Consider the following 51,687-nt stretch of genomic DNA (forward strand, 5'->3'; position numbering starts at 1 on the left):
CTCCCAGGGGCTCTTACTTAGCTCCCTATTTGGTCATTCCACAGTTGTGGAGACTATACTTAATAATCAAAGGTGGGTGGGGCAAGGAAACAAATTCTTGGCCTGATTCCCACAATGAGTCAGTTCTGCTCAGAGCAGATGGGAAGCTTTTTAAAAAGCTCGACTCTTATTTATTTCTTTAAACATCACTAGCTCTGCCTGCTTTTAATCATCACACAAATGAAATTATATAGTATGTGTGTATCTTTGTGTCTGACTCTTTTTACTGAATAAAATGTTAGAGATTTATCTGTAACATCTTATATTTTTATTTTATTATTTTTAATACTATAAACCTTTTGTTTTATTCTATCAGTTTAATTGATTTACCTGTTGATGGATAACCAGGTTAATTCCATTTTGGAGCATCATCAATAACACTAACTTTAGTGTGTGTACGTGCCTGTGTGTGTGTGCACGTGGTCACACACACACACACACACACAGAGTAAGAAGACTGGAGAGACAGCTCAGCAGTAGTTAAGCGTACTGGCTGCTCTTCCAGAGGACCAAGGTTTGACTCCTCCCAAGCACTCACTTGCCACATGGCAGTTACAATTGTCAGTAGCTCTAGCTCAAAGGAATCCGAAACCCTCTTCTGGCCTCTGAGAGTGCCAGGCACGCATGTGGTGCACAGACATGCATACAAACAAAAACAATTATACATATTAAATAATAAAATCATTTTTTAAAAAAGAAAGAAAAGTAAGATGGAGAATAATACACACAAATAAACCAACATACACACATATACATACAAATTTACCTAACTGCATATGCTTCATACACTTTAATATGTATATTAAATATTAACAATTAAATGTGTATTCTCCGTTTTTAAAAACCGGAGGAAAAAATAGAAAAAGCACAGTAGTTATCTAGTTCTGCATGAGACAGACTGGACAGCTTGAAGTTACACATTCTCACCTCACCATGTCCATGGTCAAGATCCAAATGTGCCTTAGATGTAAGTTCTCTGTAAGTCACATGGGCTGCAAGCTTGGTGGTGGCTGGACTTCAGTCTCAATCAGGGCTTCCTGTTACTTCTGGTCACATGACCATACCTTTTAAGATAAACACTACCATGCTTACACAGATGACAGTACATCTGTCTTGCTTACCACCAGAGACCAAAGTCAAGCAAGAACTTAGGATAACCATGGCTGGTTTGAGGAGGGACACAAGGCCCAGGGCAGGGTCATTGTAACCACTATTGTGGATACTTTAACTTTCAAAAAATTAAAAGATTCTTTGAGGGGCCAGAAAGGTGTCTCAGAAGCTAAAGTTACTGCACAACCTGACAATATTCATTCAGACTTCAGCACTGTCTAAAGGTGGAAAGAAGGAATCAATTTCACAAAGTCCTCTGACCTACACACACTCACACAGACAGACACACAGACACACATCAATCACGCACTCACATCAACCACACACATCAACACACACACACACACACACACACACACACACAAATAAAAATTTGAAAATTTTAATAATCAACTCATTCAAATGCTGCCTTCACCAACTTGGCAAATGCCTTCATCAGTCCTGCCCCATGAACTGAAATGTCATCGCTGCAACATTAACTGTCTCAGCTGTTAAAGGGAGACGTAAGGAAGGAGACTCAGATCTTCACCTGCCCAGGTTTGGAAGCAGATGGTTTTGAAGGATCTAGTCCAGACATGCATCTCTGATTAGCTGGGAGTGTGAGCAAGGGGTGGGTCCCAGAAAGAAAAGAATCCAAAGTCTAAAGCCATAAAATGTTCTGATTTCCACCTCTGACTCTGTACTGAAGCAGCTCTGGATGGTCAGGCACAGCTGAAGCCTACAACAGAGTTCCCTGGGCCAGGTGAGTACCCCCTCTCCACAGCAGAAACAAACAAGGGAGGGTCATCAGGGCCTCGAGTGGGGCTCAGTCTTAACACAAGAGATCAGCCTCTTGTGCCTGTCAGTCAGTAGTTGCAAGCTGGTAGTGAGTGGCTGAAACTTGACCCCCCAGAAGCGAACAGGAACTGTTTATCAAGCAATGTCCGCAACAGCTGGAGAACAAATGTTCCATGCTATGAAGTCCTGGGAAGTGGGGTTACTACCGGCCTCTCTCCAGGGAGGAGTCTGCTACCAGGAGCCCAGCCCCACTACCCAGGATCACTTGGTGATTCTGAGAGCTAAGAGGAATGACACCCCTTCCCTTCTAACCCTGGAACCTTAAGCACACAGAGAGACAGATTTGAAAAAGCAAAGCAAGGAAGACACTTGGGAAAGTCCACCCTCTTTTTCCCATATCCTCCCTTTACACCAAGTGCCCAACCCTGAGACCTTGAGAAAGTTTACTCTGCAAATGCCAGGGCTCCTTCTGACCTAACATAACTGAAAACCCAATCTTCTAAGGGTGGCTGCCAGCAGCCACTCTGTCACACTGACTCCATACCTCTCGGTACCTGCCTTTCTCTGCCTAACATGCCCATACACACATCTACACATATGTACATATATGTGCACATATTATATACACATACACACGTATGTGTAAACACACACTACACTACCCTCTCTGCTCTCTTGACTTCTTCTGCACTGTCTGCTTAGGGTCACATTCCCATCAAGGTTTTCTCAACCTTCTAACCCAGACCTCCCATGGACAGATCTTACCCATTCTACACATTCCCTGGCACCCGGCTCATTGCTCTGCAGACAAAGTCCTGAAGGGCAGTCCTGTGCGCTCCCACACACTCTCCTAGCCACAACCTTCCCAGCTATCAGGATCCCATCGCTGATTTCCTCCTTGCTCTGAGCAGGAGTGAGATAGAAGCAATGAACTCCCCATCCTGGAGATTAGAATGGGACCTCTCTTAACAGAAAACCAGACAGAAGTCAGGTGAGATTCGGGCTGTAGGGCAGGTATTATTGGCTTTTATTACTAAATTCTAACCTCAGGCCCTGGCCCGATTAATCCTTGCAGCCCACCCTCAGGCAAGCACTAGTGTTCCTGTGTATCCATAGAAACAGACTTAGACACTGAGATGCAGGAGCAGAGCCAGGGCTAGGCCTGGCCTGTCTGCTTGGAAGATTCATGTTCTGGCCCACTAAAAGATTGAAAGATTCTCCTAGATCTGTCTCTGCCTCCCACAGGCTAAGGAAACGGGAGAGATTTGCAGAAAGTCTGAGGCTGAGTATAATTCACCAAGTCCCTAAGGTTCCTTAAGACACCAGACAACTGGGTCTGAGGCTCCTCACCTGGCTGAGGAGCCTGGGAGAGAAGACCAAAAAATTCTCCCTCTGCCCCTCCCATCCTGCCAGTCTACCTTCACCCCAGGGCAGTCTGCCCAGTCCTGAAGATAAGGTGGGCAAGGTAACAGGGCACAAGCGTTCTATGGGTTCATTACTAAAAGATGGACTCCTGGGAAAACCTCAGCCCGGGAGAGGAAGTTTGAGGAGGGAGAAAGACTGCACTATTGAGGAGGCTAGCCACCTGGTGTAGTGGTTTGAATAAGAATGGGCCTCAATAGCTTCATACATTTAAATGCTTAGTCCCCAGAGAGTGACTAACAAAAGCCAATGGTACTATTTGAAAGGATTAGAAGGATTAGGAGGTTTTGTTTTTCGTTTTGTTGGAGGAAGAGTGTCCCTGGGGGTGGACTTTGAGGTTTCAAAAGCCCATTCCAGGTCTAGCCCCACCCCCACTCTGCCTCAGTAAAGCTCTCGGCTATTTCACCAGCGTCTCACAAGCTGCCATGCTCCCTGCTGTGATGATAATGAACTAAAACTCTGAAACTGTAAGCAAAAGCAAGCCCCCAATCAAATGCTTTTGTTTATAAGTTACCTTGGTCACCGTGCCTCTTCACCTCTTCATGGTAGTTAAGAGAGAAGTTGGTACCACGCCTAACCATGCTGTTTGCTGAAGAAATATGGAAGACGTGGAGACTTTAAACTCTTGAAGTGTTTTGTTGAACACTCTGAGTGGGGTTTAATGGGAACTAACACGCTTACTAACAGAAGCATGGAAGACAGAGGTACTGAAAGCAATGTAGATTATGACAGCCTGGCTCAAGAGATTTCAGAAAGGACGAAGATTAGTAGTAAGTGGCCTAGAAACTGTTCTTGTGGTATTTGGTGAAGAAGATGACTGCTTTCTGCCCTTGTCCTAAAATTCTGTCTGGGGTTAAATTGAAGGGTTTTGGATTAATGGTGTTAAAATGGATGATTTCAAGACAGCCTAGCATTGGCTATGCCATGTGGTTATTAGTAGTCACTTTTGTGCAGGTATACAATGAAAAGGAGTAAGTTTGACAAAAAGAAATATATAAAATGTAAACTATGAAAAGAAAATGAGCGTTGGGCTAGGTGGTGTCGGAGCAAAGTCCAGTGCTCAAAGAGATAAAAAGTTTAAAGAAAAACCTGATATTAAATAGAATAGAGGAGTAGTGACCTCAGGGCTAGACCCTACCCAGCTAAGCTTCCAACCTGTGAAAAGGAATGAGAGAAAAGTTTAAGTAGTGAAGGAAACCAACAACAACAGAAAGCTCATGAAAAAGTAATTGAACAAGGGGGCTAAGTTCCCGCTCCACCAGACAGCAGAACTTGGCAGCTCTGGCCACATGACTCTGGTTTTAGAGGGAAGGATACAAGAAGGGGAGCTGTGAAATCTTCCTCCATGGCCCAGAGAAGCCACTGAGGACAAGCATGTGTCAGTGTTGTCTCTGCATGGAGGCCCAACACCCCCATAGAGTGAAGCTGTGATGGCGACACTTAGATTTTACTGGAGAGCGCAAAATGAGGATACCTGCCATGGAGAGTTGCAGACTAGGTGTGGAACCATCCCAAGAGAGAGAAGTGTGTTGCAGTCAAAGGTAAAAGGAGTTGGAGATCACAGGAGCACTTTGGCATCAGGTGTGGAGATGCAGAGTTTGGCGTTTGCCCTGCTCATTTTCAATCTCAGTTTGGTCCATTACTTCCTCACTAAGCTCCCTTTACTCCCTTTTGGAATGGTAATATAGATTTTGTGTTATCATACACTGGAAGTATGTGAACTGTGTTTTGATTTTATCTTGTAGGAGGTTACAGTTAAGAAATTGCCATGAGAAGTGGGGGGCGCTATGGGGGACTTTTGGGATAGTATTGGAAATGTAATTGAGGAAAATATGTAATAAAAATATTAAAAAAAAAAAAAAAGAAATTGCCATGAGTCTCAGAAGAGATCTTGAACTTAGGACTTTTAAACCATGTTAAGACTGAAAGCTGATGGGGACTTTTGAAGTAGAAGTCAGACTAAATGAATTTTGCATTATGATATGGCTATAAGCCTATGTTGGCCAATGTGGTGGTTTAATTAAGAATCCACCCCACCCCCACCCCCGCTCCTATAGGCTCTATTGAATGTTTAGTCACCAAGGAGTGGTCCTGTTTGAAAGGATTAGAAGGATTAGGAGGTTTGAACTTGATGGAGAAAGAGTGTCAGTGGGGGTGGGCTTTGAGGTTTTAAAAGTCCATGCCAGTCCCAGTCCCAGTCCCCCCCCCCCCCCAAAGCTCTCAGCTCCTTCACCAGGGCCATGCATGGCAGCATGGTGACATGCTCCCTGCCATGACAATAATGAACTAAACCTCTGAAACAGTAGGAAAGCCCCTAATTAAATGCTTTTGTTTATAAGAGTTACCTTAGTATTGGTATCTCTTCACAGCAATAGAATAGTGACTAAGACACCAGGTTGCAAACTAAGGTCTCAAGTTCATGTCTGGGGAAGTGGGAGATTTCACAAGAGAGCCTGATTGGGAGCACTGTGTAGAAGTTAGAAGGCTGTGTTTTTTCAGAACAGTAACTGATCTTTTAGTTGTGTGGTCCTTATCTTGAGGACATGGCTCAGTCAGCAGCCTGTGTTTTGCAGAACAGTAATGACAACTTCCTGCTTGTCAGGTCCTTATCTTAAGGACATGACTCTGGAACAAGAGCGAAGGCTAGAGCCAGGCAATGGAAACTGGAAAAAAAAAAAATGACAAGACAGAGTCACCATAGCTAGCAGCAAGATAAAGTCACCATTGGCTACAGCAAGACAGAGTCACTGTTGGCAATGGCCTAGTGCCATTACACTCTTGATTTTGGAACGTGGCAAGGGACTTTATAACCCACACCCCTTTCCCTCTGGTGTCTAAGGTCTGCCCCCTCAGGCCCCACCCCCTTAAGAATATACAAAGTTCCTTTTAGCATCATTCCATTCCAATTTCAAGTTGGAAATAAGCCTTGAGATCAGAGCCCAATCCCAAGCTCCACTAAACAGTGGGGAACAGATACCCAAAAACTCCTCAAACCAGAGGTTTGGAAGTTTGTCATTAAACCCAAAGCAAACCCTACAGAATATCAACTGGCATATATGGCTGGACTCCAAGGAAGAAGATCCTACAGCAAACTAAATGTAGGAAGTGTCCATAATATCAGAACAGAACACATCCCTTCAGGAGTCCTCAAAGCCTTGAAAAAGTAAGAAGGTAATGTGTAAGGTTTCCTAAACTTGTTTAACCATGGTCCCTTTTAATGTAGGAGCAATGTTCCATGGGATGTGCTTTGGGAAAGGGTACTCTTGAGTCCAACTCTTTATTGGATATTTGAACCATTTCCACTGCCACAGCGTATAGAAGCAAGCACCCAGGTGTAGACACCTCCCCATCTCCAGTGACCACATGGCCGCCACCACTAACCACCACAGGCCATCCCAGCTCTGCCCCCAAGAAGCTTCACTTGAAGTCATAGTTACATCAGAAAGGCCTGGGGAAAGCTACACCATTAGAGCCAAACATTCCCAGATCAGCTAACAGAGAAGAGCCACACAGCTATCTCTCTGGGTTCCGCTTCTAAAGCCCAAGGAAGAAAATGCTCTCTCATCCTTCCCACTAAACCAAGGGCTGTCACTGCCAGTTAATGGAGATATCGGCTAGGGTGTCCCAGCAGTCCAGGCCAAGAACACAGGAGTTGGGATCAGGCCAGCTTACCATGCTTCCACTCCCATGTATTGGCTGTGCAACCTTAGATGTGTGATTTAGCTTCTCTGAGCCTCATCTGCAAAATGGGAGAACATCATTCCCCTTGTAGGGCTGGCATGCAGATACCAACAGATGATGCATATAAAATGCTTGTATCAGTGCTTGGAACAGAGAAAGGACTCATGAGTGTTGGTGTTGCAGACATTGTTAAGTACTGACTCTCTGGCTCCATGTGGGCTCAGAGTAAGCCCTGAACAGAAATCTCCTTCCCTTCTCTCTCCTATCTCCTCAAACCCAGAAGGCATGGGCATCATCGAAGGGTCATGGTTCGGTTCCCATTACCTTCAATTGTCTCATTCTAAGCCACAGGTTGGGAACTGTTCACAAAATGCTCACATGAGCCAGGCCTCTTGACCCCTAGCTCTTGCTTACCTTCCAGGCAGCCAGTGGAAGCTCCCTCTTGTACTAGCTGGGCATGAAGTTCATCTGGTCTTCATTTCCCTGCAGCCCCAGAGAGGCTGAGAACATTGATAGACTCAAGATCATTTAAATCAAAGTCAATGGGCTTCTACTTTCTGAGTCTCCACTTGGCTTTGCAGGGAGCCTTTTTCTCTGTCTGTGCTTGTTATATGTGTGTGTTTCCTCACCGCTAATAGAAAGCCTTGCTTTATCATCTGAAAATAAATCAAGGTCAAAAGCTACTGGACAAGGCCATCACTATCCACGGGGCAGAGGTGACAGCAAGAGTTGCATCTGATCCTTGGACACAAGCTCAACTTTAACAAGGTCTTCTTCTTGGTCTACAGCCAGGGTTCCCTGCCAGGGTCAATGGCTGTACAAGCTCCCGCAGCGGTTCCCCGCAGTGTTACTGGAGAAGTCTCTCGATGGCAGAACCTAGGACCTGCCCAGCCTGCACAGAAAGTAGCCCAGCCCCAAAAGCTGGTTCCAGATGGGCACCTTGAGAAAGCCCTGGAAGGAAGTGACCTTCTACAGAAGTTGGGTGTGAGTAGGGAGGTGACACCCAGGGAAGAGGTTAAGTGGGGAGCCCCCAGCTCCCAGTTACACTTCTCCTAAAACTGAAATCTGCAACAGGGAGGCTGGGGCTTTGTGGAGTGTGAACAAGGGCCCAAGATGCCAGCCATGCAGAGACAGAGCACAATGCATGCCCCAAGTGGGATTTTGACATCCTTGCCTGTCCCTCCAGTGGGCCCTGGGGAGGGGGTCCCTCCTTGATGACCAAGCTCCCTGAGAAGTAAGGAAAGGAACTCCCACCAGTAGGTCCAGGCACTGCTAGTCATGTAGGGCTAGCCATTTGCCACCTCACCTTAGCTACTTCCGGTTTCCCACCCAGGGCTTTCACATCGCCATTGCTTTTGCACACCTGGCCTTTGGTGGATACCTGATCTCCACAGTCAAGAATCTGCACTTGGTGGTGTTGAAGTGCTGGTATCCACTCTGGGGAACTGTCTCTGTGAGTAAGAACCCGAATCAGTGGGTACAGAGGTACGCAGGGCCTCTGGGAGGCCCTGGCACTGAAGGCTGAGCACAGCCAAGAGGCACAAAGAGTAAGCCTGCCTGCCTCCATCTTCCCTCTCTATGTTCCATTCCCTCAGTTACACTATCCATAGCTCCTTCCTGAGAGTGCCTGTCACTCATGGGACCTGTGGACCCTCCTTTAATTGACCATGTATGTTGGGTAGAGAGAAGAGCCAGCATGAGCTAGGTTCCTGGGCCACCAGCCAGAATGAGAGACAGTATGGGACACACACACACACACACACACACACACACACACACACTATTCAACAGAGGATCCATACTCCTCCGGGACTCCAGGGCACTATTCTAGCCCTGAAAACTGCCTTCACACTCAGCCCCAGCTCCATAGTGTCCTCTTGGGCAAATGTCTTCACCCCCATTCCCAGCTTCCCCTCAGTCCTCTATCCCCACTGCCCCAGCTTGGCATTCCTACTACAATAACAGATCTTCCTACACATGAAGTGCCTATCACCCCATGTTCCCTAGGATGGCCACATAGCAAGGACTCAGCATACATATAGAAGATAGGTCAGAAACACCCTATCTAGGTCTCAGAGCCAGAAGCAATGTCCTCCCTAGAGCAGGAGCAAGGCTGAGGGAGGGTAATTGCTGTGACCTAGCTGTGACCTGCATGAAGCCTGCTGGTTTGTGTCCTCCACGGGCAAGACATTGAGGGGCAGAGGCTGCAGTGGGCTTGCTCAATCCAATTGGCGTTCTGTACCTCACCAGCCAACAGGGCTTTGTTTCATAGAGAATGAAGGGGGACTTTGTGGTCTCAAGGCACCTCAACTTCTCTCCTTTGACCTCCAAATGTGGTCTGCAGTTTCTCATTGCAGGGATGGCAGCCATGGCAACAGTGACATTCCCCAAGACCTCTCTGGTGAGTTGGCACCTTGAAATCCTTCTCTCAAAGCAGGGGGGGTGGGGGAGAGGGGACAAGGGCATCTTACAGGGGTGACCTGGAATGCATCTTCAGGATAAAGGAAGGCATCTGAGAGGCTCCAGGTGCAGAGAACTGACTAGAGTTGACAGAGAAGAAGGGGAGCCCCACCTGGAGCTCCTGACCTCTCAGGAGCCCACCCCCTCCATCTAGAACAAACCTTGGCTTCTTTATTAATTGCTTTTTCAAGCCTGACAGAGACTGGCTTATGGTTTAAGAGGGTACAGTCTACCATAGTGAGGAAGACTTGGCAGCAGGAGCAGGAGGCTGCTTGCTTGCATCTGAATGGATCAGAGAGCAGAGAGACGAATGCCAATGCTCATTTGACCCCTTTTTATTATTCCATCTGGGAACCCCTCCCCCACCAATAGGATGATGCTACCCGCTTTTAGGATGGGTCCTCTCTCATGGGCCAAACCTCTCTGGAATACCTTCACAGACATGCCCAGAGGTGCATCTCCTAGGAGATTCTAAATCTACTCAAGTTAACAATGAAGATTAGGCATCATAGCTTCCTCCCGAATCTGACAAATTTTTCTTCTTTCACAATTTCATACATATGTATTGTATACTTTGATCATATCTCTGCTCCCACTTTATCCTCCCTTATGCCTTCCCCCTCCCACCAAACCCTTTCTTCCTCCCTCAGCACTCAAGTTCCCCTCCTTCTTTCTTGTCTTGTCTTTTGTTTTGGGGTTTGTGTCCCATTGTGTTTTAGTTAGTGTCAGTTGCATGCACATGGGTGGGAGTTATTTACTTGAGCAAGGACAAACTCCCATGGCCTGCACCACTGAGAAATATGATACCTACCCCCCCCCCAACAAAGCCTAACTACCTAGTGCTCCTCAGAGCAAATCTAGCACGCCTTGAACTCACTCAGTACATGGCAATTGAGGACCACCTGGCTCTGCATCCCTTCCCCGGGTCCTAAAGCCACTTCTCGGTAGTCCTCAGGTCCTCATCTTCTCTAACCCACACCCTCTCTTAGTGTTAACTTCTATCCCCATCAACTGTGGTCTGGAGGAGTCATCCCACACTGTCTCCTCACTGCAGCCCAGGGGTTTTATTCTAGAGTTTAAGTCCTACCATGTCCTTGAGCTTCTTGAGGGGCATAGAGAATGGGCACATGACCCAGCAGAGGCAGAAAATGCCTGGCAGAGACCTGCCTGACAGGAAGCCCTGTTTCAAGGTCCCAGCAGGACAGGTGGAGAGGAGGAAGACCCTGGAAGATTAAGGGGCAGAGCTCTTTCAGGCTCTTCCTACCCTTCTCTGTGTGGTCCTCTGGATGTTAGACTCTGAGAGCTGGTGAACCTGATGTAGGATGGTCACTGGGGAGTGTGTTGTAATGTATCCTTCTTTAGTATAAGCCTCCTGCACTTGACAGCGGCTCTTGGTCCTTCCAATGTGTCTGACAGAGGATGAGCATGCCGGGGGGGGGGGGGGGGGGCCTTCCCAGCAACCAAGGCCTGGTGTCACTTAGCAGCCTTGAGCTCAAAAGACAGGCAGAGCCTCCAGATGGGGGTGTAAGTGTCACAAACCAATTTCCTGGAAGGAAGGCCTTGAGCTGGATCACTAAGCTTTGGCCACCAGCTCTAACATTTCAACTCTGCTTGCAGAAGATTCTCTGTGTGATAGCCAACGTTATCAGCTTGCTCTGCGCACTGGCCGGCTTCTTTGTCATTGCCAAGGACCTCTTCCTGGAGGGTCCTTTTCCATGGCCAATCTGGAGACCCTACCCTGACCCCACAGTGAGTTCCCCTCCCCTCACGGGTCCTCTGAGTCCAAGGAGGGAACAGCCTTGAGCTTGGCTGAGAAGAAGCAATCAGTGCTCAGAAAACTTGTCCCTGAACCAGGCACTGCCAATCTATACACATCCCTCTGAAGGCATGGCGGAAGCAACATGGCTGGCCTTCTCACGAGTCAACAGTAGGAAACTGGACTGTGCTTCAAGTCACCATGTCCAGTCCTCCTTTTACACATGGGAAAATTGAGGCCCAGGGAGAGGGAAAGTCCTGCCTGGTGCTGAGCAGCCAATTCACTGCCAGACCACGCCCTAGAACTCCTGGTTCCATAGCTAAAGCACCTCCTCCCAACAGCCTTGCAGAACAGGCTAAGTCCTCTTTGCTGCCCCCCTTTTATGGGAGTGAACACTGAGGTTCAAAATGGATAAATTAGTGGCCAGAGGCCGTGCAGCAAGTCCAGGGTACAGGGAAGACTTAAAGCCTGGTCTGCAACAGCCAGCCCAGTTCTCTCTCACTGCACCGTTGCTCCTCTACCACAGGAGAAAACACTGTCACTCTAGGGTGCCTCTCAGTCAGGTTCCAAAGTGACCCAAGTTGCATACGCACACAGGTTTCCCTGGTGCGTGTAGATCTCTTCCTGGAGATCCTCCTGTCAGGGCCCACAGCCATCACAGCCTGGAGGGTGAGTGGTCAGTAGCTTTGCCCCAGTGGCTTCCACTCACCCACCCCCAACCCTGCTATAAAACACACTTTCTCTCTGGGTCTAGGCAACTCCATCCGCCGAGTAGAGTTGTCCAGATGACCCTTAGGGCCTTTTCCAGTTCTCCCAGGGGCTTGAGAGACTCTCGGGTCCTCCTGCTTCAGGAAACATTCACCTAATGTGCCCAGCATTGGGCATAGGGCATAATGGAAACTGCCCCAATCCCTCAGAATCCCTCCCTACACTCTGAGGGGAGCAGAAGCCCTGCTGTTTCTTAGCAAGGCAACCTATCCTTCTTCCTGCAGACCTACATCCAAAGGCTAGAGCTGACCCTGTTCTGTTTCACCTTCCTGGAGATCTTCCTGTCGGGGCCCACAGCCATCACAGCGAGTAGGATGAAACGCCTACAAGCAGAGGTGAGGCCTTCCTGTGGACAAAACCCTCAGGGCATGGAGATACATTAGACAGCAGAGAGCTCAGAATGGACAGACAGCAGGCAATGGTCACAGGCTGAGCACTTAGGAGATAGAGTCCTCTGTGGAGCACTACATGAATCTGCATATAGTTATGTAAGTATGAGCCATAATGACACAGATAAACATAGCTTTATTTCAGCTTCTTTCAGGCAGGTGTGTACTTGCCACGACACAGTTAAGTAAACCAAGGCTTAGAGAAATCACACCACCCCCTAAAGCTCGAGCAGACCAGCCCACGTTGGGATGAGCCACTTGCCCACAGTCAACAGGACTCTGGAGCAGAACTAGAACTCAAACCCCACCTACTGACCCCTGTGGATCTTTCTCAATCAGTGTTGGGAAGACAGTCACACGTAGACATCTAGAAGTTCCCTCATCAAGCCTCATGTAGAGCTTGAGATTTTGAAAGTGACCCTGCCAAGACACACCTCATAAAGAACTGATCGTCTATGTACTAGACCAATAAGAACAGTGATTTTTCTTTTGCAGGACAAGGATGACACCCCTTTCGTTCCTGACACACCTGTGGAACTTAAAGGTCTATCACTGGGGCCACCACCATCCTATAAAGATGTGGCCCAAGGTAACACACAGCATGAGCCAAGTAAGAGGCAAAGGGATTCTCATTCTGGGCTCCACAGATCTTCGAAAGGAAGTTACCATGGCCCCTTCTCCCTGGCTTAGACAGGGACTAGTTCCCCCTGGGAAAAGGACAGTGATGTTTCTAAAACAGTCCACCAAGGAAAAGGTGGTGGTCCACTCCCCTAGGCCACCCCAGACCCAGATACCTCAGTGCCTAAGATACCAGCCTCCTCTACTGGATCAGAATAGAACCAGGATGTCCTCCTTGCCCACCTCCAGGGTGGCTCTTAGGTGACCCCTGCACACCCCAGCCTCCCACCCACAGCAGGTGTACAGTGGCTGCCCATGGCCAGACTGGATGGCATAAGCTATGTCTAGGGTAGTCAGTCATGAATCTGAATCACTGGGTTTCCCCAAACCAGCCAGAGGAACATCAAACTAAAAACCACACAGGGTCTCTGTCTCTGGGGCCTCAAGTGTCTCCGTCTGTAAATGGAGGAGAAGTGACGGCCATGACGCAGAAGCTCCTGAAAGCTCAGAAACCTGAGATTAGAAGTAGAGTTCAAGAAGAAATTCTAGCCTGGGAATTCTAGACCTACTCATGCTGGTGAGAAAGTCGAGGAAAGGCCCTGCCTTCCTTGCTTCCCAACCTTCAGTGATCAGAGTTCACTGGCCAGACTGGCTTATTTGTGAGCCACACTGGATTCCTTCCAATTCTTTAAGTTAATTTGTTTCTTATATTATTATAATGGATCTCTATCTAGCAATAAAATCTTTTGTAACCAAAGTAAGCCCCCAAAATAACAAACATGGTAAGAATAAGTATCACCAGAGTCTTGGCCCTCTAGCATGACCTCACCTGCTGCTCACAGCTCACCCTTGACCTGCTGCAGCCTCCCTAAGCTACCATGAGATTCCCTAGCACCCAAGCACACACTGCCACTGAGCCATAACCCAGGCTCTTCCTTTACCGGGACACTCCTCCTCTGATACTGGCAGAGCCCTGGCCACCAGCTCTGTACTGCTGCTGGCCTCTGACTCTTTCCATCAAGCTCTGCTTCACACAGGCCCAAGGACCTTGAGAAAGTAGTCTAAGTCTACTAGACTTTCCCAGTAAGTGCTAGTGTAGCCCCGAGCTGAATTCCTGCCCCACTGAGGGTGCATAGGTGGTTGTGGCATGGCCCTGGATCTCCAGAAGGAATATTTCACAAGGGAGGGGAGGTGCGACATTCAAATACCAGCATCATCAGCCCTCTTAGTTCAAGTGAACCCTGTTCTTCCAGCAGCCTGCCTACCCACACAACAAGAGCTTGGGAATCTGGGTCCAGGGAGAGCTCAGTCATGCTATTGACTGCCAAGTGTCCCTGCATCTATTTGATTCTAAACATCATTGAACTGTAAATGATACAAGTTCATTTAAAGGTAGAGGTTATTACATGTACATCCTAAGGGCTTATAGTTCAGTTGGTAGAGGGTTTTCCTAGCTGGGAAACAAGCAAAGTAGGTCTCTTCACCTGACTCAGTTTGTAGAAAAGATGTGGATTTGAACTCTGACCTCAGTTACATTTGCTTAAACTTGGAATTCTACTTTCCCGTCTCATCAAACTGTGTACTTTAGCACCGAGGCAGGTCATGGATGCCTAATGGTTATCCCCTTGTCCCACAGGTAAAGACTGAGTTCCTGCAATGCCAAGTCCTTCCCTGCCTCCCATTGGCTGGACTCCGGTGATGACACAGGCGTGACTTGCACAAATAAATGCATAACCACTATGAAAAGAAGCTGGGGTGTCCTGAGAGTGTGCTGGGAACAGAGAGGATTGGAGTGGAGGAGTCAAGAGGCCTCTCCCATCATCCCATCAAGGGATGCCTACAGGTCTAACTGTCCAGTATAGGCATACGTTTTTTACACCTTATTTTTAATAAGGGTTCGTTCTCTCCTCTAACCCACCACCCACTAGAGGTCGTGGAAGAGAAAAGTTATTAGGATGTGGGGGAAGTGGACCTGTTCAGCAATAGTGCTTTGGGGGGCGAGATCGATCTTCTTTCTCAGCAATTCAGTCCCTTAGCAAACATCAAATATGATTCAGCAGCTGCAGACCAGTCCTCTAGGCAGGCAGACACCAGGCAGCTGTAGTTCAATCCTGAAGAAACCGCCAGGCTCGCCAACTGGCCTGAGGTGAGGCCACGGAAGTCTGCTGCAGTAACCGCATGAGCAGTTCTTGGGTGAGTTTCTCTCAATGGTGGCGTTATCACGAGTTGAGCTCAACAACACTATGTAAGGCGAACCAAAACATGCATGTCTTCAGCAAAGATGAGATGGAGCAAACCAAACCCATGCTCAGTGCTCGTCTCCCACTGTCTGTGAGGTCAGATTTATACTCCAACATCACAGGTCCTTTCACATGTCTGCTATAACCAAACATCCTTTCTTTTGTGAGTGTGTCAATCATGCTGGCTTGTGTATGTTGGAAGCAGCTGAGCAGGGGTGTCAGCATCTTCTCTTAGTCCTCAAGGGTTTGGGGGAAAAGGTTGTGGATGCAGATAGAGATGACACTCTGTGTACACAATGAGACCCATGGTGCCAGAAGCAGGGTGCGGAGCTTCATTTGATCCATGACCACTTCTGAAGCAGAAGTGAGCAGCTCTGCAGGGGAAGCTCTGCAGAGTGCAAGAGGCTGGATGTGATAGTGCACACCTCTGATCTCAGCACTTGGGAAGCGGAGGCAGGCAGATGTCTGTGAGTTTGAGGCCAACCTGGTCTACATAGGGGGTTGTAGCCTAGCCAAGGCTATATAGTGAGACCCTGTCTAAACAAAAAACAAGCAACAAAAAAAGTAAGCACAAAAATGCCAGAACTGGATTCCTGGAGTCTTGGGAACATAGAACAGAAGAAATATGCAAGGTCCAGATGTGTAAGGTGTGTGTGCATATGTGAACTGTGCATGCAGAGCTGGGGACAGAACCCGGGTCCTCTACAAGAGCACCAAGTGCTCTCAACCACTGAGCCAACTCCCCAGCCACTTGAAACGCCCACTAAAACAGCCAAATTAGAAGTAAAAAGCAGAAAAGGGAGATTTATTCAATGTGGCCACATTGGGAAGAGGAACAAAAATTCATTGACATCCCCCTTCCCTAGTTCATCTCCAGGACAGAGATTCACACATCTAAGCAGCCAGTCAGGGTGTGATCCAGTTCACCTCCGACACATTAGTGACTGCACAAAGTGATCTGAAAAGTTATTAGAAATATGTGCACACACACACAAAGACAGGCATAGAGGCAGAGGCAGGCTGGTCTTTGTGAATTTAAGGCCAGCCTGGTCTATAGAGTGAGTTCCAGGACACATAGTGAGAAACTATTTTTTTTTAAGATTTATTTACGTATTAGATGCAAGTACACTGTAGCTGTCTCCAGATACCCCAGAGGAGGGCATCAGATGTCATTACGGATGGTAGTGAGCCACCATGTGATTGCTGGGATTTGAACTCAGGATCTTCGGAAGAGCAGTCAGTGCTCTTAACAGCTGAGTCATCTCTCCAGCCCCGAGAACCTATCTTTAAGGGAGGGAAAATCAAACTTTTAAGGGTGAAATCTCATTTCTAGGAAACAAGTACCCTCCCTGCTGCTGGAGTCTTCTCCTTCTCCCAGATTGAGTGAGACTCCCAGGGAAACCCCACTTCTTGGAGTCTATCGTTTGAATAGTCTGAGAGTCGGCTGGAGAAATCCACATTTTCTTCTCAGGATATCTTCATTTCCGCCAGCCTGGTTGTACTTGGTGTGGGCTGTTAGCTCTTCATGGAAGCTGAGGGAGGAGAGAGACTGTAGCTGGACAAGTCTGAGTTCTAACAGAGAATAGCCAGCCACACATCTGACCACTCCTCTGAACACAGGACAGGCCCTCATAACAAACACACATATTCCAGCGTTGAGAATCCCTACACTCGGATGAGGCCTGGGCACCCGGATGGTGCTTTAGGGATCATTTTGACTGGGTCCATTCGGTGGAAAATCTGAAGACTGCCTAGACGTTGTCACCTGCACCACTTGCTGGTTCATCAATTAATTAGCTTGAGGACAAGCCCAGGGCCTGGCAATGTGAGGCTTCTTGCCTGTCCAATCTTGCCCTCCCCTGTTCACCCTCAGGCAGGCCGAGTGACTTGCCCAGGGAGGCACCGCTACTGATGTAATAATAATTGCTCAGCGGGGAAGGGCCCAATGCACATGAGAATGAATTTCTGAATTTGATTTGGGCAGTTTCTCTGACCTGTAGCTCTTTCTACTTTCTGACACTAGGTGGCACTCTAAGTCAGGATTTGCATTGATCATTCAGTAGCCTTAGAGCCCTGTAAAATAGACACTAACAGGTGAGCGGAGGCTTTGACCTTTTCGTGTGAATGCAGCATGTCTGTAAGTTACAGCCAGTAAACACCTTGTCCATCAAGCTGCACTTGTTGGGAACATTCTTTGCATTGTTGGTGTTGTCTCCGGTTAGAGACAAGTGTTTCTCTTACACACGGCAAGTGAACAAAATTCACAGAGATTAAGAAGATGGGAGCGCTGCCCAGTGGTCCAGTGCTTGCTCAAGAGAGTGGCTGCTGCCTTCTCCACGGTCTGTCCAGGGAACAGTGGCTTTGGCATCCCCATGAGCTTGAAAGAAATGCTATGTAGGCCCCTTCCCAGAGTACTGAAACTGTTTGCATTGTGACAAGGCTGCAAGCTGCCTGGTTAGGTTTGAGGAACACTGAAGTACCTCAAACTCTTAAGCAATCATCTTCTAGAAACCTTGCAAGCCTTACAGACCTCCGGGGAGAGAGAGAAACTGCAAATGCCGGGGACTTGAAGGGGGTTAGAGAAACCAAAGGCAGGCTCTATGAGGTGACAGCTTCTTACTCACTGAAGAAAAGTGGGAAGGCACAAGGGCAGGAATCTAAGCAGGGCCAATTCGAGAGAGGGAAGGACTCAGGGCCCTGTATAATACCCAAGCTGGGCATCCCCTTAATAGGCTTCCAGTCTTATACCTCTCCCATCCCAAAGGAATAAAGCTGTTGCTGTCCCTTTCTTGGGCACCTGATCTTCCCAAATGGATAATTAATTTTTTATTGAAAAAATTGTTTTTCATTCAATATACTCAGATCATATTTTTCTCCTCTCCCAGTTGCTCCCAGATCCTTCCCACCTCCCTACCCATCCAGCCAGCCCTTTCTTCTTCTTCTTCTTCTTCTTCTTCTTCTTCTTCTTCTTCTTCTTCTTCTTCTTCTTCTTCTTCTTCTTCTTCTTCTTCTTTTCTTCTTCTCCTTCTCCTTCTCCTTCTCCCTCCCTCCCTCCCTCCTTCCCTCCCTCCCTCCCTTTCCCTCCCTCCCTCCCTCCCTCAAACCACACACACACACACCTACAAAAACAGAAGTCAAAAGAGGCAAAACAAAACAATAATACAAAAAAATCCCTAACAAAGCAAAATGAGAGGGAAAAGTCTACAGAAATACTACTCAGTTTGGCTTGGGTTTTGTTGGCCAGCTACTCCTGGACATGGGGACTGTCCTCTAGTGTGGTTAATGCACCTGGTGAGACCCCTTCAAACAAACCTGGTTCTTCTTACTCTAGCCAACTGATGGTAATTGTTGTTGCTTAACAAGCCATCCCAAGACTTGGTGGTATAAAAATGACTGTTGATGAGTTTGGCAGGACAGATATGGACCGGGAGAAAGTATCTCTGCTTCATGGTTTCTGGGACCTCTGTTGGTGCAAGGCTTAAAGTTAGGATTGCCTGGTGAATTGGGGATAGGCTCATCACAGAAGCAGCTCCTTTCCTACCTGCTAGATGATAAAGGTGTTGGCCACTTGACTGGGCTACCAAAGACAGCTCCAGGGGATCTCTCCACATAGGGTGACTTGTACTTCCTCACAGCATGGAGGCTGAAAGTTCCAAGAGCCAGCACCCCATGAGAGCCAAGCAGAAGTACTCAGCCCTCCATGATCTAACCTTAGAAATGCATAACAACTCAGTTGCATTCCATTAGCTGGTGCTATCCTGAAGTCTGAAGAATGAGGGACATAGATCCCAGCACCTGAGGGGTGTCCAAGTGACACAGTAAGAAGATAACATGGAGGGGAGACCCTACTCAGGCCAGCTTTGTAAATCCCAGTCCTTAACACCTCTCCAAGAAAGTCTATCTAGATTTATGCAGAGTCATTTCAAAAACAGAGAGCTGAAACCACACAAGCAGAAGAGGGTAGCATCTGAGTGTTGTTTTGTGTTGAGATGCGCAGAACAGAAAATATCACTCTAATTAATCTGCCCTTTATCTCTATAAGAAGCCCTCTTTAGTTTTGTCTTAATTATTTTGATTTATTTTAATTAACTTATTTTGTTTTATATCCAAGCTGATCTCTACCTCCTGGTCCTCTTAGTGTTCCCACCTCCTGAGTGCTGGGACTGCAGGCGTGTACCACCACACCCAGAAGAAAGGCACTTTTAAAGACCTGCAGCTTCTGGCTTATTTAGAAAGAACAGGGTCAGGCTAGGCTACAGTGGGAACTTACTCATGCTTTAGATAAAGTACACAAAGACAGAGAAATGTGGGTAAAAATCACTAGTGTTCTTGAAGCAGAGCTCTGGATTCAAACCCTCTGGCCAGTGACCAGCTTTCATCCCTGCACCTCTGAAGAAAAAGATTAGCTGGAGACTCAGACAAGATCTGCAAGCACCACCCTTGTGTGCTAGCTACTCTAGACAGAATTTTGATGGCTTAAACTACCGGCAAAACTTAAACATTTTTATGACTTCCTGATCTCCTGCTGCAAAATGCATTATCAATATTGCTAACCATCCTGTTAGCAGCATGCCTTTTAACCTGCAGATAAATGGTGTTTGCGGAGGAAACAATCTGTTTCTATGACTCCCCTTCAGTAGAGTGAGTCAGAGTATCTGAGATGCAGATTTATGATCACAAAACAAACAGTTCTTGATGTAACTAGAAAATAGGATGGCGGTGAGCTCCGGCCATGCCCAGTGATCCTGTGAGTCCCACAGGTAGCCCTGGTCCTAGGGTAATGTTAGACATTTGGAGGCTCCACAGAAACAGAAAAAAAAAATAGTTTGTTGACTCAGAGAGACCTGATTCACTCACCTGAGTTTGGATGTACCATCTGGCTGAGGTCTGGGGCTGGTCTTCAACTCCTGCAATGAAGAACTGAGATTCCCCACCACTAAACCAGGGACCAGTTTAATCTGTGGTTCAGGAAAGGAACCTCATACTTTGCTCTGGGGTGCTCTTTCTTCGTCACCAAGTCAATATCTCCTAAGGCTGGGGGTATGGCTCCATGTTACAATCCTTGTTTAACATGTGTGAAACCCTGGGCGCCATCCCCAGCATCACAGAAAGACAGCATTTCCAAGGGTTGTTGTGGAGATGAGCCACCACACTGACTGAGAGGAACAACCACCACTGAAGTAGATATCACACTGTAAGGAAAACAGAGCTGTCAAGAAGCCAGATGTGAAGGAAATAAGAGTAGGCTAGTGCCGGGCATGGTGGTGCACACCTTTAATCCCAGCACTTGGGAGGCAGAGGCAGGCAGATTTCTGAGTTCGAGGCCAGCCTAATCTACAGAGTGAGTTCCAGGACAGCCAGGGTTAGAGTAGGCTAGTAAACAGAAGGAAAGGAGGGAAAGGAGGGAAGTGACTTAGTCTGAAACTCTGTCATTGACCAGATCCTGAGAACTGAGTGTGTACAATGCCAGGACGAGTTTACCCATCTTTCTGATGAGCTCCTTTTACACACAAGCCCCAGCTGACACCCTCTGGTAACCGGGTACCTCAGTGTACAGGGTCTGTCACTGTTCCGTTCAAGACCAGCCCCACGCACTTCTGCTGGTAGCTCCCACTCATCCCAATTAGGTGATGGGGCGAGATCTCAAGCTGAGGAGTCTGAGTTAAAGTCACATTTGAGTAGACTTTGTGCAAGCCTTATGGCCTCTCTGAGATGCCATTACCTCCCCTATTCATTGGTGAAACTCATTCCTGCTCAAAGGACCTCAGGGCTTTAGGAACCTCCAAAGTGATGTAAGTTGCTCCGAGGCAGGGACCATGACTAACTGTTCCCCTGGTTGTTTCTAGTATCAGGCACAGGGGAAATAATCAGTTCTTGGTGGATGATAGGCTGTTACTGAATTCAACCTCTGCACTATGTGGAAGGCAAAGAAGGCAGGCTCTTCAGGGGTTCCTTCACCCCTTTCTCTGGTACACTGATCCTCGGGGTGTGGTCTGTGGACCACCAGCACCAGCACCAGCACACTACCTGCATCACTAACACCAGCAGCAGCACCTGAGAGTTTGCTAGAAACCCAAGCCCATGGCCCCATACCAAACATACTGAATCCTAACATCTAAGGCTTGGACACACCTTCAGTTTGACTGATTCTTTCTGAAGCTGAAGAAACATTGTTGTCAGATACAGTAGGGAGAGAATGGGATGGATATAAAATATCCATATTATCCAAATATCCACATTTTATATCCATCTTCTTAGATTCCGTTCTTCCACCTGCTCAGGTCATTTCTAACCCCTTCTCTGACCTGTTCGGATCAGGGAGCATGCTTAAAGACTACACACACACACACACCTATACACATATAAGATTCTCTACCCTCTGCAGACCAAGGAACTGCAGCAGCACCCCTTCTTGTTTTAGCAAAACCTACAGATGCTTTGAGAAGATCTGGAGATAAGCTGTTTTCTCCACTCTGAGCAGTAGGTACCAGAGAGCTTTGGAGTCACCCCAACCCAGCAGCTTCCCAGATCTCTGTGAGTGCCACAACTGAATGGTCCAGTGCTTCTCCTCCCACTCAGTCCCTCCTTCCCCACTCGTGTCCTGGCATTTCATGGATCGAAGGGACGGGGTCTGAGATGAGTGCTCTCAGTAAGAGCAGGCCCCTGTCCTGCTCCATGTACTCTTTGGAACCAATTCAGGGCATACACCTGAAAATAGCTGTGCACACTTGCCAAACAGGAGGCAGACCAAGGGTAACATTAGAGGGACTAGACCCCAACACAACTCAACAGAGATCCTGTACTAGCCAGGCATGATGGCTCACATCTGTAGCACCTACTCAGGAGGAGGATGAGATAGGTGGATTGCCATGAGTTCAAGGCTAACCAAGATGGCTTCACAGAGGGGGGAGAAGGAAGGAAAAAAATAGAGAAGGTAAAAGCAGGAACAGTGAGAAAGAAGAAAAGGGAGGGTAGGGGGTGGGAGGGGAGGGGAGGGAAACTTACAGTATATAAAAATAACACCAGGAGACAGCTGGAGCTCCTTGGACAGTTTCCACTGGAGGCCCACTGCTGGCTTACTGCCAGGAAGAGCATGGCGAGCTGGCCATACTACTGGGAACTGTGGAGTAGAAAGATGATGGACCCACGGTGCTGCGTGCAGTCAGCTCTTGGGGAGGGGGTGGGAGAACTGGGGGGACAGTTGGAGAGATGGGAGATTTCAGCCTGACTAAAAGAGGATTCTAGAAAAGCTATAGGAAAGTTGTCTTTAAATACGTAAGCAACTGTGAGTAGCAGAGAGAAGCCAGCTGCCGGATATGTACCTTGCAGCGCCGTTTATTCTGCACAACCCTGGGAGGCAGTTGTGCTGTTCTTATGACTCATTTTATTAATAAAGAAACTGAAGCACAGAGAGGCTCGGGTACTGGTAATGATCACACAGCAAATAAGTAGAAGTGGGAGTCGAGCCTGGCCAGTCTGACTCTGAAGCCTCAGCTTTTCATAGAAAATCTTGCTGTTCCCCAGAAGATAACCAAGACACAGAAAGGATAAAGCAGCTGGCCAAAGCCAGGCAGTGAGTGACACTGTGAACCAGGATTAGTCACAGAGATGGAAGGTTTAGTTGCCTGGCAACTGCCCCTCCTGCAGACATTCCTGTCCCTGGCTGCCCCTGGTCTATGCACTGGAGGGGCTGAGTTTCACACATGCTATGAAGTGCTGACTGGGCAAGACCTGGTTTATTTATGTAACCTAAGATCTGCTGACTGAAGGAAACCAGTGCCTACAGATGGGTCCATGATGTGGATCAGATACTCCTCTAGGCTTCCGTCATTCACCCTATCAGGGCAGCACTGAGTTTTTAAATCCCCAGCACTGACTATAACACTTGCTGCCTACCAGGGGTCACTTGGAGTTCCTTTAGTGCCCTGGAATACCAAGCCAGGAGGATGGTTGTCAGCCCTAGTACAATGGTCTGCCTTGACAGATGCACACATAGAGGCGCACAGACACACACACAGATGGGCCCATGATATTTATACAAGCAAGAGCACACAGTGGTATGCATGCTTGAATCAAGAGACAAGGACAGTCAGCCAGCTACTCTCTTACCTTGCCCAGGCAGAGGTAAATACCTACACATCAGACAGACGACAGACAGACAGACAGACAGACAGACAGACAGACAGACAGACACACACACACACACACACACACACACACACACTGGGAGCTTGAAAGACAAGCCCAGATAGACATACACAAAGAAACAGACAGACCTTTACTAGTCCTCCACATCTCACTGTTTTGCCAGGAGCTTCAAGGTCCTGGAGAGCTTTTGAAAGCTACCAAGAGCCAACTCTTAAAATGAGGATTTATATGCAAATAATGTTTACAAAGTGCACCCCCCCCCCTTCCCTAGAAGCAACAGTAAGTGAATGGGAAAGTGAGCCAGGGCAAAGTGAGGACGAGTGAATTACCAGATTACCTTCACAAGTGCCTGGGGCTGACCCCTGCTGAGGTCTCATGGGGGGGGGGGGTTATACAAAAGCCCCTTCTTATCCTCCTACAAGATGAAACTGAGGAAGGAAGCTATCTACTCTGAAAATTTCAGGAGCCTTCTCTGACCTGTGCATGCAATGATAAAGGCAGGCTGGGTTCAAGTGGAACATTGCACAGGTATTAGAGGCACATCAAAAGTCTTCTGTCCAAAATCGATCTCTCTTAACACACACACTACTACCCTGGAAGAGACACAAAATTAGACCTGAGTTATGTGCTCTGATCAACATTTGAGAGTGATCCCTCCAGGCAGAGGTAAGAGCCAGGAAGGGGGCTGGGTGACAGCCTGGAGCAGGAGTGCAGGAAGGTATATAATCTCCTCCAGAGCCCTATGTCAAGCAGGGGCAGGAATTTAAGCAACCAAACAGAACCTACTTCTCTGAGAATTGAGAGGCTGAAAGAACTGGGAGACTGGGTGCCTAACTACAACTCCTTAGCTCCCCTTAAATCAGGAACATGCTCTGAGCCCATACCCGGGAGATATACCATACCAGACATACCAGACCAGACCAGACCAGACATATAATTACAGCACACGGGTGCTACAGTTTCTAGTGACATGTAGAAGCTGTACTATTCCCTACCCCTAAGAGTGGACTCAGGTTGACTCCATGTGTGGCAGTGCCTAGGGGGTGTGTCCAAGAATTGTGCTTTCTACCTCGCTCACAGGAACATTTCTCTGGGTCTTCACCTTCCCTGTCTCCTCCTGGGTCAGCAAGTAACCATCCCAGCAGAAATGACAGTGTTGGGTTTTTTGGTTTTTCGAGACAGGGTTTCTCTGTGTAGCCCTGGCTGTTCTGGAACTCACTCTGTAGACCAGGCTGGCCTCGAACTCTGAAATCTGCCTGCCTCTGCCTCCCAAGTGCTGGGATTAAAGGCGAGCGCCACCTTTCTCTTAGCCTATCAGCCAATCAATCAGACAATGGACTCCAAAGAAATGGAAAATTTCCCAGAATTCTCATGCTGGGAGAAGAAAAAGGTACCAGCCAGAGGGGAAACTTGTCTCCTGGAAAAAAGATTTCAGAGATCTAAAAGCTTGTCAGATCACCTTACAGGATGAGACTAAAACCCCGATAATAATGGGTCAATGGTGGGCAGAGCCATACCTTGGTAAGGACTACTCAGATGTATTTATCCTTGGCCCTCTATCTAAATTTTTTATCTAACTTTAGAACCCTAAGGTCGAATTTGGGTGATTCACAAAATCTCTTTGCCCCTCTTCCTAGTATGACTACATTGAATAAATCTCTTTTTTCTAAAGATTTCCAATTTTTAATTTGTCTCTTTCAATTGGCTTATTGAGGATGAGATAGCTAGGCCTGACTTCGGGCACAGGTTGTGACCCCCAACATTAACAACAAGCAGTCAAGGTTTTCTGGGCCACAGACCTGACACTTTGCTGATTAACTGAAACTGTTCAAAGATGAGAACCACCTACTGCATACTTGGGCCCAGGAGTAGAGAAGAGGGAGGTGACAAGGATGGGAACGTTTGAAACAACTCAAAAACTGAAGATTTCCCACTGATGAAGACTACCAGGACCGCCCCCCCCCCCGCCTTTGTTACACAGCGCAAAGCTACTGTGTTACAAAAGATAAAAGAAAGCGGGATGTTTGCGGGCCCAGCCGATCTAAAGTAAGTTAAAACGCTCATTCGGCTCTGCCTACAGACTCCCTCCGCCTTTTTGCCAACCTCTTCTCTCAAGAAAAAAAAAAATATGTATAATATACCCCACCCCATCCCCGCTTCTCTTGCACCTTGCAAGAACTCGCGGTTTGAAAAAAAAAAAAAAAAAAAAAAAAAAAAAAAAAAAAAAAAAAAAAAACCGCATCGCAGAAACCAAGCAACTAAACGCAGTAACTGAGCTCCTGCACAACACGCATGCGTCTACTGACATCATTCCCCGGCTCCGCCTAAGTGCGCTTCCTGCCCGGTACGGAAATGGACGAGTCTGACGTCATATGAAGGCGCCGACGATTCCGAAGGCTACAGAGGCTACACGTGAGCCATGGATACGCCGCTGAGGCGCAGCCGGCGGCTGGAAGGCCTGAAACCTCTGTCTCCAGAGAACCTTCCTGTCCCCGAAGTCTCTCGGGCGAAACGGGCTCTTGTAGGTTTCAAGTCGATCCCTGAAGAAACAGAAGAGCTCAAGTCTCCGAGAGTTCCACCACTGAGCCTTCAGTCTCCCGAACCTCAGCCGGAGACGAGCCCCGGATCACCCTGTCCTAGACAGGATGCAGGCGATGGGTCCCCACAAAGGCAGCCAGAGCCTCACCCCGGGTCCCTTCAACCTCATCAAGATCTGGGCCTGGAGTCACCTGCAGGACAGACAGAGTCGAGCCCGGAATCCCCGCAACGAGAGCAGCCATCCAAATTACCTCCCCCACAGGGAGAACTGGACTCTGAGGCGGCCCACGCTAAAGAGGAGGTGATCCCAGGATCCCCCGAGCCTTGCCCGGGCCAGCAAGCACCGGGTCCCGAGCCCTCTCAGCCAGCACAGGAGCTGACAGTCCAGGCACCTAGCTCCCCAGAGCGCCAGTTGGAGCCAGGCAAGCTGCCTCCGGCGGGAGAGACAGTAACAGAAAGTCCCAACCTAAAGAAGCGAGTTATAGCCTCTCCCCAGGCCCCAGCGTCCAAGAAATTGAAAGAGAAGGAGGAGCTTCCTGTAATTCCGAAAGGGAAGCCCAAATCCGGACGTGTGTGGAAAGACCGCTCCAAGAAGAGGTAAAGTGGGGGTAGCATGGGCGATGTGTTGGGTTCTTCGTACATTTGGACCTTGCCTTCGCCTGGATGCAATCCAAGGGTTGGAAAGAGCTCACTCGAGTGAAATTAACAAACAGGATCATAATGTCAAAATGCCCTAAGGTCGGGGAGGGAGATAGATCCTCAAAGATCATTTCTTTAGTGTCTGCCCTAGGCGGTGTTCTTTTGAGCTTCCTTCCCATCCTTTTTTTATTATGAGGCAGGGTCTCATTGTATAGCACTGGCTGTGCTGAAATTCAGAGATACACCTGCTTCTGCTTCCCTAGTGCTGGGTTTAAAGACGTGCCACCTTTACTTTGTCCGCCACATCTATGAAAGAGAGAGTCTTTCATAGCCAGCAGCACATGTAATCGTCATCTACCCTTTGGAGCAGGTGTTACTAGTATTGGTGTTGTACATCTGAGGAAGCAAGGCTCAAGGAGGCTAATTGAGACACGGGATGGGAGCATAGATTTGATTGCAAAGTGTGTGAGTGAACCCGTTAACCTGCTTCTGGTGGCCAGCTTCCCTTGGGTTCCAGCCTTCTTAAGACATGAGGTCTTCCCTGTCCCTTCAGTGCTGGGGCATGGTGGTGCTCAGTTTAGATTTCTCAGTAAAGGAATGAGGAAGGAAGCGCATATGGAAAGGGCATCATTTAGGCAGCAGAAGAAGAGAAGTGGCATTCAGTTGAAATGCCCACTGTTGTGACATGGATGGAGACAATGTCTGGAGACATTATGACAGTGTCTGGAGAAGGAGAAGTAGGGTTCAGTTGAAGTGTCAGCTACTGGCCAGAGACAAGAACTCGTAAGAGTAAGGGAACAGGGCATCAGAGATTTTAAGAAAATGACATTGATGAAGGGTGGACCATGCCAGGCTTTGTGCAGGCTCCTTACAGAAGTCATTTTGTTATACTCTTAAATCCTAAGCGATGGGGATAACCCCTCCCGCAAGCACACCCCATTAAACAGGAAAGTGAGGCTTGAAGAGAAAGGCACCAAGTGGAGAAACTTTGAAGCTGCTCCTTTTCCCTGTCCAAGCAAACCACAATACAGGCCACTGATGGCCACCGGTGACCAGCCAGATGGGCTCGCACACAGAAGGGCGCTGTGGCTGAGAGGCTTCCTTGCACACACAGGCTCACATAGGCAGTGAGTAGTGGGCCTGTCTTCCATCTCCAGTAACTAGTGCTGAACATCAACTCTCCCCGCCACATTTTTAAGAGTAGAAAGGACGTCCACAAGGCACCCACTGCTCTGTGTTTAGGAAGCTGGGTCTTAAGCCAGCTTGCAGACTTGGCAGGAGAGGAGCATGTTTGTATCAATATTGAACCATACAGTGGGAAGGGGTCAGAAACAGGATGCCTATGGATAAGCCTGGTGCCAGGTTCCAAACTGTGTATGCCAGACTCCTAGGAAGGGAGCAGGCAGCTCAGAAAGGCTTTATTGACCTTTGTCTGGTCAGCAACAGACTGCCCAGCATGCACCAAGCCTTTAGACACAGGGTTGGCTTGAACTACCCTATAACAGGCAGGTAAATAGGAACTCCTACAGGACTCAAGGTTTTAGTGTAGGAAGCAGAAGGGCCACTGTGAAAGGATCTGCCGAGGAGCCTTAGAGTTCTGGGGATAAGATGGGGGAGAAAACAGGCCCATGGAACACCCAGCAGACTCAGCAAGGAGTAGGGGAGAGACCAGACATGCAGGCTTGTCTTCATTTTATTTTTACTTTTTATCACAGAAAAGGAAAGAGCTGAGTTTTAGGAGTCCTATCACCAGTTGCAACAGTTTTCAGCGTTTCATGGCTTAGCTTCATCTTCTATTCCTTGTCCCTGCACTTACACCCTCCTGGAATGTTTCAGCACACCCTAGAGAGTTCTTACAGACGTCATCTCCATTCTTCTATGACTCTAAGAACATTTAACTCTTCAGAAAAGCCAGACTCAACAGAAATCCCCAAATCCCAGTTCTCCACCTTCACATCTCCCAAACTGGAGAATAATCTGAATTTGTTACAAAAGGGCCTTGTTATTGCACACCCCTCTAGGGCATGAGTATCTCATTTCCAGAAGCATTCACTCCCAGGTTATCATGTTTGGTGGCAGCAAAATTTCACAGCTGAGGCTATATTAGCACAAAAAGCTTCAAGTCAGCCGGGCGTGGTGGCGCATGCCTTTAATCCCAGCACTTGGGAAGCAGAGGCAGGCGGATTTCTGAGTTCCAGGCCAGCCAGGGCTATACAGAGAAACCCTGTCTCGAAAAAACAAACAAACAAACAAAAAAAATCTTCCAAGTCCCAATCTACACTCAGGAATGAGAGGACTTTTGAAGTCTTGGTTAGTTCCTCTGTAGAGGAAACAGGCCTACATGCTTAGCAACCTGTTCCATCCTAAGTTTCTGTAGAAAGCTGAATGCCAGGCAAGTAGGAGAGGACAAGAAGCAGACCCAGAGGGAGTGGGTGGGTGGGGGAACACCCTCATAGAAGCAGGAGGAGGGGGGATGGGATAACGGGGTTCTGGGGTGGGGGGAGACGGGGACCAGGAAAAGGGATAATATTTGAAATGTAAAGAAAATATTCAGTTAAAAAAGAAAAAAAAGCAGACCCAGAGCCCAGTGAGAGCAGTATATGAAGGCAGCACCACAGAGGTCCCCCAAATGCCTCCTCTCCTGCCAAGGTTCTCACAGATGGTTCAGGACAAGCCCCTGCGTACCTCCTGGCAGCGGAAGATGAAGGAGCGACAGGAGAGAAAGCTGGCTAAGGACTTCGCCCGGCACCTGGAGGAGGAGAAACAGAGGCGCCGGCAGGTAAGGGACCATTCCTCCAAGTCTGGATCCCAGAGGACAAATACTTATCTGCTGCAACAGACACTGGGAGTATGACAGGCACAGGTGTATGACTTAGTCAGAGCCCCTGGACATGAGGGCCCCGGAGGTAAGAAGAATAGTCGAGGGTCATGATAGGATTCCCACTCTACCATCCAGCTAAGCTTCTGCTCTCATGGACATGGAGGAGACCTGGAAGTAGAGTGAGCCTGAGATAAAGGCCAGCAGGCCATCTTGGTGGCAGCGGCATTAAATGTGGTGGGGTCAGACCCCTCTCTGAGACCTGCTCATGAGGGAAAAGCTTGCCTCAAATTTGTCACTGTCATTCTAGAAGAGACTCCCACACACACCACCATGGAGATGGTCCTTTCACTTGCTTCTAGTTCACTCCCCTTTCTACCATCTCAGAACCAAAAATGTCCTCATTAGAGGTTCATGATCATGAGCTAGAGACTTGATTAGCATGCACAGAGCCTTGGGCTCAGTCACCAGCACCACAAAGGCTTGTTCCCAACACCTTTAGCCTCCAGGATCTTGGAAAGAGCCTCAGTTTTACTTTAGCAGTCAGTACTGAGTAAGCAAGGTCATCCTGGGTTGGTTAGCAGGATTGTCCCCAGGACCAAGTTCAGCTATCATTGCTAGTCTGGTGAGCCCAGGGTACAGAAGGAGCACTGATTCAAATGACTTGTCTCAAATCTGTGGTTCCAGCTTGGCCACTGGGAGGAGGAATGGACCAATCACTAAGGCATCCCTCCACTTAGCTTTGAGTCGTTCCAGATCTAGCTGGCACTGTCATTTTTCCTGTACAGCCTAGACTCCTGCTTGGCTAAAACAGTTGCCAACTTGTGAGCAACTAGAGAGGTGCATCCTCCCAGCCCTCCTCCTAATACATAGGAGCACAGGTCACTTCCTCCCCAAGGGCCCAGGCCACCCCCATGACCCCAGGTTGTCAGAGCCACAGAAAGACCTAACCACATAGCCATCATTGTTGCAGCCATCATCCATGCCCTAGTTCTGCTAGTACAGTGGCAGGAGACCCTGGACTTCCCACCCCCAGAACAGGCTCTGAGTGTCCCTGGAGAGCTGGTACTATTCCAGGCTTTAGTCACACATGTATTTCTTAAGTCAGCCTGATGAGGTAGGTCCTGTGGTCAACTTTACTGTAGCAGTGAGGAAGTGAAGGTACAGGCTCAGCCACAGCACCCTAATTAGAAAGTAGAAGAATGAAGACTCAGGCTGGACTAGGTTCCTCCAGAGCCTTTGACAGTTCATCCTTCCCACCCCTACCCAGGGCCAGGTGCGGAGCCCAGCTATAACCTGTCCTTGCATTCTCATTCTGGGACACCTGAGCCTGGGCAGAAGAAAATCTGGAACCAGCCCCAGCCTTCTGGCAGCTAGCACAAGGGGCCATTCTGCCTGTGTGTGGCTTCTGAGTGGGAGGCACCCACATCTTGGCCCACACAGTCATCTTGTGTAAGACCCTGCCTTCAGATGTCTACTTTCTGATTTGGAACTGGGTACTCTTGCCGTGGTGGGCCTCTACACCCATTGCATTGCATCCCTGTTCTTCCCCCAGAAGTGCCTAGACAATCCTTCCTCCTAGGATTGTGTCAGTTCTCACTCACCAGTGGCCTAAGATGCCAAGACCATCTCAGTTCCTAGCCTGAGATTGCTCTTCTCTGTGTTTCAGGAGAAGAAAGAGCGCCGGGCTGAAAACCTGAGACGCCGTCTAGAAAATGAACGCAAGGCTGAGATTGTCCAAGTGGTGAGTACCCACCCAAGGGATGCAGGCTGTGGCATGGTGAAAGAGGCCGTTAAGGTGCTTGGGCCCCCTGCATTACATGGCCCATTGTCCTGCTGCAGTTCTGGGCCCTTGCCCCCCTCCCGCCCCCTTTTCCTCAAAGATAAGCAGAGGTTTCTCATCCACACTGATGCCTCCTATTTCCTCCTCAGATCCGAAACCCTGCCAAGCTCAAGAAAGCAAAGAAGAAGCAGTTGCGTTCCATTGAAAAACGAGACACACTGGCCTTGCTCCAGAAACAACCACCCCAGAGGCCTGTAGCCAAGGTCTGAGCTCAGGACAGTCCATAGGCCTCAGCAAACAAGGCACTTCTCAGACCACTGACTGACACCTCTCCTGGAGCCAGCACACCAACGCTGTCACATTAAGACGGAGACTCCAGCCTAGAGGGAACTGACGACTATGCTGGGACTCAAGAGAGATTTAACTGTCCCCATCTCCTTTACTGCCTGTTCCAAAGTGCCTTATGGTCATAAACTGTTGCTGGGTGGTTGCAGCAATGCACACCTTTTATCCCCGTGCTTAGGAGACAGAGACAGGCAGCTCTCTCAGAGTTCAAGGCCAGTCTTGTCTATAGAGTACAGGATAGCCAGGGCTACACAGAGAAGTCGTATCTAAAAAAATCAAAACAACAAAAGAGGTCTTCAACTGTGAATTCTTGTTTCCCAGTGAGCTAATAAATCCCTAACTTGGGGTCCTGGGTGTTACCCACGCCTAAAGGTCTGCTGTCAGAAGTCAGCACCTCCATTTTTTCAGTGACATCTTAGCCACTTGTGGATTCTACTGATTTGGTCCCCTCAGTCAACTGAAGCTAGTCTTTCCCTTGTTTAGCACTAAAAGATTAAAGTGGGGTGTTACAGGGAGCTGAGTTTCTCTCCAGCACCCCTTTGCCACACTGGACTGTAGAAGCCTCGAGGCTTGAGTCATGCCCACTTGCTCTATCGCAGAGGTGTTTATTGGTATATGCATAAGTACAGCTCTGGGCTCCCCGAAGGACAGAAGCCCCTGCCCCACTGGGCTTTCATTATCATAATAAACCATTGAAATAGTGGTGTGACAGGTACACTGAGTAAAGCAGGAGGGACTTGGTGACATTTTACTCTCCAGTTTGAGAAGCACCTGCCACAGGCTTGAGGCCTGCTCAACACAACTGACAACCAGCCTGGCCTTTAACGTGGTTCAGGAGATCCTGAGAATACCCCATCCCCGTTCCATATTTACCAATTTCTGACATCAGCTCCCCTTCCCCTAGAAGGTAAAGAGGAGTCAGCCAGCTTCCCTGCAGTCTATGATGATGACTTGACATGAGAGTGTGATAGAAGGTCCATGACTGGCACAGGTGCTCCTTCCACCTGTAGGTTGGCAGTGATGGCTGCCAGGCCCTCTCCCTGCGAGGCAGCTAATAACGGTAGGTTGTTCTCTCTGCATAGAGATCCAATGCTGCTGAAGGCCAGCAGCAGCAGCCCGAAAACTGGGCAGTGAAAATCCCTAGTGGGAGTTGACACATCCATATCACCATATATAACAATAACAAGCTGACTAGCAAGGTGTGGGTAAAGCACCTGTCACAGGCCAAATGGGGGATTAAAAATGAAGGCAGTTGGCTGGTCTCAACCCTTTTCCTCGCACTGACCCCCATAAATACTGATTGGCCGACTCCCTTTGTCCCATTCACAAAGCAGGGAGTTATGAGATGCAGGCTGTGAGCTTAACCTGTGTGATTCCCAAGTGCCTTGGGCCAGCTGCCAGGAAGTTAATAGAAGTACAAAAAATTTACCCGACCCTTATCAGTTACCCTAACAAGATCCCTAGGCAATTAAGCACTTTTGCTCTTAAATGTGTAGAAACCTGGAGGTCAGCAGTCAGGAGCCAGGTAACTCCTCAATGGCTACTTTTGCATCCTGCTGCTCTCCCAGCTCCATACTGCAAGATTAAAGTGTTTAGAAAGGACTGCTTCAATTCACCTTGCTCAGGGAGATTGAGTCACTCAGGACACTTCTATAAACTGGCTGCCTGGACCCTCCCCAAGACTTGTGCCTGGCATTGGCTATGTACATTTTTAACTGGGTTTCAAGAGAGAGACCCAGAATGTGTTGGCATGTCATCTGGGCTGTGCCGGTCTAATCCAAAGTACAGCTCAATGAGCCCTGCTTCTCCAGGGACCGCTCAGACCCTCTGTGGGACCTCTGCACTGCCACGCCTCATCCAGCCGATCAAGCGGTTTGGACGCAGTTGGGGAAGTCGGTCAGCCAGCAGGAGGGTAGAGGTTGGGGTGGCGGTGGAGGAGGCGCGGCGGCGGCGATTGCGGAGCCCACCACTCTGGTCGCTGTCTTCCACCAGCACGCTTTCAAGCACCGCGCGTAGTGAGCGCCGCAGTTTGTACAACATGTCGGGACATGTGAACACATAGAGCAGTGGGTTGACCACGCTGTTGAAGAAGGCCAGGCTGGTGACAAAGGGCAGCCCACGTGACGCGAGCCTCCGTAGCGTGGTGACAGAATGGGCACGCGCCTCCAGCAGACTGAAGATGTGGTAGGGCCCCCAGCAGAGCACGAAGGCCACCACGATGGCCGCCACCAGGCGCACGAAGCGGCCTGTCCTCTGGCGACCACGGTGGTGCAGTCGCAGGCTCACGGCCACGTGGCTCGAGGCAATGATGGCCAGAGGTACCATGAAGGCCAGAAGAAATTTGCTGACCGCCAGGGCCTTCTGGCGGTAGTCACACGTGGTGTCGCGGTCAGGCCCTGGATTCCAGAGCAGCAAGTTGTAGTAGCACATGATGCGGCCATCAAGCCGCGGGATGGTGTCTCTGAACACGAAATATGGTATTGTGTTGAGCACCGCCAGAGCCCAGAGCATCAGGCAGACTCTGTGCGCGACCGCCACCGTGCGGTGGTTCTGTGCCCACACTGGCCTCACCACCTGCAGGCAGCGGTCTAGGCTAATGGCACTGAGCAGGAAGCCGCTGGCAAACATATTGAGGAAGAAGACCGAGGAATGTAGCTTGCAGAAGGTAGTGCCTAGTTCCCACGAGTGGCCCACTGCCAGGAAGTAGGTGAAGAAAGGCAGGGAGGCGGCGGCTAGCAAGTCGGACAGCGCCAGGTGCAGCACCCAGGTGGTGACCACCGTCTGGCGCATGCGACAGCCCACCACAAACAGGATGAGTCCGTTTTCCACCAGGCCCAGCAGCGAGGCCAGCCCGTGCAACAGCACCGACACGTGGTCGATGTAGCGGAGGCTAGAGTTGCTGTGGTTTGGAAGCTGGACCATCTCCTCCAAGAGTGGACAGAGCGGCTTCAGTGTGACGTTGGCCATGGCAAGGTGGAAGAAAGGTGGGCTGAGCCTGTTCACCCAGGAACCAGAAGAAGCCTGCAGCTTGGGCAAGAGATGAACCTATCTGAGAGTTGCCAGTATTGCCTGATAATAGGGTGGACACTAGGAATCTGTGAGGATGAGGGAAAGGAGTAGTACAGTTTGGGGCAAGCCAAGTGCAGTCTTCTTGAGCCTAACAGTCTCTAGTTTGTAGGGCTACTGGAACAAAACAAGAACAATTTTAAAAGGGCATGGGTAGAGGGGAAATATAAGTGTGTGCTATGCAAGCGTGAGGAGCTGAGTTTGAACCCAGAACCCAGGTATAAAGTAGGGTATGGTACACGTGCTTGTAATCTCAGTGCTGGAGAAAGACAGGTGGATCCTGGGGGCCCACCGACCACCCAGCCTAAACTACTCAGTGAAACAGGTCCCAGAGATCTTAACTTAAAAAGACAAGGTAGGGGACCAGAGGGATGGCTCCACAGCAAAGCATATACTGCTTTTCAGGAGACCAGTGTTTGACTTCCACTACCCATATGGGGCAGCTCACAAATGCTTATATAACTCAGTTCTAGTGGATCCAACCCCTCTGGCTTCTGCAGACACCTGCATTCGCATGCGGACACACAAACACACATACACACACACTTTACAATAAAATCCTTTTAATGTGGACAGATCCTAAGCAACATGACTCAAGGTTGATATCTGATTTATACACACACATACACATACCTGTATTCATATGTACATACACACATACACAATTTAAAATATAAAAATAAGTCATTTTTTTAAGGTGACTGCTTTTAAGGTTGACTTTTGGCTTACACACACATACATGCACATACATACAAAAGAGAACTGACATAAAGCAGGCACTGTATCAATTCCATTGGGATTACTATTAAGCACTTGTCCAAGATCACAAAGGTCAGGCCAGGCAGAACCCATTTTCCCCGTCTCCAAAACACAGAAAGGTAACCCCTCCAATGAGATGGGAGGTTTGCACCACACAGCCCCACAGGCCTTACCTCTCTGCAGTTCCTCCTAGAGAGCAGTAGTCAGCCTCAGTGACTGATTGGGTATGCTGATTGGTTGAGACCAGGGGAGCTGGCCCTTCCTCTGATAGAAGGAGAGGAGATAAGATAAGAGGGACAAGCGTGAGACCTGGCTGGAGGAACTATCACACAGGAATCTGGGGAAGGCAGTGACAGTCCTACTTATCCCAGGAAACCCATACCCATCTACTCACCCACACCCATCTACTCACCCACACACTGGGCCAATAGGCACATTAAGCAACAACTAAGGAGCTCTGGACAAGCCAGGTTCTCAGCCTCATGGAGAACCCCAGGGCCCGGTAACGAAGCTGGGACCAGGGAGGGCTAAGGGAATCACGTTGTATACTCCCTGCTGCAGAGAGGAAATGAAAGCAGGGTGTGCCAGGCACCCACAACCCTCCAGGTACTGTGGTAGATCCTGTAATAGATGTTATTTCTTGCGACTCTGGAAGAAATGTGCCAAGACTCTCCATCCCATTCATTGTACAGATGAAAAAACCGAGACACAAGAGTTTAAAGTGCTTGTTGAGCCACACAACACAGACATGTGGAAGAGGGATTGTTTAGTCCTCAGGCTACTGTCTATCTAGCTTTGAAAGTGGGATGATAGAAGAAGAGAAGGAACTGAGCAGTGGTGGCGCACGCCTTTGATCCCAGCATGTAGGAGGCAGAGGCAGGCGGATTTCTGAGTTCGAGGCCAGCCTGGTCTACAGAGTGAGTTCCAGGACAGCCAGGGCTACACAGAGAAACCCTGTCTCAAAAACACCAAAAAAAAAAAAAAAAAAAAAAAGGAGAAGAGCAGGAAATAGGAGCTTGCCAGAGACCTCAGAACCCCTCTTTCTAACAGAACTCCTCTTTCAAATTCTATTAGCCAGAATGGAAAAATCTACACCCTTCCAGAAGCCACCGATCTTCATGGGGTGGAGCTCTGGGACACCAACCTAGAAGATCCCTGACAGAATACCTATTGGAGCTAGGTCAAAGAGAGCAGGCACATCTGACATCTTTGAGCTCTATGAATTCTTATTGATCCTACTTTTTAAGCTTTAGCGTCTGCAGAGCAGTCATACTCACATTAATCCAATGAGAGGTAGCTTTTTAGAAGAGAAAACTGAGGTTCAGAAGGGCACAGAAGCTGGGCCAGTGCTGTGGAGGGAGACTGAGGTTTTCCAGGATCCCAGCAGACAGATGTAAGCTATCCTCTTTCTGCCGTGAGACATCCCTTCAAGCTGCACTGTCAGCGTCATGGGATGCTCAGAAGACAGCGCTCCTGCACTCTTCAGAACCACCCATTCTGATCCCTCAGGCTGTAAGAAGACCTGGGATCTTGGGGCACCCAAGCAGCTAGGATCCTGTTATACTGGGAACCCCAGCTTTTCAACACCCTGAGCATGAACTCAACTTCCAGCTGGGTGAACTTGTCAGTTTCTCTAAGCTCACCGAGTGATCCTGTCCCCTCTCCTGAGATAGCATGGAGGCCATGATCAGACAGCTCACACATTGCATCTACCATCTAGATAACACCCAGGAGAGCACAATCCTTCCTTCTGCGCATCAGGCCCCACCAGGCTCTTAAGCTCATCCATCCCCTTATCACTCCAGCTAGGAGTAGCCCTCTCTCTAATCCTGAGAGTGCACCAAGGCTGCCCAGCCCCCGGAAGGCTGCCTCCTTACCGAGCCACACAGTGAACACAGTGAGCAGCCGGGGAGGCTGGCAGCTTCTGAAAGCAGCAGGACCAAGCGAGTGGCAGGAGGAGAGTGAGCTGAAGGAGGAAATAGCTGTCAGCCCCAAGGGTAGGGGCGGGGACACTATGTTCAAAGTCTTTCATCTCCATCCAGGCCACCAGCCCCTGGTCCACCCCTTCTCTTCATGGAGGAGCCTCTGGAACCCAGAGGACAATGTTTTAAGTCCTTTACTGCCAATCCCCAGACACCACGATTCTCCAAGGAGAAGCACTCCAGCTCTTCTGAGGCAGCATGGGCCCCCGTCCCCAGAGAACTAGAGGAAACGGAGGGGCCGTGGGAAGAGCACAGAGACCCTTGGTCAGGAGGTCAGTCACTTCTCCTTACTGTGTGCTGCAGTGGTGACCCGGAACCAGGTCTTCTCACAGCAAGTGGGAAGGATGAATTGAGGCGGGTCAGGGGAGCATCTGGCACATAGTAGGTGTTCACGAAGGCAGCTTCTTTCCCATCCAAAGCAGGTAGCTGCTTCACAATAAGGAAAATAGAGCCCAAGTCCAGGGGAGGAGAAGGTGGAGTCTTAGAAGTTTGCATTTTAGCCAGGCATGGTGCTGCGCGTCTTTAATCCCAGCACTAGGGAAGCAGAGGCAGGTGGACCTCTGTGAGTTCAAGGCCAGCCTGGTCTACAAAATAAGTTACAGGACAGCAAGGACTGTCACACAGAGAAACCCTGTCTTGAAAAAAACAACAACAACAAAAGGTTTACATTTTCTTATTGTCTTGACTTGTGTGTGTATGCACACATAGGTGCAGACATGCAGGTGCAGATGAGCATGCATGTGGAGGCCAGAGGACACCTCAGCTGTTGTTCTTTAGGGGTCAGTCACCTTGTGGTGCATGTATGTATGTGTAATATATGTGTGTGTATGTGTGCATGCATGCATGATAGTACACATGTGTTCGCGTATGGAGACCAGAGATCAACATCACGTATCTTCCTCAGTTATCCTCCACCTTATCTTTTTTTTCCAGATTTATTTACTATATTTTATGCTGCGTGCAGGCATCTTGCCTGCATGTGTGTCTGTGCACAATGTGTGTGCAGTGCCCATGGAGGCCAGAAGAGGGCATAGGACCCACTGGAGCTGGAGTTACCAGCAATTGTCAACTGTGATGTGAGCGCTGGAAATTGAATCCCAGTCCTCTGGAAGACCAATCAGTGCCCTTAACCACTGAGCCGTCACTCCTCCATATATATGTATGCCTGTGCTCGGCTGTGTAATATGTATGCCTGTGCTCGGCTGTGTAATATGTATGCCTGTGCTCAGGTGTGTAATATGTATGCCTGTGCTCGGCTGTGTAATATGTATGCCTGTGCTCGGCTGTGTAATATGTTATATATGTATATAAATATAAAAATCAATAGCATCAGTGCCATGCCAGCACGAGTGTTCCTCACTGTGCCTCAAGACACAGGTTAGCAAGGACCTTGGTTGTCCAGACCCTTAGCCACATAAAAGGTCTCCCTTGCCCTGGTCCATGATACATGCACGCCTTCCTAACATAATCCTACATATTCTTGGGATAACATTCATCCATACCTGAATCTAGACTCTACCTATAGGCTCATGCTTTGCTTTCCAGCTGGTTGTGCAGCTTTGGGAGGCTGTGGAACCTCGCAGGCAGAAGTAGGACAGTAGAGGTAAGACTTTATGGTTAGACCTGTCCCTTAGTTCCTAACTTATACTTTGATTCCTTTTTCAATGTGATGTAAGAGGAGGCTTAGAACCCACCTGTAGCTCCAGCTCCAGGGAATCCAACACCCTCTTTTTGGACTCCACGGGCAACTCTCACACACATTTACACACACACACACACACACACACTCAAACACACTCACACAACTAAAAATTAAAATGAACTTTCACAAGGTCTAACTTCTGTCCAGTCCCAGCCTTACGGAGGGTGGTGTGCAGCCTGCTCACTAAATTAAGAAAGAGTTCCTTCTTTCCCTGACAGACTTATCTCAGCACCAAGGCAGGAGGCCTGTACAGACTTCCCTCAGGCCCTCAGCCCACCCCTGAGTCCTCCCCAGCACGCCTTTGTGCAGAGAACATCCTGCTCGGCTTCTATGGCAACCATGTTAAGGGGCTCTCATCCAGATAAAATCCTTCCTCTTCTGCCTTTTCTCAGTTCTAATCCTGGCATTACTCTCATGTCCCAGCCCTCCCTGAGGATCTCTTATTGCTAAATAAAAAAGTTTCAAAGCCCCAGCAAAGATACAAAAACAAACCAAAGAAAGGATTCCCTGAAGCGAGGCTCAGGCATTTTTGTGAAGAAGTGAAGGGCACATACCCTCTTCCCCTTGTCCCAGAGGGGCTTGTGGGATCCTGGTTGACCACGTGTGGTGAAAAACAGCTTCCCTCAGCATCTACTGAGTCTAACTCCTCTGTAGATGAGGTGACAGAGGTGTGAGAAAGGATGTCAGCAGGATGTGGCTCATGCCTCTTACTCTAGAGTCCCAGAATCTGACTCAACACTGCCCACTTCAAGAAGAAGAGTATCTGAAGGGTGCCAGAGCAATGGGGGTCCTGGGGAGCAGGGTCGCTGGTTAGGAGTGACAGGCAGAAACCATGACTGGTTAGCAGTCCTGTTTAGCCTTAAAGTAGGAGGAGAAAGACCAGTCAAAAGGAGACCAGGAGGCCATCAAAGCTGTCAGCCCTCCCTGAGATCAAATGTGAAAGACAGTGACTGAGGCCTTAGGGGGGAGCTAGCATAGCATTGACCAAAGCTCCTCGGAGCTGGGGAGAAGACCCACTCTGTAAAGTGGTTTGCTATGCAAGTGTGGGGAACTGAGTGTGGATTCCTAGAATCCACATGGCCACTCAGACACAGCAGCACACACTTGTAAGCCCAGTGCTGGAGACAGACAGGTCCCTGGAGCTCACTAACTAAATTGGTGAGCTCCAAGTTCATTTGAGAGGCCCTGTCTCAGAAGATAAAGATGGTATGTATTGGCTTCTATGTGGCTATTAGCTGTTATGCCAATGATAACCAAGATAAAATCCATAGAACCACAGAGGATAGGTATCGAGTAGGGGACTAGAGGGAACTGATAGCTTTTGTTAGAAAAAGAAAAAGAGGACTAGAAAGATGGCTCAACAGTTAAGAGCACTGACTGCTCTTCCAAAGGTCCTGAGTTCAAATCCCAGCAACCACATGGTGGCTCACAACCACCTGATGCCCTCTTCTGGTGTGTCTAATGACAGCTATAGTACACTTACATATAATAAATAAATAAATCTTTTTTTTTAAAGGAAAAGAAAAGATGGTTGTGGATGGATGTGAGGAGCTGGAATGGAAGGCTCAAGTGCAAAGGGGGAGGGAAGAAGGGGTTGGGGAGGGAATATGGGGAGAGACAGCTAAAATTAAGGGCCATTTGAGGGAGCAGTATAGAAATTAACACAGTAGAAACCTCCTAATATATACATATATGAAATTTCCAAATAAATGAAATTGCCAAATAATGGGGGAGAGAATTCCAACTGGCCATCACTTGTCACCAAGTACCAGGATTGGGTTACATCTGAGTTGTTAGCCAAAGGGGCCCCATAGATCACTCTTCAAAACTGACAGCAAGCCGCCATTGTTAAAGACACCTACACAACTCATTGAACATGGAGATGTCAAGCTGGTGCCTACATAGAGCCTTCACCCCTGTGTTCCAGCATCTTTGGTACAGGAAGGTACTCAGCATGCTATCAAAAGAAAATCACAAATACCAACCCAGCCACAAATCCTTTATCTAGGCCGGTGCAATGGCAGCACAAAGCTTGTAGGAGTAACCAACCAATAACTGATTTAAGACCCACTCCGAGAGATGAAACCCATACCTGACCCTGCTTGGGTGGCCAAGAACCTATGGACATGAGGTAAAACCAAATACTGCTGTTCTAAAAAGGGGTGTGGCAATAAGATAATGCCTAATAACATTTCATCTATTCTCACAGATCAGTGTCTTGCTCAGGCATCATCACAGAACCTTCTTCCTGCAACAGATAAGAACAAATACAGAGATCCACAACCAGACACTACACAGAGTGAGAGACCTAGGAACTCTCAGCCCAAAATGAATGTCTCTACCAAATGCTTCCCCTCAGAGCTCAGGGAACCTGGAAGAAGAGGAGGCAGAAAGAGTGTAAGAGCCAGAGAGTGTGGAGAACATCAGGAGAACAGGCCCTCTGAGTCAACTTAGCAAAACTCATATGAACTCACAGAGACTGAAGCAGCAAGCCCGGGGCCTGGATGGATCTGCAGCAGGTCTTCTGTGTATATGTTACAGCTACTTCTAGTATAGTGTTTGTATGGGATTCCAGTATGTGTGAATGAATAGGTCTGTGATTTTTTTAAATTTGTCTATTTCATTGCATATGGATGATTTGTCTGCATGCACATATATCTATCTACACACAAGAAGAGGTTATCTGATCCCATGGGGTCTCTGATTCTTGTGTCTTCTCTTGGGCTCTTTTCCTTCTGTTGGTTTGTCTTGTCCAACTTTGATGTGATAGACTTTGTTTTCTCTTATTATATTTTGTTATATTTTTTGAATGAATGAATTAATGAATTAGTGAAAACCTAGCCACTAAGATAAAGGTATATCATTTATGCCTTCTGGGAGAGGGAAAAATCAGCTTTCTCCAAAGGAGTGACACTGAATATATCAAGCACTTAAGGACAGGACAGACCTCATGTTCAGGAACAGTTAACTGACATATAGTGAACTCCACAGGCAGTGTGTGTGTGTGTGTGTGTGCTGTTATTGGCTACCGTTTGGTGGGTTTGAGTGGTTTTTGGTTTTGTTTTCTTGGTTTGAGGGGATTTTGTTATATTGGTTTTAAGGTTTTTTTTTTCTTGAGAAAGAACTTAAAGTTGGGTGAGTAGGGACAGGAAAAGGATTAGGAAGGACTTAGAGGAAGGAAAGACAGATTTAATTTTATATGTTATAATATATATATTATAAAACTACATATAAATAAAATATATTTAAATTTAAAAACTTTTAAATAATAAAGATACAATAAACAATAAATAAATAAAATTTACTTTTTAGTTAGAAGAAGAGAAAGGAGGAGGAGGAAGAGGAGGAAGAAGAGGAAGTGGAGGCCTGGTGAGAGGGTTCTGCAAGCACGAGGACCTAGGTGTGAACCCACAGCACCACGTGGTTCTAAGCCAGGTGTGGCTGCGCATGCCCATAACCCTAGCCCTAGGAGACAGAGACAAATTCCTAGAGCTCTTGGGCCAACCAGCCTAAGCCGAACCTTTGAGCTTCTAATCCAGTGAGAGACCCTGTCTCAAGGTAGAGAAGGTGTGAAAGAGGAAGACACCCAGTGTGCTGCTTAGACCTCCACCTGTATGTGTATAGGCATGGTCGTCCACATACTCGTGTGCATGCATCACACACATGCCAACATGCAGACTTACGTAAGCATGTGCACATGCCAACACACAAGCTTGTGCTCTCTCTCTCTCTCTCTCTCTCTCTCTCTCTCTCTCACACACACACACACACACACACACACACACACAGCTCTGGATGAACCCAAGTATCTGGGCCTGCCTTACCATACCTGCTGGGATATCTGACTCAGAGGACTAAAGTGCAGCCTGGGAATATGCATTTCTAGGGGACCACACAAACCACATAAAGGACTACACCAGTGGTGGGAATGTGGGGCCCCAAAGGCTATGTACCAGCAGCATGTTAGAAAGAACCACATCTCTCTGGGCCTGGGTTCTGCCCTAAAGGATAAAGGAAGTCACAAACCAAGGAAGTGCTTGGTCCCAGCCTGGCCCAGAGGGAGGCCATGAAGGCTAGCCACTATGGTTGTCTCTAGGTGTCGTCAAGATGCAGCACATCCATGGGACTCAGCCTGCCTGGTGGCATTACACCTACAGCTATAGCTGCCCTGAAAGAATGACACATCAACTGAAAAGAGTCATTGGAATCAGAGACCTCTGAGGGTGAGGGGCAAGGGTTGGGGTTGCAAAGCCATGTTAGCCTAGATTCCCTATGCAGCTAGAAGACAGGGAGGAAGAGGACTTCAGACCCAACACATGCCCAGTTCCGTGTCTGTGATCCCTGACATCTGGAGAAAAATATTGCCCACGCTCCCACCCACTACCTTGCACACTCCACAGCCTGAACCTTGACGCACTTCTTCACGGCGTCAAGATCAGTGCTACAGGAATAACAGGAGCAGATCCTGCAGGGCCCCCTCACTTCTTCTGCCAGGTAGAATCAGAGCCCGTGGTTTCCTAGCACATGGATCCTGGAGAACTGTGTGTGAGGTGTGGTCCAGGTGCCTAGTAGGAATATCCAAGACCCCTCAGAATCCAGCACTGTGTCCCCCATTAAAAGAGAAATGACCCCATAGACTCGAGTGTTTGAATGCTTGACCCATAGGGAGTATGACACTAGTAGTAGGTATGGCCTTGTTGGAGGAAATGTGTCACTGTGGGGGTGGGCTTTGAGGTCTCCTATGCTCAAGCTACACCCAGTGTGGCACACAGTCTCCTTCTGCTGACTTTGGATCAAGATGTAGAACTCTCAGCTCCTTCTCCAGCATCGTGTCTGCCTGCATGCCACTATGTCCTATCGTGGCAATAATGGACTAAACCTCTGAAACTGTAAGCCAGTACCAATTAAATGTTTCTTTTATGAGAATTGCCCAGGTCATGGTGCCCCCTCAGAGCAACAGAACCCTAACTAAGACAACCCAGTCCCTGCATCCTGTTCCCCACACTCAACTACCCTACCCTTCTCCCAGCCTCCTGTCTTTGCCTGGACCTAGAATGTCCACCTATGCCTTTACCTCCTGAAAATACTCACTGTGGGGGAAAAAGACCGGTGCAGCCTCCCAGCTGGGCTGTGCTTCCTCCCCACTGCATTAGAAAGCAGGTCTTTTGAGTTCCTTTCTGGCCATTTTTAAAGAAGTCAACCAAAGAGGAAGTGAGATGAAGTCAGGAAACCCTAAATCTTCTAGGCCCAGCTCAGTGGCCCCTGGAGGTGCCCATACCTCACAGAGGAGTAGCCAGGTGGGATTCTACATGACATCTTGCAGAAGACTGACAGGTGCCCACCCAGAAGCCACCATCACCCATAGAAAGAGACCACCTCCTCACACAGCCAGCAGGCCCACACATTCCTCCATCCTCTCCGCTCCTCCTTATCATCAGCCAGCGTTCATCATCACCCCTGCCTGCTCTGCACACACTAGGTCATGCCCATGACCTTGCTCATAATGTCTGTCTCCTCCCTGGACTATTAGTTCTGCCCCCCACCTTTGGTGCACTCCTAATCACCCTTCAAAGCCCTGGGCAAAAGTTGCCTCCTCAGGGACATCTCTCCTTACCCCACCTCTTCTCTGCCCTCCCAGTTTTCACTTGACTCATAGCCACCCTTGTTCTCCATGGCCACTCTTTGCTCCCCACCCTCACGATGAACAGTATGAGAGGCTGTTCATATGTTTACTCTGAGGCTCCAAAGCTGAGCAGGGGGCATGGGAGAGCCCCAAGACGCGTCTGCACAACTCTGGTGCTGGAATCAGTGTGCAGACCCAAAAGCTCCACTAGACCTCACAGAGGCCCACACTTCCTCCATCTACTGGGCCTGCGCCCAGCCCAGAGTCTGCTACAGCTCTCCCTGCGACTAGTGGTGGGCACAGTCTTGGAAACAAAAACAATAGAGGGACAGCAAGGAGGATGAGTTAGGGTTTCAGAATGGCTCTGTTGGTAGAGCACTTGCCTAGAATGCCTGAGGTCCCGGTTCCATCTCTAGCGCTGCACACATCCAGCAAGGCTTTGTGTGCCTGGCATTCCAGCACTTGGGAGGTAGAGGCAGGGGGATCATTCTTAACTGCATAGGGAGTTTAAGGCCAGCCTTAAGGAAAGAGAAGAAATAGAAGGAGAAGGAGGAGAAAAGAAAAAGCAGCCACGCCGGGCAGTGGTGGCGCACGCCTGTAATCCCAGGACCCAGGACTTAGAAGGTAGAGGCAGGCAGATTTCTGAGATCAAGGCCAACCTGGTCTACAAAGTGAGTTCCAGGACAGCCAGGGCTACACAGAGAGACCCTGACTCAAAAAACAAAAAAGAAAGAAAGAAAGAAAGAAAGAAAGAAAGAAAGAAAGAAAGAAAGAAAGAAAGGAAGGAAGGAAGAAAGGAAGAAAGAAAGAGAGAGAGAGAGAGAGAGAGAGAGAGAGAGAGAGAGAGAAAGAAAGAAAGAAAGAAAGAAAGAAAGAAAGAAAGAAAGAAAGAAAGAAAGAAAGAAAGAAAGAACTGCCAGACCTGGACTTACTCTCTACCTATGTTCTGTCCACATATAATTTAATCCTCACCATAAGAACAGCCATATATTAGTTCCCTGGTGATATCATAACAAATTCTCACACACTCAGGAGCTTTTAACCGTAGATGTTATTTATTCTCATGTAATCTGGAAGCCAGAGAAGTCTGAAGTCAAGTGATCAGCAGAGCCACATGGCTGCCATAGAATGGCATGCATCCAGACATCCAGCCACCCAGACAGGTCCCATCCTCCTTTTGCCCCTAGGATACACTGAGTTAGCAGAGAAGATGAAGGGCATGGATAAGTGATGCTCAAATCTCACTGCATCCCAGTTGTGTTCATTTGTTATGTCGGTTTGTCGAGACAGGATCTCGTGTACCCCATGTTGGCCTCAAACTGACTCTGTAGCCAAGGGTGACCTGAGCTTCTGCTCCTTCTCGCTCCACTTCACAAATGCTGGGATTATAGGCATCCTCTTAACCTACCTTATTCGTAGTCTCACTCTGCAGATTAGGAAAGTGAGAGATGGCTCAGTGGTTAGAACAAGCATTGATTTTTGTGAAGACACAAGCTTGAGACCCAGCATTCATGCCAGGTGCCTTACTGCCACCTGTAACTCCACCTTCTGGGATCTGACACCCTCTTCTGTACATTCCTGGGTCTGGACTGCGAGCTCCTTGAATTCCAGAACCATGGAGGCATGGCTAGCCTGGTTTACAATGGCCAGTTCCTGACCAGCCAGGGCTACATAATGATACCTTGACTCAGAGAGAGAGACAGGGAGAGGGAGAGGGACAGGGGGAGGGGGAGGGGGAGGGAGGGAAAAGAAGAGGAGGAAGAAGATGAGGAGGAGGAGGAAGAGGAGGGGGGGAAGAAGAGGAGAAGGAGGAGGAAGAGGAGGAGGAGGAGGAGGAAGAAGAAGAAGAAGAAGAAGAAGAAGAAGAAGAAGAAGAAGAAGAAGAAGAAGAAGAAGAAGAAGAAGAAGAAGAAGAAGAAGAAGAAGAAGAAGAAGAAGAAGAAGAAGAAGAATTAGCCAGGTGTGGTGGTACAGGCTTTTAATCCCAGCACTTGGGAGACAAAGGCAGGCAGATCTCTGTGGTCTTGAAGTCAACCTGGTCTACATAGTGAGTTCCAGGACAGCTAGAGCTACATAGTGAGATCTTGACTTGAATAAACTAATAAGTAAAAAGAAAAAATCGGCTGGATATGGTGGCCCCCACCTTTAATCCCAGCACTCAAGAGGCAGAGGCAGGCGGATTTCTGAGTTCGAGGCCAGCCTGGTATACAAAGTGAGTTCCAGGACAGCCAGGGCTATAAAGAGAAATCCTGTCTCAAAAAAAACAAAAAACAAAAAAAAAAAAAAAGAAAGAAAAGAAAAAAAAGAAAAACTCCAGGTTAAGATGTCTGCTACCAAGCCTGGTAACCTGAGTTCCATTCCTAGGCCCCTCATGGTAGAAGAAGAGAATGGATACCCCAAAAGTTGTTCTCTGACCTCTGTATATGTGACTGGGCACATGTGTGCATGCACATACAAAAATATAATTAATTAATTAATTGATTAATTAATTAAGATAGGAAGACATATGTAGTGACAGACCCCTGTAATCTCAATACTTGGAGGCAGCAGTACAGGGACCATCACAAATTAGAGACTAACCTGGGCTATGCAGCCAGTTCCAATCAAGTCAAGGGTACAGAGTGAGATTCTGTTTCAAAAAAACAAAAGCACATAAATATAAGAAAATATTTAATTTAATAAATACATTTAAATATAAATAAATATTTAATATTAATGTTTATAATATAAATATTTAATGAGACCTGGGCATTTTGGCTCATATCTATAAGGCCAGCACGAGAAAGGCTGTGATAGAAAAAGCCTGGGTTCAAGCCTGTCGTCTATAACTGAATAAAGAAAAAAATTCTGCCTAGCAACCCTATAAATTTAGTATGGTCACTGTCTCCACTTGCAGAGGAGAAAAGCAAGTCACAAAGCAGACTAGACGTGTCCAGTTGGTGAGTTGAGTGGTTAGATCCCGCCCAGGTCATCTCTGGTACCCAGGAGCGCTCACAAGGCTGTGGAACTGTAACCAGGATGGTTTGGTGCGCTTTTCTCAAAGGCATCTGCGTGAGTTTGCTTTTCACACAGTGATAAAGCATCTGAGAAAGTCAGCTCACGAGGTTAGGCATTTTATCTCACTGTTTCGGAGCTACCAACCCTTGGCTCATCGCTCCATTGCTTTGGGAGTACTGGGAGGCAGATCATGATGACAGAGCAAAACTGCTCACCTCACGAAGCAAGGAAGCCCAGAGAGTGCAGAGAGACTGGAGTCCCAGTGTCCTTTTCCAGGTCAGGCCTTGAGTGTCTGTCATAACTTGCTTCTACTACACCCTGCCTCCCAAGAGTTCTAGTACCTCCCAACAGCTCCTCCACGGCTGGCAATCCAGCTTTTGGCGCTCGACCCCTGAAGGACTTTTAAGATCCAAACAAACAACGTAACTGGGCAGTGAGCAAGCTGCCGCCTCCTTCTGCTACCTTTTTCCCAGGGCCCACAGTTAGAAAACAACTCTGTTATCGCTTAATTCCACTCCAATCGTCACTATTCTCAGTCTTTTTTTGTCTAGAGGCCAGGGAAAAGCAGTCATGTGACCTTCCTCCCATCACTTGCTCAGGCCCTACAGTGAAAGCCAGACAAAATCCAGGCTTCTCCGCTCAATTCCTGCCCTCGCTGCCTAACAGTGGGAAGAGTGCTCACCACACAACAGGAAGGTAGGAACACTGGGGTCAGAGAACACTACCCACCAATTCCCCCCTATACACACAGACACACACACATATATACACACACACACACAGACACACATACACACACACACACACACACACACACACACTCACTCACTGAAAACAAAAATGTCCCAGGAGGGACAGGGTGTGCGCACAGTCTCTAAACTTTCTGTAGAGAAACCCTGCAGCCACTATTAAAACCCAGTGACCTGGCCAGTGACCCTTGTAAAGCAGGGAACTGGGACACACAAATGAACATGAGGAGCTCACATACACAGAGGAAAGGCTATGTGAGAACACGGCAGGAAGTTAGGCATCTGCAGACCCAGGAGAGGGGCCTGAGAAGAAACCAGACCCGCCGTCATCTTGAACTCAGAGTTGCAGTCTCCAACTGTGAGAAAATAAATACCTCACTTAAGCAGCCGGTGTTTGGTGTTTTATTACAGCAGCCAGGCTGACTACAACAGCCAGAAGTGTGTAGTCTAGTTCCCGGATCTAATAAGAAAAAAACACCAGGCAAATCCACACAGCAAAGTAGCAGGTCCAAAGGCCAAGGGTGTAAATGACAAGGAAGACAGGTGGACTCTTCCCACCAGAGAAGGCACTCCTGAGCCTGGATGGCATCCCAGACTAGGACACACTTGTCTTCTGCTATAAAAGCTTTGTGGGGTGGGGGTGGGGGAGCGGGAGGAGGGTCCAAGACAGGGTTTCTTTGTGTAGTTTTTGCTATCCTGCAACTCACTGTGTAGTCCACACTGGCCTCAAACTGAGAGATCCATCTCTGCCTCTCTGCCTCTCTGCCTCCGCCTCCCAAGTGCTGGAATTAAAGGCATGGCCACCACTGCTATAAAAGGCTTTATCTTTAGGGCTGGGGGAGAGGGCTCAGTCATCAGTTAAATAACTTGCCTGGCAAAACAAGGATCTGAGTTCAATCCCGAGTTAAAAATCCAGGCCTGGCGGTGAACATTTGTGATCCCAGTACTGGGGAGACAGAGACAAGCAGGTGCCTGTAGCCCAGCCTGAATGATGGACAGGGTGAGTTCTAGGCTAGAAAGACACAGGGTAGATGGCTCCTGAGAATGATGCCCAGGATTGATCTCTGGCCTCCATGTGTACCAGGGCCTCCTGCAGGGTAGACAAGCACCGTGAACTGCATTCCCAGCAGGAGCCCTGACTCAGGTTTTGTGTTGTTGTTGTTTTGTTTTGTTTTGTTTTGTTTGGCGGGTTTTTTTTTTTTTAATTTATGTATAAGTACACTGTAGCTGTCTTCAGACACATCAGAAGAGGGCATCGGATCCCATTACAGATGGTTGTAGCCACCATGTGGTTGCTGGGAATTGAACTAAGGTCCTCTGGAAGAGCAGTCAGTGCTCTTAACGGCTGAGCCATCTTTCCAGCCCTGCTTGGTAGGCTTTTTTTTTTTTTTTTTTTTTTTTTGAGACAGGACTTCTCTATATATCCCTGGTTATTCCAGAACTCACTATGTAAACCAGGCTGGACTTAAACTCACAGAGATTCACCTGCCTCTGCCTCTGTAACGCTGAGATTAAAAGTGTGCAGCACCATGCTCACTTGCCTGCAAGCCATTACTCTTGAAATCAGCCTTCCTTCCCATGCACTTGTATGTGACAGTGTATATACACATAGAGAGACACACACACACACACAAATCTTTATCAACACAGATGTTACATGATACATGATAAAATTTGTAGATTAAATGAGTGTCAACAGTGTTGATTTCCTGATTTTGATCAGCTTACCATAGATACATCCTTAAAAAAAAAAACGTATATTCGAGTAATTAGAGGCATTTTGCACAGTCTGAAGAATGATCTGAGATAGCTGTTTTGAACGAGTGAGTTTAAGTGTACAGCAAAAGTAAAAGATAAACAATATGGAGCAGAGCAATGGCAGCAGCAGACAGGTAGCAAACACCACCAAACCGGGCGCTCAGAGCATCCAGCAGAGAGGACCTGAGTAGCCCAAGTGAGAACCAGAGCAAACAGCAACATCACCAGTATCATCATCTTCCAGCAGGAAATGACGGGGGGTCGGGGGGTTCCCAACTGACAGAGTCCCAGGAAGAGTACAGAAACCCCACTGGCTGAAACTTCCAAAGAACCACAGAGCAGCCATACCTACCATCAAAGCCAGCATGGACCGATATCCAGCAGCAACCAAGTGGGGAGCCCTGCTGAACAGTCAGTCATGTTGGAGCCTGCCTCTCTGTGTGCATCAGGACCCACAGTCTCTCTCTCTCTCTCACGGCAGGCATTTTTATATTGTAGGATAAGAAATGGTAGCCTCAGCTGGAAATAATAATGGTTAGTCACCAGGGTGCTCTGTTTTTATTCCTGGACCGTTTGATGTTTTCCTTTCTCCTGGTTAGAGTTGGAGGACCAGCCTAACCCAGGTCAGGGGATTTTGGAGGACGCTTGACATAAACATGTTTGGGTCTGAGATGGGAAGAGGAAGCCACCCCCACTTCCAGAGCCAGTTTCTCAGTGAACAACTCACCAACATAATTAATGTACGTGACAAGAGATAAGGAAGAATCCATTTGCACAACTCAAATAGCACAGAAGAGAATGTGCTATATACACACAAATATACGCACACAGATACTTGGAGAAAGCAGGGGCTAGAACAAACGCAAGCCAATTCTTTTCCGTGAGCTTGAAAAGCTTGTGTTTGTTGTTTGTCTGTTGTTTTGTTTTGTTTTGTTTTGACAGAGTTTCTCTCTGTAGCCCTGGCTGTCCCGGAACTCATAGAGTTAAAGGCCTGCGCCATGACTGCCTAGCTGCCTTATATCATTTTAAAGAGACAAATTTAAGGCTGAGGATGCAGCTCAGTGGCAGTGTGTTTGCCTAGTACCACAACAGTAAAACAAAGCATCATTCCTGTAGAAGAGCCCACATCCTGGCAGCTTTTCCTCTTCATCTTCTCCCCACCCCACCTTTCTCTACCAAGCCCTTAAGGTGTATTGTTGTGTTGTGTGGTTTGTTTAGTTGTTGTTATTGTTCAGTTGTTGTTTGAACACAGAGTATTACATAGCCCAGGCTGGCCTTGAAATCCTGATCCTCCTGCTTCCACCTTCAAAAGAGTGTTGAGGTCACAGTCACCACCTCCTGTGTATGGGGCGCTAGGGACTGAATCCGGGGCTAATGCATGCTAATCAAGCACTCAACTGAGCTGCCTCTCCAGCCCTAAGGCCCCACTCTTCTTTTCTTTTCTTTATTTTTTTTTTGTTTTTGTTTCTGTTTTTTGTTTTTTTCGAGACAGGGTTTCTCTGTGTAGCCCTGGCTGTCCT

The 51,687-nt window shown here is 48.2% G+C and overlaps 3 protein-coding genes across 3 annotated transcripts; 2 read left to right on the forward strand and 1 right to left on the reverse strand.

Moving 5' to 3' along the window:
- The first annotated feature begins 1,847 nt into the window (after positions 1-1,847).
- On the forward strand, positions 1,848-14,080 carry Ms4a10 (membrane spanning 4-domains A10). The gene is made up of 8 exons (XM_085834156.1): positions 1,848-1,891; positions 7,818-8,013; positions 8,363-8,482; positions 9,374-9,430; positions 11,107-11,238; positions 12,238-12,348; positions 12,898-12,991; positions 13,938-14,080. Exons 2-8 carry the CDS (start codon positions 7,840-7,842, stop codon positions 14,078-14,080), a joined length of 831 nt encoding a protein of 276 aa, XP_085690282.1. The 5' UTR covers positions 1,848-1,891; positions 7,818-7,839.
- An 11,689-nt stretch (positions 14,081-25,769) lies between these two features.
- Positions 25,770-31,917, forward strand: Ccdc86 (coiled-coil domain containing 86). The gene is made up of 4 exons (XM_021152136.3): positions 25,770-26,543; positions 29,235-29,364; positions 31,073-31,147; positions 31,336-31,917. Exons 1-4 carry the CDS (start codon positions 25,828-25,830, stop codon positions 31,453-31,455), a joined length of 1,041 nt encoding a protein of 346 aa, XP_021007795.1. The 5' UTR covers positions 25,770-25,827; the 3' UTR covers positions 31,456-31,917.
- Positions 31,918-33,305: 1,388 nt separating this feature from the next.
- On the reverse strand, positions 33,306-34,779 carry Ptgdr2 (prostaglandin D2 receptor 2). The gene has a single exon (XM_029472310.2). The coding sequence runs from the start codon at positions 34,496-34,498 to the stop codon at positions 33,350-33,352; it is 1,149 nt and encodes a 382-aa protein (XP_029328170.1). The 5' UTR covers positions 34,499-34,779; the 3' UTR covers positions 33,306-33,349.
- Between the last annotated feature and the right edge of the window lie 16,908 nt (positions 34,780-51,687).

Source organism: Mus caroli, unplaced genomic scaffold, assembly GCF_978045245.1.
Source record: "Mus caroli unplaced genomic scaffold, Mus_caroli_1 scaffold_20, whole genome shotgun sequence".
In the NCBI taxonomy this organism is placed as follows: Eukaryota; Metazoa; Chordata; class Mammalia; order Rodentia; family Muridae; genus Mus; species Mus caroli.

What these genes read in the sequence shown, in the direction of transcription:
- Ptgdr2 (XM_029472310.2), bottom strand. Translation starts at nt 34,498, where the DNA reads ATGGCCAACGTCACACTGAAGCCGCTCTGTCCACTCTTGGAGGAGATG.
- Ms4a10 (XM_085834156.1), top strand. Translation starts at nt 7,840, where the DNA reads ATGGCTGTACAAGCTCCCGCAGCGGTTCCCCGCAGTGTTACTGGAGAA. An exon ending in ACCTTCTACAGAAGTTGGGT is followed by an intron (nt 8,014 to 8,362) that starts GTGAGTAGGGAG and finishes TTTCCCACCCAG; the next exon opens with GGCTTTCACATCGCCATTGC. An exon ending in CTATAAAGATGTGGCCCAAG is followed by an intron (nt 12,992 to 13,937) that starts GTAACACACAGC and finishes ACTGCCACTGAG; the next exon opens with CCATAACCCAGGCTCTTCCT.
- Ccdc86 (XM_021152136.3), top strand. Translation starts at nt 25,828, where the DNA reads ATGGATACGCCGCTGAGGCGCAGCCGGCGGCTGGAAGGCCTGAAACCT. An exon ending in AGAAACAGAGGCGCCGGCAG is followed by an intron (nt 29,365 to 31,072) that starts GTAAGGGACCAT and finishes TCTGTGTTTCAG; the next exon opens with GAGAAGAAAGAGCGCCGGGC. An exon ending in AGGCTGAGATTGTCCAAGTG is followed by an intron (nt 31,148 to 31,335) that starts GTGAGTACCCAC and finishes TTTCCTCCTCAG; the next exon opens with ATCCGAAACCCTGCCAAGCT.